The following is a 72,089-nucleotide window of genomic DNA, read 5'->3' as shown; positions in this document are numbered from 1 at the left end:
CCGTCCCGGCGGAGTGCCAGAACGGAGACTTCTGGCTCCCGCGACGGAGTTTCGCGATGTGGCGGCGTTCTGGAGGGTTTCTGGCGACTTCGACTTCTCCCCGTGCGTTTTTAGGTCGAGGCCGATAAATAGTCCGAAGGAGGGCGTCGGAGGCCGGCCGAGGGGGCCACACCACAGGGCCGCGCGGGCCCCCCCTAGGCCGCGCCGCCCTATGGTGTGGGGCCCTCGGGCCTCCACCTTAATTGTCCTTCTGGCTCCGTCATTATTCTGGGAAAATAGGGCCTTCTGCATAAATTCCGAGGATTTTCCCGAAAGTTGGATTTCTGCACAAAAACGAGACACCAGAGCAGTTCTGCTGAAAACATCGTTAGTCCGTGTTAGTTGCATCCAAAATACACAAATTAGAGGCAAAACAATAGCAAAAGTGTTCGGGAAAGTAGATACGTTTTGGACGTATCAACTCCCCCCAAGCTTAGCTTATTGCTTGTCCTCAAGCAATTCAGTTAACAACTGAGCGATAAAAGAACTTTCACGAACACATTTGCTCATATGATGTATATATTCTCATGCAATGGCTAATACTTAAGCAGTTCATAATGAGATACATGCAAATAAGATCATCTAACAGCTATGTCAATCATGGAGAGGTACCAACAATTAATAATAAGCATCATGAATCATGTATATAAGCAGGATTGCAATGTTCATAAGAGAGTATGATAAAGTGGTATCTCGCTTGCCTGTATTTGATTGGCAAAACATAAATGCCCGGGCACCTCTGGAGTTCATAGAAAGACTAGAAGTAGTGATTGTCAAAAGATGAATGCATCAAAGTTATACCACAATCAATCATATTTTGAGACAAGCATATTATACTAAGAATGATAGTTGTGCTCTCAAGATAGTGCTCAAAGAAATAATGGAGACACAACATAAAAGTAAAAGATTGACCCTTCGCAGAGGGAAGCAGGGATTAACATGCGCTAGAGCTTTTCATTTTTATAAAGACAGGAGTAAAATTATTTTGAGAGGTGTTTGTTGTTGTCAACGAATGGTAATGGGTACACCAACTACCTCGCCAACCGGACTTTCAAGAGCGGCTCCCATGAATTATTGCATATTTATTTGGCACTCCTTCCAACCTTTCTTGCACAAACCATGGCTAACCGAATCCTCGGGTGCCTGCCAACAATCTCATACCATGAAGGAGTGCCTTTTTATTTTAGTTTTATTATGATGATGACACTCCCCCAACCTTTGCTTACACAAGCCATGGCTAACCGAATCCTTCGGGTGCCGTCCAACAATCACAAACCATGGAGGAGTGTCTATTTAAGTTAATTAATTCGGGACTGGGAATCCCATTGCCAGCTCTTTTTGCAAAATTATTGGATAAGCGGATGTGCCACTAGTCCATATGAGAGTCCGTCAAAAGTAAATGACAAGGTTGAAAGCTAAACACCACATACTTCCTCATGAGCTATGAAACATAAACACAAATTGAGAAGCACTTTGAAGGTTTTAAAGGTAGCGCATGAGAATTTACTTGGAATGGTTTGAAATGCCATGCATAGGTATTTATGGTGGACACTTTGGAATAACTTGGTTTTCATGTGTTTGGAAGCACGAGCAGCGTTCCCGCTCAGTACAAGTGAAGGCTAGCAATAGACTAGGGAGCGACAAATCAAGAGAGCAGTAACTGTCATAATCATGCTTGCCGCAAAATAAATTAACGGAGGCATAAAAGTGATACAAGAACTCTGAAGCAATATAGATCATCGAGGCTTAATTGACTTTTTGTTCAGTCATATGCATGCGTGAGCATGTGCCAAGTCGATATAAATGAATTATTCAGAGGAGGATACCACAATGCCATACTTGCTTATGAATAAAACAATGCAAGCAAACATCCATGACATGCTACTCATATTAATAGATTGGAGCTAAACATGAGAGATCATAAACTACTAGACTTTCTAAAATAACATATACCTCACATGAACCAACTAAGCATGCTCACATGGATGAGTATATGTACAAAAATGAAAACAAATAGAGTTCATACCAGCCTCTCACCACAATCAGATTGTCGTAGATCGTCATTATTGCCTTTTCACTTGTGCAGCTTGGATAATATGAAATGAAAACCACGCTCCAGCCACCAAAGACCATTGAATTCATAAAGAACTTTACAAAACAAAGAAGAACAGCAAATATTTTTGGTGTTTTCAAATTAGAAACAAGAACAAGAGGAAACAAGCAAACAAAGCAAAATCTTTTTGGGTTTTCTTATAGCAAACTAGCAATAGCAAATAAAGTGAAACAAATGCAAGAAACCAAAGCAAACAAATGGTGAAGAGAAACAATAGAAATATTTTTGGTCTTTTTGTGTTTTGGGAAAGAAACAAAGCGAAAACAAGAAATAGCAAACTAAAAGAAACACATAACAGCAGGATGGCAGAAATCTGCCAAAACCTGACAGCAGTACAGAAATCGATTTTTACAAAAATCTTACGTTGCTCAGATCGAAAAGTGTTCAACTAATGAAAGTTAGATAACAACCTGGGGAACCTGCACAAAAATTGGCAGCTCAAAATGACGCTCTGGCTATTTTGGAGAATTTTTACGGTAACGTTCCAGAATCTGTTTTCAGGCAGCACTTCCCCAAATATCATCTTTCTCTCATTAGAAAACCACTCAAACGAACAAAACAAGTGTGTGCAAGTATTCAGCAACCATAATATGCAAAGAATGAGTGATGCCGGTATACCTCCCCCCAAGCTTAGGCTTTTGGCCTAAGTGGAGTTCAATCCCATCGATCCCATGAAGTAGTGTCTCCGTAGTATGACGAAGATGGATCGTATTCCGGGTATGTGCTAGAAGAAGCACCCGGATATGTGACGGTGTGGTCGTAGGAGGCCCCGGCGTCCTCGGAGTCATGTTGCTGGTGGAAGTCTTTTATCTTCAAATGCTCATCCACTTCCTCCTTAGTGCACGATCATGATTGCCTGTCAATACTTAACAAACCTAGTTGGGGAAGAGGAATTTCTTTCTCATCCCCATCAGAAAACAACATTCTATACACCATATTATCTAAAGTAGAATCAGTGGTAACAAAATGATGACTCTTCATAGCAACAATATCAAGTTTCCTAGGGGCCAATGGTACATCATTAGGATCAATAGGAAGATTTAGATATGTTAAAACACGCAGTGCGATAGTTCCCCCAAAAATAGGCCCCCTGGTAGTCAGGCGGCGAGCAATAAGAGCACCAAGGTGATAGGATGTCTGACCAGTAAGTGCAATATTCAAGAAATCAAGATGGTAACTAGAAATGTTGCTAGTGTTCTCCCTACCAAGAATGCTAGTAGCAATATAGTATGCAAAATACTTAATAGCGGGGAGTTGAATGTTCCTTATCTTGCCCCGCTGAATGGTGCAACAATCATCATCGGTGATCCCTCGGTAGAGCTCCAACAAGTCCCGGGGGTTGTCATCGATCCTACTTGCTGTACCTACAGGGACAATATCCAATGCACGACAAAAATCCTTCAATTGCATAGTAACAGGATTACCATAGATCCTGAATGCAACCGTCGGCTCATATTGTTTGTTGTTGAACTGGAAACTCTCGACGAAGATTTTGGTGAGCATATAGTATTGCTCCCTTTCGTCTCCCATATAGGTGGTTAACCCTGCCCTGTTGACAAGGGTTAAGAAATCCTCCAATATCCCTGCATTCCTTAGAAAATCATAGCATGGAAAAGTAGAAGCATTAGGAGGCCCGTTGTCCTCTTCGGGCGCGAAGCTAGGCGCGATGATGTCTTCATTGTATGATCGCCTAATCCGGGTGGCGGCCCTAGAAGGCCTCCCGGTGCTGGTTGTCCCTTTCTTGAACAACTCTCCAAAGTTGAACTTCTTCATAGCTTCTCTGAAATTTTCAACAAATGATATAAAAATTTGATTTGGTCACATATAATTGAGGGAAACTACCATAGGAACTTGCTAGAGTACTAATCATGCATCAAAACTAGTTTCTACCACTTAGAACAAGCATGCAAGCTCACTAAACATGTTACCTACAGCAGCAAAATATTCAAGATATACTCAACCAAACAAAATTCTACTTGGATGGGTGGAGGAGTCACATACCAAGGAGCAAATGTGTCAAATTTCAGCAGGAAATCTGGGCTGAGCAAAGAGATCGAGAAATCTGGAGCTCTGGAGCAAAAACGCGAGAGAGAGGAACTTGGTACGAGTTTTTTCGGGAGAGAGAAGGTTCTGGGAGGAAGAGATGACAAAGTGGGGCAAAGGGGGGCCCACACCACATGGTGGCGCGGCCACCTCCTTGGCCACGCCGGCCTGTGGTTTGGCGCCCTCTGGTGCCCCACAGGTCATCCTCTGGTGCTCCCAGGTGCCTCGTCGAAAAATAGGACCAACGGTATAATTTTTGTGAATTTTTGAAAACTTTGAAAAATGCACATTTCTGGGTATTTAGTTTATTATTACTGGCCAGGAAATTTTTTGAAATCTTCAAATAACTAAGGAACTTTGCAAATTAAAAGTGCTACAGCAACTAGAGCAAGTGGAGGAAGAAAGAGATGTTGTTTACCCCCCCTCTATGCATATAAAAGGTATTCGTTAACAAGGTTGATCAAGTCTTGTCACCAAATAAATTTTACATAGCATAAGAAGAAATAAACCTCAAATCAATCATGTTACCTTGAATTGTATTGATATGGATCCAATCACGAGAGTTTGATATTCTTCTTTAGGCTCATATATAGGACAATCAATAGTTCCCACTTTGATAGTTCTCACATTAGAAATAGTATTAACTCCACACGCTTTCTCGATCCTCTTGGGAAAATAAACGGTATGCTCCCTATCATCAACATTGAAAGTAACCTTTCCTTTATTGCAATCAATAACCGCCCCTGCGGTGTTAAGAAAAGGTCTCCCAAGAATAATAGATATATTATCATCTTCAGGCATTTCCAACACAACAAAATCAGTTAATATCAAGCAGTTAGTAGTAACTTGAACAGGAACATTCTCACATATACCAACAGGAAAAGCAGTAGATTTATCAGCCATTTGCAAGGATATATCAGTAGGTATCAACTTATCTAAGTAAAGTCTCTTATAAAGAGAAAAAGGCATAACACTAACACCGGCTCCCAAGTCACATAGAGCAGTTTTAACATAATTATTCTTGATAGAACAAGGAATAGTAGGTATACCTGGGTCACCCAACTTCTTTGGTATTTTGCCATTGAAAGAGTAATTAGCAAGCATAGTGGAAATTTCCTCATTGGGGATTTTCCTTTTGTTAGTAACAATATCTTTCATATACTTTGAATAAGGAGGCAATTTAATAGCATCAGTCAAAGGGATTTGCAAGAATAGAGGTTTCATCCAATCGCAAAATTTATTATAATGTTCTTCTTCCTTTGATTTTAGTTTCTTAGCAGGAAAAGGCATTTGCTTTTGCACCCAAGGTTCTCTTTCATTACCATGTTTCTCAGCAATAAAGTCTTCTTTAGTGTACTTTTTATTTTTAGCATGCTTTTCAGGTTCTTCTTCAACCTCTTCTTTATCAGGAGTATCATTCTTATCATTATCTTTATCATTGTTATGTTCATTACCACTTTCAGTTTCAGCATCAGAAATAGAAATACTATTAGGATCATTAACAGGTTCAGAGGATTCTACAACATTTTTATGCTTCTTCTTCTTTTTCTTCCTAGAATGAGTACTAGGTTCAATGTGTTGAGAATCTTGTTCAATTCTTTTGGGATGCCCTTCAGGATATAGAGGATCCTGGGTAGAGACACCACCTCTAGTTGTTACTTCATAAGCATGTTTCTCTTTAGAATTATTCCCTAACAGGTCATTTTGCACTTTAGTGAGTTGATCAATTTGAGTTTGAATCATATGAAAATGTTTAACAAGCATCTTAACATCATTGGAGGTTCTCTCCACAATATCATGCAATTCACTAATAGCTCGAGAATTTTCCATTAAATGATTCTCTACTCTCATATTAAAATTTTCTTGCTTAACAATATAATTATCAAACTCATCTAAGCATTGTGCAGGAGGTTTCGAATACGGAATATCTTCCCTAGTAAAGCGTTGAAGGGAGTTTACCTCAATCATGGATGAAGGGGGAATTATCTCACATATATCTTCTATAGGAGGTAGATTCTTCACATCTTCAGATTTAATACCTTTCTCCTTGAGAGACTTCTTGGCTTCCCTCATATCTTCATCATTCAATTTAATTAAACCCCTCTTCTTCAATATTGGCGTTGGAGTCGGTTCAGGCGTAGTCCAATCATCATGATTCCGGCTTATTTTAGCCAATAATTCTTCAGCGTCGTCTGGAGTTCTTTTCCTGAAAACACAACCAGCACAACTATCCAGGTATGCCCTAGACTCAATGGTTAGTCCACTATAAAATATATCAAGTAAATCATGCTTTTCCAGATCATGCTCAGGCCGAGCTCTAATAAGAGAGCAAAATCTCGCCCAAGCCTCAGGTAATTTCTCTTCATCTTCCTGGTCAAAATTATAAATTCTCTGCAAAGCAATATGTTGAGCACTAGCAGGAAAGTATTTGCGGAAGAAAACATCAAGCAATTCTTTTGGACTTTTAATAGAACTAGGTGGCAAATTATTATACCAAGTTTTAGCGTCATCCTTTAATGAGAATGGAAATATTTTAGCAACAAAGTAAGTACGCATCTTGACATCATCAGAAAACAAGCTACTTAGAGTAGATAACTCAGTCATGTGTTCAACAGCACTTTCTTTTTCAGTACCACAAAAGGGTGTTTTCTCAACAATAGCTATATGAGATAGATCAAGAGAAAAATCATAATCTTTATCCCTAATGTTTATAGGAGATGTGGCAAATTTAGGATCAGAGACAGCTTTATATCTAACAGCATGTTCTGCAAGCAACTTTTTAATTTTTCTTGCATCAGTAGTAGCATTGCATTTTTCAATAAAATCATCATTAAGCTCCACATAATCTTCCTCAGGATCATCACTAAAATAATCAAGTTCAGGTGAACTAACAGGTGTAGTAGCATTAGGAGTTTCAGTATTTTCAATTTGTCTAGACCTAGCAATTGTAGCATCTAGAAAGGATCCCAATGAACCACTATCATCAAGCACAGCAGAAACATTATCAATATTATGAGAGTTTTCAGATTCAGCAGAAATACCCGCATTTGAAGCATGCGGCGGTGAAACAAGTTTATCAATCACAGATGGTGAATCAAGAGCAGCAGAGGTATTCAGAATTGTACCTTTTCTTGTAGTGGATGGTAATATGGTGATCTTAGTATTGCGAGGTTTACCCATGATGGAGAATTTGCAGCGAATAATATTAATCCAAGTGAACTTCCAAATAAAGCTATGTTCCCCGGCAACGGCGCCAGAAAATAGTCTTGATGACCCACAAGTATAGGGGATCGCAACAGTCTTCGAGGGAAGTAAAACCCAATTTATTGATTCGACACAAGGGAGACAAAGAACACTTGGAAGCCTTAACAGCGGAGTTGTCAATTCAGCTGCACACTGAAACAGACTTGCTCGCAAGGGTTTATCGATAATGATTTTATAGCGATAGTGATAGTGAAATAACAGTAGCAGAGTAACAGAGACAGCAGTAGTGATTTTAGTAAACAGCAGGATTAAAATACTGTAGGCACGGGGACGGATGACGGGCGTTGCATGGATGAGAGAAACTCATGTAACAATCATAGCAGGGCATTTGCAGATAATAATAAAACGGTGTCCAAGTACAAAGCAATCAATAGGCATGTGTTCCATATATAGTCATGCGTGCTCGCAATGAGAAACTTGCACAACATCTTTTGTCCTACCAGCCGGTGGCAGCCGGGCCTCAAGGGAAACTACTGGATATTAAGGTACTCCTTTTAATAAAGTACCGGAGCAAAGCATTAACACTCCGTGAACACATGTGATCCTCACATCGCTACCATTCCCTCCGGTTGTCCCGATTTCTGTCACTTCGGGGCCATCGGTTCCGGACAGCGACATGTGTATACAACTTATAGGTAAGACCATAAACAATGATTATCTTGATGAAACAATAACATGTTCAGATCTGAGATCATGGCACTCGGGCCCTAGTGACAAGCATTAAGCATAACAAGTTGCAACAATATCATCAAAGTACCAATTACGGACACTAGGCACTATGCCCTAACAATCTTATGCTATTACATGACCAATCTCATCCAATCCCTACCATCCCCTTCGGCCTACAGCGGGGGAATTACTCACACATGGATGGGGGAAACATGGCTGGTTGATGTAGAGGCGTTGGCGGTGATGATGGCGATGATCTCCTCCAATTCCCCGTCCCGGCGGAGTGCCAGAACGGAGACTTCTGGCTCCCGCGACGGAGTTTCGCGATGTGGCGGCGTTCTGGAGGGTTTCTGGCGACTTCGACTTCTCCCCGTGCGTTTTTAGGTCGAGGCCGATAAATAGTCCGAAGGAGGGCGTCGGAGGCCGGCCGAGGGGGCCACACCACAGGGCCGCGCGGGCCCCCCCTGGGCCGCGCCGCCCTATGGTGTGGGGCCCTCGGGCCTCCACCTTAATTGTCCTTCTGGCTCCGTCATTATTCTGGGAAAATAGGGCCTTCTGCATAAATTCCGAGGATTTTCCCGAAAGTTGGATTTCTGCACAAAAACGAGACACCAGAGCAGTTCTGCTGAAAACAGCGTTAGTCCGTGTTAGTTGCATCCAAAATACACAAATTAGAGGCAAAACAATAGCAAAAGTGTTCGGGAAAGTAGATACGTTTTGGACGTATCAAGGCCCAACACTGTCTACAGGAAAAAGAGGGGGAAGTAGACATCAGGCACCCGAGGATTCGGTTAGCCATGGTTTGTGAAAGAAAAGGTTGGAAGGAGTGCCACACAAAATAAAAATAATATGGGAGCCGCTCTTTGAAGGTTGTTTGGCAAGGGGGTTAGAGTACCCGCTACCAGTCGTTGACAACAACAAACACCTCTCAAAATGTTACTTTTATTCTCTTTATATGATTGCAAAACTGAAAAAGCTCTAGCACATGATTTAATCCCTGCTTCCCTCTGCGAAGGGCCTGTCCTTTACTTTATGTTGAGTCAGTAAACCTATTTCCCTCCATCTCAAGCAAGCATTTGAGTAGTTGTGATCAAACCATTATATTGTGATTTGCTTCATCATGTCTTTTATTCTTCCTTGTTTAGTACAAGTTTTATCTGAATGAATATAGCTTTGCAAGTTATCAATGATCATGAAAAGACCATTATGATTGAGTATGCAAGTTGTGCCTTATAAACTTTAACATGAGAGCGCTGCTCAATGAGATAAATATAATCTGTTAATTGTTCTCTGACCAAGAACGAAGTTTGCCATCACCAATTATGATTTCTGATGCACCTTTACTTGTGATTACCTTATACTTGTTTCAAGTTGAGTTGTATGAGGAAGTTGTTTACTATAATGTCTTGTGTGAATGAATATGATGCTTCTTGTCCGTATTTTATTTATCGACTCTTCACTCCATAAACATGTGGTCCTGTTTATCGAGCTCAGTTTCGCTTGGGGACAAGCGAAGTCTAAGCTTGGGGGGAGTTGATACGTCCAATTTGCATCACTATTTTATATCATAATTTGCTGTTATTCATTGATATATTTCATATTGGGACACAATACTTATGTTATTTCATCTATTTTGCATGTTTCATCATTATTGGAGGATCAAGCACCGGAGCCAGGATTCTGCTGGAAAAAGCACCGTCAGAACGCAATATTTCGGAAGATCAACTATGGAAGGAAATTATACCAAAAATCCTATTTTTCAAGATGACGAAGGAAGCCAGAAGGAGGAGCCAGGAGGACCCAGGGTGGGCCCACACCCTAGGGCGGCGCGGCCCATGGCCTGGCCGCACCGCCATGTGGTGTGGGGGGCCCACAGCCCCTTTCGCCTCCTTTTCTTCGCGAAATCCTTCGTCCCGAAAACCTAAGCCACGGGGGGTACCTCGCGAAGAGTTACAGCCGCCTCTGCGGGGCGGAGAACACCAGAGAGAAAAGAGCTCTCCGGCGGGCAGGAATCCACCGGGGAAATTCCCTCCGGGAGGGGGAAATCGACGCCATCGTCACCGTCATCGAGCTGGACATCATCTCCATCACCATCATCATCATCTCCACTATCATCACCGCCGTCTCCACCGCTGGACACCGTCACCGCCGTAGCAATTTGGGTTTGATCTTGATTGTTTGATAGGGGAAACTCTCCCGGTATCGATCTCCACTTGTTGTTGATGCTATTGAGTGAAACCATTGAACCAAGTTTATGTTCAGATTGTTATTCATCATCATATCACCTCTGATCATGTTCCATATGATGTCTTGTGAGTAGTTCGTTTAGTTCTTGAGGACATGGGTGAAGTCTAAATGCTAGTAGTGAATTATGGTTGAGTAATATTCAATGGTATGATATTTAAGTTGTGGTGTTATTCTTCTAGTGGTGTCATGTGAACGTCGACTACATGACACTTCACCATTTATGGGCCTAGGGGAATACATCTTGTATTCGTTTGCCAATTGCGGGGTTGCCGGAGTGACAGAAACCTAAACCCCCGTTGGTATATCGATGCAGGAGGGATCGCAGGATCTCAGAGTTTAAGGCTGTGGTTAGATTTATTCTTAATTACTTTCTTGTAGTTGCGGATGCTTGCAAGGGGTATAATCACAAGTATGTATTAGTCCTAGGAAGGCGGTACATTAGCATAGGTTCACCCACACAACACTTATCATAACAATGAAGATTATTTAGCCGTATGTAGCGAAAGCACTAGACTAAAATCCCGTGTGTCCTCGAGAACGTTTGGTCATTATAAGTAAACAAACCGGCTTGTCCTTTGTGCTAAAAAGGATTGGGCCACTCGCTGCAATTGTTACTCTCGCACTTTACTTACTCGTACTTTATTCAACTGTTACATCAAAACCCCCTGAATACTTGTCTGTGAGCATTTACAGTGAATCCTTCATCGAAACTGCTTGTCAACACCTTCTGCTCCTCGTTGGGATCGACATTCTTACTTATCGAAAATACTACGATACACCCCCTATACTTGTGGGTCATCAGGTACTCCTCGGCAATGCCCTCCGATTGGGGCTTAGGGTTGATGGAATCCTGTAAGCTGACACGAGACATCGGTTCACAGACAAGCGGGGAGAGCGATTTACCTAGGTTCGGGGCCCTCGATGAGGTAAAACCCTTACGTCCTGCCTGTCTGATCTTGATTATGAAAATATTGGGTTACAATGGGGTGCCGAAGGGTTCGGCTGAGATCTCATCGAGAGGCTAAGTGCTGCGGCGACCTAGCTCTAGACTTTTGGTGGCTAAGGTAGCTAAGATTGATCGTGTCCCTCGGCAGCCCCTCTCCTGGCCTTTATATAGGGGGCCAGGTCTCAAGAGGTCTAACCGAGTACGACTAGGTTTACAGCAGTTTTAAATCGAAACTTTCCTTGTTCGGCTGCTTCCTTGTCTTGCCCGCCAAGGAATCTTCTGGTGCGCCATCCAAGTGGCCCGCCTTGCCTTCAAGTGCCTCCATGGGCCTCCAACTATATAATACAGGATAGGGCAATGTCGGTTACCCGAATGCCCACGTCAGTAGCCCCCGAGTGTCTATCCGAACATAGTTCGGGTAGAGACTGAAGCATGCCTCCTCTTAATGTTCTTCTCCCTGATTGTTCTTGTTCATCTTGAATTAGCATCATCTTCATCTGTCGGGTGCGCGTCAGCGCTCCCGATGGGAGTAGCCCCCGAGTCTAGGTACGGATGCTTGCAATCTGTGCGTAGACTCAAGTTGTACCACTCGAACGTTTTGCTCTGCCGAAGTTTTTCTGCAAGTCTTCATAGTTCATCCGATATATTTTCCGCATGCAAGGGATACTGAGTAACGTGCCCAACTTTCGCTGGTTATCTACCGATGGCAAAACAACGTTACCCTACACAGAATCAAGTCCCGGGCATGATCCTGGAGTGCAAAAAATTTCTATCGGGTGCGCATCCAGCGCTCCTGATGGGAGTAGCCCCCGAGTCTAGGCACGCGTGCTTGCAACCGGGTGCAAACTCGAGCTGAGCAATCATCTTTTTCTTCAATCTTTTTTCTTCGAGTCCTTATTCTGTCGGGTGCGCGTCCAGCGCTCCCGATGGGAGTAGCCCCCGAGTCTGGGCACAAGACCATCCGATGTTTCTTCATTTTTCTTCGACTGCTCACAACAATCTTTATGACGTCACTGTTGACGTACTGCTGCTGTGGTTTGATTGACAAGACTTGACCTGACGGGCCCACCCTAGTTCCGCACGGGTAGTTTTTAGGAATTGACCAGTGCACGCGCGGAGATCGAGGTGTCTCCTCGATTTTCGCACAACGTGGGAATAATGGGCCGCCGGTTCCGTTCTTTCTTTAGACGCCACGTGTACAGCCAGATCTGATCCACCTCCCACGACGTCTGTGGAGTTAAGGCCACGATCTTGCATAAATTCTTATGGCATAAATAGAGGGCCTCCTCTTTTTTACTTTTCACGCCTCTTACTGCTCATCTTCGCCTTCAAGCTTTCCTGCTTCCTCTGTTCCTCCTTCAGAAGCTCCGCACGCCATGGGCAAGAAGAAGAGCGCCAGCACCTCGGACGCGGCCAAAGTCAGCCGCGACTGACTGGAGCGCCTCCGCCATTTCCAATCGCGATGTGAACAACACTAATAGGGAAATGCTTATAGGTGGAGCTTAGTTCTGTGGCGCACCAGCAGAAATGCGCCACAGAAAGATTTTCTGTGGCGCACGAGATAGAGTGCGCCACAAAAATAAGCTATTTTTGTGGCGCACTACTGAACCGTGCACCACAGAAAGTATGTGGGGCCCACATCCTGCCACCACCAACTATTAGTGTAGGTATTTCTGTGGCGCACGTGGCCTTCTGCGCCACAGAAATAAGTGTTTCTGTGGCGCACTGTCTCTGGTGCGCCACAGAAGTACTTGATTATGTGGCGCACTCGTGCTGGTGCGCCACAGAAATAGCGCCTTCTATATCCAACCGTACCCCCTCCCCCGCCCGTACTTCTTCCTCCTCCACCCTTCTTCCTCTCCCTCGCGCGCCGCCGCCCGTACTTCTTCCTCCTCCACCCCTCTTCCTCTCCCTCGCGCGCTGCCGCCCGTACTTCTTCCTCCTCCACCCCTCTTCCTCTCTCTCGCGCGCCGCCGCCCGTACTTCTTCCTCCTCCACCCTTCTTCCTCTCCCTCGCGCGCCGCTGCCTTCCATGGTGAGCGTGGCCGTCGTCGTCGCCGCCGCCGCCTCCTTCCTCCGCGAGGGCCGCAGGCCGCCACGCTCCACCCATCCCCGCCACCAGCAGCACAAGCCGCTGCGGCGTGGAGGAGGAGGGGCCGCCGCATGGAGGAGGAGGGGCCGCCGCGTCAAGGAGGAGGATCCGCCGCGTCTTCCTCCTCCTCCACCCCTCCCATCATCGTCAACCTCCTCCTCCACCCCTACCCGGCCCCTCCCTCTTCCTCTACCCGGCCCCTCCTCCAACAGCATCGTCGGTGAGCTCCACCTCTAGCGCCTCCCCTCCCCTCCCTCTTCCTCTCCCGTGCGTGCTTAGTTACAGATGTTTAGTTACTGTCAACACATGTGTTTGCATGTGTGTGTGAGCTGCTTGCAGATGTTTATCCACTGTTGGCCTTTATTCTTGGTAGCTCAAAGTGTCATGCACTTACTGGATCATCAAATGTTTCCCTTTGTCCCTGGTTAATTGCCTCCTTAATTGATGCCTTATGATCCAAATTACTATATTATTGGATTGAGTGATATGGCTACTGCTTGTTTGCTCTCATAATTACCAAGTGATGAATATATAATCCCTTTGGAGCATCTGCCCCATGCTATATATGTATATTTGACCATGCTTATGATGGATTTCTTTTAAGGACTCTAGCTAGATTAGAGGGGAAAAAGTTGCTGCTTTGTTGCCTATGATAATGGATCATCAAATGTTTCCCTTTGTCCCTGGTTGCCTCCTTAATTGATGCCTTATGATCCAAATGACCCAAGTCCCTTGCATGATCCCATTTGTCCCTAATGTTTCTTAAGATGAATAAATTCCCTCTAATCACCATTTGGAGATCAAGACTAGTTCTTGATTTCCATTAGCTAGACTCCAATATTAAAAATGTTTCCCAAATATGGAGATAAACATTTTAACATTACCCCAATATTATTTCTCTCAAATGGACAGTTTCTGATGGTATGCTTGCTCCTCACTAGACTTTATCAATTCCCTACTGATCCTAAGTACCCATGAATATCTGGTGGTGTTCTTCTGCTGTTTAGTTACTGTCAACACATGTGTTTGCATGTGTGTGTGAGCTGCTTGCAGATGTTTATCCGCTGTTGGCCTTTATTCTTGGTAGCTCAAAGTGTCATGCACTTACTGGATCATCAAATGTTTCCCTTTGTCCCTGGTTAATTGCCTCCTTAATTGATGCCTTATGATCCAAATTACTATATTATTGGATTGAGTGATATGGCTACTGCTTGTTTGCTCTCCAAATTACCAAGTGATGAATATATAATCCTTTTGGAGCATCTGCCCCATGCTATATATTTGTATTTGACCATGCTTATGATGGATTTCTTTTAAGGACTCTAGCTAGATTAGAGGGGAAAAAGTTGCTGCTTTGTTGCCTATGATAATGGATCATCAAATGTTTCCCTTTGTCCCTGGTTGCCTCCTTAATTGATGCCTTATGATCCAAATGACCCAAGTCCCTTGCATGATCCCATTTTTCCCTAATGTTGCTTAAGATGAATAAATTCCCTCTAATCACCATTTGGAGATCAAGACTAGTTCTTGATTTCCATTAGCTAGACTCCAATATTAAAAATGTTTCCCAAATATGGAGACAAACATTTTAACATTACCCCAATATTATTTCTCTCAAATGGACAGTTTCTGATGGTATGCTTGCTCCTCACTAGACTTTATCAATTCCCTACTGATCCTAAGTACCCATGAATATCTGGTGGTGTTCTTCTGCTGTTTAGTTACTGTCAACACATGTGTTTGCATGTGTGTGTGAGCTGCTTGCAGATGTTTATCCACTGTTGGCCTTTATTCTTGGTAGCTCAAAGTGTCATGCACTTACTGGATCATCAAATGTTTCTCTTTGTCCCTGGTTAATTGCCTCCTTAATTGATGCCTTATGATCCAAATTACTATATTATTGGATTGAGTGATATGGCTACTGCTTGTTTGCTCTCCAAATTACCAAGTGATGAATATATAATCCCTTTGGAGCATCTGCCCCATGCTATATATGTGTATTTGACCATGCTTATGATGGATTTCTTTTAAGGACTCTAGCCAGCATCACTTGGTTAATTACTACCAAGCGATGAGTAATCCCTTATGGTAATCCCTTATTTCTTGTTGGCTTTGATGAAAATAGAGATATCCACAGTAGGGGATCATGTAAATGAATGCCACTGTGGTATCCTTTGAAGAAAATGGACTATTTCTGATGGTTTTAAAAGGCTAGGTGGTGCTAGGTGATTAAGTTGGCTACCAAGACTTGTCTCATCTGGTTAGCTGGGATATGCTATGTGTTGTTGTTTGTTTTGGAATATCTATCACTTACTGGATTTACTGGTTCTTGATTGGCCTCTCTTTTGCCAGCATCACTTGGTCTATATACCAAGTGACGAATAATCCCTTTGGAGCATCTGCTCCATGAATGCTGTGTGTTTGAGCATCTTGACTTATGTCACCATGGTTGCTGGTTTGTTGGTGTTTTTGTACTTGCCGATGATTAGATGGTTGGTCGATCACTCGTACACTCGGGGGTGGAGCAAGTGAGGCTTGGTGTGATGGCACAAATATCAATATCTTGTGCATCCTACCTGGCCTCACTTACTCCATCCCTGGATGTTAATATTTGTTTCGACCAACAAAGTATGAGGCATTCCATTTAGTTCATACTAGCTACTTCTTAATTGCATTGGCTCTTTCTTCCATTTTAGTGCCGATGATTAGAATGTTTGGTCACCTATACGCCGCAATATACTTTGTAGACGGGCCCCCTTTCTCCGGCCACCGTTCCGTGAACGGGTCCTTGATGACACAACAGCGCCGATCTGCCTCTCCGGCGCAGAACCACGGCAGTCCCAGCCGCCTCCCTTGTGGCCACAAGGGAGGCGGCTGGGACTGCCGTGGTTCTGCGCCGGAGAGGCAGATCGGCGCTGTTGTGTCGTCAAGGACCCGTTCACGGAACAGCGGCCGGGCAAAGGGGGACCTTCTGCAAAGTATACTGCGGTGTATACTCTGCAACTATGGTTTCTGACCATAGTATTTGTGTTGACCAACAATGTATGAGGCACTTATTCCATTTTGTCATTCCATTTGCTTTGGTATTTTCAAAATGCCGATGATTAAAATGTTTGGTCACCGTACACTTGGGGGTGGAGTAAGTGAGCCTGGTAAGATAGCACAAATATCAATCTCTTGTGCATCGGACTTGGTCTCACTTACACCATCCCTGAATGTTAATATTTGTGTTGACCAACAATGTATGAGGCATTTATTCCATTTCTCTTGTGCATCGGACTTGTTGGTCTCAATTTCTTCCATTTTAATCATAGTAGGAACTGGATGAAGACCCCGATGCAAGCGAGCCTGGTGGGTAGAGAGGAGGGAGCAAAGGAGGAACCGGATGAAGACTACTTTGTATCTCGAAATTGTGAAATTTGTATGAATTAAGAGTTGTATGCATACATTTGACACTTGCCACTATATATGTAACTCGATCAGGCTATAAGTACTATGATGATGATGTATAATGTTGCTATGTTATATGTGTCAATATTATATCTGTCTATCTGTCTATATTATACATGTATACTGTGTACAAAACCTGTATAATACACCAGGGAGCACAAAATTGAGTATACCTGTACATTGTTCTGTGGCGCACCAAAATAGAATTTAGTGGCGCACCTTTTTCTGTGGCGATGCACGTCCATATGCGCCACAGATCAACTTAATTCTGTGGCGCATGGTCAGGTGCGCCACAGAAACCCTATTTTTGTGGCGAAGTTTCTGTGGCGCACCGCCCGTGCGCCACAGAATCAAAGTTTCGTGCGCCACTGATGAGGCTTTTCCTACTAGTGCAAGCTGCGAGCCCTCGGCTTCATCTCCGCATCTGACGATGACATTCGTCTACCAGGTGCTGTTTCTCGCCCAAGGCCTCCGAAAGGCTTCACCGTTATGTTCGTTGCCTTCTTGTTCCGTGGTTTCTCTCTTCCTGCCCACGAGTTCCTTCGCTCCCTTCTTTTCTTCTACGGGATTCAGCTCTGGCAGCTGACCCCAAACTCCATTCTCCACCTCTCCATCTTTATCACCGTTTGTGAGGCCTTCCTTGGCATTGACCCCCACTGGGGTCTTTGGAGGAAGATCTTCTATGTGAAGCGTCACAACGACAACAATGGCCCCCCCGTCGTCGGTGGCGTGGGCTTTGTTGTTAGGAAGGAGGTCGACTACTTCGACTACCTGATGAAGGAATCCGTCCAGGGCTGGCGCGACAAATGGTTTTACCTGCGCGATCCCTTGGTGCCTGGGCGGCGCTCGAATCTCCCTCCTTTTGAAGATGTCCTAGTAGCTCACCAGAAGAAGTCCTGGCGAAACGCCCTTTCTCCCGAAGAGAGGGTGATAGCCGACAAACTGTTTGACCAGGTCGTCGTCCTGAAGAATACGGGAGGCTTGACGATGTGCGGCACTGAGGTGGTCTCAGTGTTCTTGCAACGTCGAGTGCAGCCGCTAATGTCTCGACCGCACCAATTATGGCTTTATACTGGAGGACGACAAGTCGAGAGTCAGCTCTGCCGACCTATCGGCTGATGAACTCAGACATGAAGTTCGTCGCTTGACGTGCCTCAGTATGAAGGATAATATTGTCTTGACATCGGCTCGCCCACCTTACGATCTAAAGCATCTCCCGACTGAGGTAATTCTTGCTGCTTCTTTCTTGTTTCTTGCTTGTTGTTATTGCTTCTTTTCCTCGCTGTGCTTTGCTGGCGCAGAGTTGACGTGGGAGTTAGAGATCTCTTTGGTGTAGCTTTTCTTCAGGTCCCCGGCAACGGCGCCAGAAATTTGCTTGATGCGTGTGGTTGACACGTCCGTTGGGAACCCCAAGAGGAAGGTGTGATGCGCACAGCGGCAAGTTTCTCTCAGTAAGAAACCAAGGTTTAATCGAACCAGTAGGAGTCAAGAAGCACGTTGAAGGTTGATGGCGGCGGGATGTAGTGCGGCGCAACACCAGAGATTCCGGCGCCAACGTGGAACCTGCACAACACAACCAAAGTACTTTGCCCCAACGAAACAGCGAGGTTGTCAATCTCACCGGCTTGCTGTAACAAAGGATTAACCGTATTGTGTGGAAGATGATTGTTTGCAGAAAACAGTAGAACAAGTATTGCAGTAGATTGTATTTCAGTATAGAGAATTGGACCGGGGTCCACGGTTCACTAGAGGTGTCTCTCCCATAAGATAAACAGCATGTTGGGTGAACAAATTACAGTTGGGCAATTGACAAATAAAGAGGGCATGACCATGCACATACATATTATGATGAGTATAGTGAGATTTAGTTGGGCATTACGACAAAGTACATAGACCGCTATCCAGCATGCATCTATGCCTAAAAAGTCCACCTTCAGGTTATCATCCGAACCCCCTCCAGTATTAAGTTGCTAACAACAGACAATTGCATTAAGTATTGCGCGTAATGTAATCAGTGACTACATCCTTGAACATAGCACCAATGTTTTATCCCTAGTGGCAACAGCACATCCATAATCTTAGAGGTTTCTGTCACTCCCCCAGATTCACGGAGACATGAACCCACTATCGAGCATAAATACTCCCTCTTGGAGTTACAAGCATCTACTTGGCCAGAGCATCTACTAGTAACGGAGAGCATGGAAGATCATAAACAACACATAGACATAACTTTGATAATCAACATAACAAGTATTCTCTATTCATCGGATCCCAACAAACGCAACATATAGAATTACAGATAGATGATCTTGATCATGTTAGGCAGCTCACAAGATCCGACAATTAAGCACAATGGGGAGAAGACAACCATCTAGCTACTGCTATGGACCCATAGTACAGGGGTAGACTACTCACACATCACTCCGGAGGCGACCATGGCGGCGTAGAGTCCTCCGGGAGATGATTCCCCTCTCCGGCAGGGTGCCGGAGGCGATCTCCTGAATCCCCCGAGATGGGATTGGCGGCGGCGGCGTCTCTGGAAGGTTTTCCGTATCGTGGCTCTCGGTACTGGGGGTTTCGCGACGGAGGCTTTAAGTAGGCGGAAGGGTAGGTCAGCGGGCCACACGAGGGCCCCACACCACAGGGCCGCGCGGCCAAGGGGCAGGCCGCGCCGCCCTAGGGTTTGGGCGCCTCGTGGCCCCACTTCGTCTCCTCTTCGGTCTTCTGGAAGCTTCGTGGCAAAATAGGACCCGGGGCGTTGATTTCGTCCAATTCCGAGAATATTTCGTTACTAGGATTTCTGAAACCAAAAACAGCAGAAACAGAATCGGCACTTCGGCATCTTGTTAATAGGTTAGTTCCAGAAAATGCACGAATATGACATAAAGTGTGCATAAAACATGTAGATAACATCAATAATGTGGCATGGAACATAAGAAATTATCGATACGTCGGAGACGTATCAGCATCCCCAAGCTTAGTTCTGCTCGTCCCGAGCAGGTAAAACTATAACAGAGATAATTTCTGGAGTGACATGCCATCATAACCTTGATCATACTATTTGTAAAGCATATGTAGTGAATGCAGCGATCAAAACAATGTATATGACATGAGTAAACAAGTGAATCATAAAGCAAAGACTTTTCATGAATAGTACTTCAAGACAAGCATCAATAAGTCTTGCATAAGAGTTAACTCATAAAGCAATAATTCAAAGTAAAGGCATTGAAGCAACACAAAGGAAGATTAAGTTTCAGCGGTTGCTTTCAACTTGTAACATGTATATCTCATGGATATTGTCAACATAGAGTAATATAATAAGTGCAATATGCAAGTATGTAGGAATCAATGCACAGTTCACACAAGTGTTTGCTTCTTGAGGTGGAGAGAAATAGGTGAACTGACTCAACAATGAAAGTAAAAGAATGGTCCTCCATAGAGGAAAAGCATCGATTGCTATATTTGTGCTAGAGCTTTGATTTTGAAAACATGAAACAATTTTGTCAACGGTAGTAATAAAGCATATGTATCATGTAAATTATATCTTACAAGTTGCAAGCCTCATGCATAGTATACTAATAGTGCCCGCACCTTGTCCTAATTAGCTTGGACTACCGGATCATCGCAATGCACATGTTTTAACCAAGTGTCACAAAGGGGTACCTCTATGCCGCCTGTACAAAGGTCTAAGGAGAAAGCTCGCATTGGATTTCTCGCTATTGATTATTCTCAACTTAGACATCCATACCGGGACAACATAGACAACAGATAATGGACTCCTCTTTTATGCATAAGCATGTAACAACAATTAATAATTTTCTCATATGAGATTGAGGATATTGTCCAAAACTGAAACTTCCACCATGGATCATGGCTTTAGTTAGCGGCCCAATGTTCTTCTCTAACAATATGCATGCTTAACCATAAGGTGGTAGATCTCTCTTACTTCAGACAAGACGAACATGCATAGCAACTCACATGAAATTCAACAAAGAGTAGTTGATGGCGTCCCCAGTGAACATGGTTATCGCACAACAAGCAACTTAATAAGAGATAAAGTGCATAAGTACATATTCAATACCACAATAGTTTTTAAGCTATTTGTCCCATGAGCTATATATTGTAAAGGTGAATGATGGAATTTTAAAGGTAGCACTCAAGCAATTTACTTTGGAATGGCGGAGAAATACCATGTAGTAGGTAGGTATGGTGGACACAAATGGCATAGTGGTTGGCTCAAGGATTTTGGATGCATGAGAAGTAATCCCTCTCGATACAAGGTTTAGGCTAGCAAGGCTATTTGAAACAAACACAAGGATGAACCGGTGCAGCAAAACTCACATAAAAGACATATTGTAAACATTATAAGACTCTAGACCGTCTTCCTTGTTGTTCAAACTCAATACTAGAAATTATCTAGACCTTAGAGAGACCAAATATGCAAACCAAATTTTAGCATGCTCTATGTATTTCTTCATTAATGGGTGCAAAGTATATGATGCAAGAGCTTAAACATGAGCACAACAATTGCCAAGTATCACATTATCCAAGACATTTATAGCAATTACTACATGTATCATTTTCCAATTCCAACCATATAACAATTTAACGAAGAAGAAACTTCGCCATGAATACTATGAGTAGAGCCTAAGGACATACTAGTCCATATGCTACAGCGGAGCGTGTCTCTCTCCCATAAAGTGAATGCTAGGATCCATTTTATTCAAACAAAACAAAAAACAAAAACAAACCGACGCTCCAAGAAAAGCACATAAGATGTGATGGAATAAAAATATAGTTTCAGGGGAGGAACCTGATAATGTTGTCGATGAAGAAGGGGATGCCTTGGGCATCCCCAAGCTTAGACGCTTGAGTCTTCTTAGAATATGCAGGGGTGAACCACCGGGGCATCCCCAAGCTTAGAGCTTTCACTCTCCTTGATCATGTTGCATCATACTCCTCTCTTGATCCTTGAAAACTTCCTCCACACCAAACTTAGAACAACTCATTAGAGGGTTAGTGGACAATAAAAATTAACATGTTCAGAGGTGACATAATCATTCTTAACACTTCTGGACATTGCATATAGCTACTGGACATTCATGGATCAAAGAAATTCATCCAACATAGCAAAAGAGGCAATGCGAAATAAAAGGCAGAATCTGTCAAAACAGAATAGTTCATATTGACGAATTTTATCGAGGCACCAGACTTGCTCAAATGAAAATTCTCAAATTGAATGAAAGTTGCGTACATATCTGAGGATCACTCACGTAAATTGGCATAATTTTCTGAGTTACCTACAGAGAAAACAGCCCAGATTCGTGACAGCAAAGAAATCTGTTTCTGCGCAGTAATCCAATTCTAGTATGAACTTTACTATCAACGACTTTACTTGGCACAACAAAACACTAAACTAAGATAAGGAGAGGTTGTTACAGTAGTAAACAACTTCCAAGACACAAAATAAAAACAAAGTACTGTAGTAAAAACCATGGGTTGTCTCCCATAAGCGCTTTTCTTTAACGCCTTTCAGCTAGGCGCAGAAAGTGTGTATCAAGTATTATCAAGAGATGAAGTGTCAACATCATAATTTGTTCTAATAATAGAATCAAAAGGTAACTTCATTCTCTTTCTAGGGAAGTGTTCCATACCTTTCTTGAGAGGAAATTGATATTTAATATTACCTTCCTTCATATCAATGATAGCACCAACGGTTCGAAGAAAAGGTCTTCCCAATATAATGGGACAAGATGCATTGCATTCAATATCCAAGACAACAAAATCAACGGGGACAAGGTTATTGTTAACGGTAATGCGAACATTATCAACTTTCCCCAAAGGTTTCTTTGTAGAATGATCAGCAAGATTAACATCCAAATAACAATTTTTCAGCGGTGGCAAGTCAAGCATATTATAAATTTTCTTAGGCATAACGGAAATACTTGCACCAAGATCACATAAAGCATTACAATCAAAATCTTTAACCTTCATCTTAATGATGGGCTCCCAACCATCCTCTAGCTTTCTAGGAATAGAGTCTTCACGCTCTAGTTTCTCTTCTCTAGCTTTTATGAGAGCATTTGTAATATGTTTTGTGAAAGCCAAATTTATAGCACTAGCATTAGGACTTTTAGCAAGTTTTTGCAAGAACTTTATAACTTCAGAGATGTGGAAATCATCAAAATTCAAACCATTATAATCTAAAGCAATGGGATCATCATCCCCAATGTTGGAAAAAATTTCAGCAGTTTTATCACAGGCAGTTTCAGCAGTTTTAGCAGTTTCGGGCAGTTTCTCGCGCTTTGCATTAGAAGTGGAAACATTGCTAACACCAATTCTTTTATTATTAATAGTAGGAGGTGCAGCAACATGTGTAGCATTAGCATTGCTTGTGGTGGTAATAGTCCAAACTTTAGCTACATTTTTCTCTTTAGCTAGTTTTTCATTTTCTTCTCTATCCCACCTAGCACGCAGTTCGGCCATTAGTCTTATATTCTCATTAATTCTAACTTGGATGGCATTTGCTGTAGTAACAATTTTATTTTCAATATCCCTATTAGGCATAACTTTCGATTTCAAAAGATCAACATCAGAGGCAAGACTATCAACTTTAGAAGCAAGTATATCAATTTTCCCAAGCTTTTCTTCAACCGATTTGTTAAAGGCAGTTTGTGTACTAATAAATTCTTTAAGCATGGCTTCAAGTCCAGGGGGTGTGTTCCTATTATTGTTGTAAGAATTCCCATAAGAATTACCATAGCCGTTTCCATTATTATAAGGATATGGCCTATAGTTGTTACTAGAATTGTTCCGGTAAGCATTGTTGTTGAAATTATTATTTTTAATGAAGTTTACATCAACATGTTCTTCTTGAGCAACCAATGAAGCTAACGGAACATTATTAGGATCAACATTAGTCCTATCATTCACAAGCATAGACATAATAGCATCAATCTTATCACTCAAGGAAGAGGTTTCTTCGACAGAATTTACCTTCTTACCTTGTGGAGCTCTTTCCGTGTGCCATTCAGAGTAATTGATCATCATATTATCAAGAAGCTTTGTTGCTTCACCAAGAGTGATGGACATAAAGGTACCTCCAGCAGCTGAATCCAATAAATTCTGCGAAGAAAAATTTAGTCCTGCATAGAAGGTTTGGATGATCATCCAAGTAGTCAGTCCATGGGTTGGGCAATTTTTAACCAGAGATTTCATTCTTTCCCATGCTTGTGCAACATGCTCAGTATCTAATTGTTTAAAATTCATTATGCTACTCCTCAAAGATATAATTTTAGCAGGGGGATAATATCTACCAATAAAAGCATCCTTGTATTTAGTCCATGAATCAATACTATTCTTAGGCAGAGATAGCAACCAATCTTTAGCTCTTCCTCTTAATGAGAAAGGGAACAATTTTAATTTTATAATGTCACCATCTACATCTTTATATTTTTGCATTTCACATAGTTCAACAAAATTATTAAGATGGGCAGCAGCATCATCAGAACTAACACCAGAAAATTGCTCTCGCATAACAACATTCAGTAAAGCAGGTTTAATTTCAAAGAATTCTGCTGTAGTAGCAGGTGGAGCAATAGGTGTGCATAAGAAATCATTATTATTTGTGGTTGTGAAGTCACACAACTTAGTATTTTCAGGGGTGGTCATTTTAGCAGTAGTAAATAAAGCAAACTAGATAAAGTAAATGCAAGTAACTAATTTTTTTGTGTTTTTGATATAGCAAACAAGATAGCAAATAAAGTAAAACTAGCAACTAATTTTTTTGTATTTTGATTTAGTGCAGCAAACAAAATAGTAAATAAAACTAAGCAAGACAAAAACAAAGTAAAGAGATTGGGAAGTGGAGACTCCCCTTGCAGCGTGTCTTGATCTCCTCGGCAACGGCGCCAGAAATTTGTTGCTGGCGCAGAGTTGACGTGGGAGTTAGAGATCTCTTTGGTGTAGCTTTTCTTCAGGTCCCCGGCAACGGCGCCAGAAATTTGCTTGATGCGTGTGGTTGACACGTCCGTTGGGAACCCCAAGAGGAAGGTGTGATGCGCACAGCGGCAAGTTTCCCTCAGTAAGAAACCAAGGTTTAATCGAACCAGTAGGAGTCAAGAAGCACGTTGAAGGTTGATGGCGGCGGGATGTAGTGCGGCGCAACACCAGAGATTCCGGCGCCAACGTGGAACCTGCACAACACAACCAAAGTACTTTGCCCCAACGAAACAGCGAGGTTGTCAATCTAACCGGCTTGCTGTAACAAAGGATTAACCGTATTGTGTGGAAGATGATTGTTTGCAGAAAACAGTAGAACAAGTATTGCAGTAGATTGTATTTCAGTATAGAGAATTGGACCGGGGTCCACAGTTCACTAGAGGTGTCTCTCCCATAAGATAAACAGCATGTTGGGTGAACAAATTACAGTTGAGCAATTGACAAATAAAGAGGGCATGACCATGCACATACATATTATGATGAGTATAGTGAGATTTAGTTGGGCATTACGACAAAGTACATAGACCGCTATCCAGCATGCATCTATGCCTAAAAAGTCCACCTTCAGGTTATCATCCGAACCCCCTCCAGTATTAAGTTGCTAACAACAGACAATTGCATTAAGTATTGCGCGTAATGTAATCAGTGACTACATCCTTGAACATAGCACGAATGTTTTATCCCTAGTGGCAACAGCACATCCATAATCTTAGAGGTTTCTGTCACTCCCCCAGATTCACGGAGACATGAACCCACTATCGAGCATAAATACTCCCTCTTGGAGTTACAAGCATCTACTTGGCCAGAGCATCTACTAGTAACGGAGAGCATGCAAGATCATAAACAACACATAGACATAACTTTGATAATCAACATAACAAGTATTCTCTATTCATCGGATCCCAACAAACGCAACATATAGAATTACAGATAGATGATCTTGATCATGTTAGGCAGCTCACAAGATCCGACAATTAAGCACAATGGGGAGAAGACAACCATCTAGCAACTGATATGGACCCATAGTCCAGGGGTAGACTACTCACACATCACTCCGAAGGCGACCATGGCGGCGTAGAGTCCTCCGGGAGATGATTCCCCTCTCCGGCAGGGTGCCGGAGGCGATCTCCTGAATCCCCCGAGATGGGATTGGTGGCGGCGGCGTCTCTGGAAGGTTTTCCGTATCGTGGCTCTCGGTACTGGGGGTTTCGCGACGGAGGCTTTAAGTAGGCGGAAGGGCAGGTCAGGGGGCCACACGAGGGCCCCACACCACAGGGCCGCGCGGCCAAGGGGCAGGCCGCGCCGCCCTAGGGTTTGGGCGCCTCGTGGCCCCACTTCGTCTCCTCTTCGGTCTTCTGGAAGCTTCGTGGCAAAATAGGACCCGGGGCGTTGATTTCGTCCAATTCTGAGAATATTTCGTTACTAGGATTTCTGAAACCAAAAACAGCAGAAAACAGCAACTGGCACTTCGGCATCTTGTTAATAGGTTAGTTCCAGAAAATGCACGAATATGACATAAAGTGTGCATAAAACATGTAGATAACATCAATAATGTGGCATGGAACATAAGAAATTATCGATACGTCGGAGACGTATCATGCTTTACAAACTTTTTCCTCTTGATAGGCCTCCACCGTTGCTCAATGTTATCCTCCTATGCCGGAAAGCGGTGTATAACCAGAGGATGACGATGACGATTCTGAAGAGACCGAGGACGTCCAGCAGGTCTTTGAGGACAGCGATGTCCAAGAGGACGACACTGCCGAGGATGCTGCTTTCACCAGGAGCAAGCGTCCTAAGAAGATAGACAAAGGTTTTATTACAATGGCTGAATCAAGTCCTAGCGAACAAGATAATGATGCCGTTGAAACTTCTCCGCCTTCTCCTGCCGAAAAGGGCCGTCAGGCTTCTTTGCTGCTGAAGATGACCTGGACCTGTGAGCATCTTTACTCCTTTGTAACTTGTCCTTTGTTATTTTGTATGCTAATCATTCATTTTTCTTAAGCAGCTCTGATGATGATAATGTTCCTCTCGCAAAGAGGGCCAAATTATCTTTTGAGAAAACGTCATCAGCCAAGGAGCCGAATCCTTCTCCTGCCAAGTCGACGCCTCCCACAAGGACGGCTGTTGAAAACATTCCAGTGTCGAAGGTTATTCCTCCTGGCGATGCTCCCACTTCATCGGCTGCTCGTGACCACGTAAGTGTTTAGTCTGCCTTAACTTCTCTCTTTGCTTTGCCGGGTTTTTTACATATCTAACTGAGTCTTCTTGATTTCCCTTACTACAGCCGATCTATGCCACAGTCGATGCTGTGGTAGATTTCGCTGAGCAGTTCACCCGACTAGAGGTTGAAAACACCCAGCTTCGGAAGACTGTCAAGACTTCGGCTGATCAGGTGCTGGAGGCCACCAGGCTTGCCACCGACGCCAAGAATGAAAATGCCTTGCTGAAGGAGGAGTTGAAGAAGCTGAAGCGGCAGATGAAGGATGAACAGGACGCCAGGCGTGAAGCTGCGGCTGCAATCGATAGGAAGGAAGGCGTCCTCCGTGAATCCATCAAGGATTTATTGGGTAAAATTCATGGCACATGGTTTCTTTCTTGGTATTTCCTTTCTGGTTGCTGATCTTTCCTTTTTTCAGAGGTTGCCAATATAACCATCACTCGAGCTCATCAGCTTCGGGCAGACTCTACATCTGATGCCCTTTCGCTCGCCACTGAGTCCAATGTCCAAGTTCTTGGACTTCTGCAGAAGACTAAAGGAGCATTGTCGAGGCTATACTCGATGATCTTCCCAAAGATGAAGCAGGACAAGACCCTTGGCCAGATGGCAGATGCTTTCCTTGTCGATCCCTCCGAGCCTGTAGAGGTATTAAAACGCCGCTCCCGCTTGTTTGGGGCGGTTCTTACTTTCCAGCTGCTGATGGGCCATGGGATGGGGTCTGACTTGGAGAAGTTGTCTAAGGCATTGCCTGTGGATGACGACAATCATTTAGTCAACCTTGAACCCTTCAAAAGATCGGAAGTAACATGTGCCAATCAGCTCCTGAAGTTGGTAGATGAAGCACAGGCCAAGCCTATTCCTGAAGATGCCCCTGACTCATCATCGGCGCCTCCTTGAAATTTTGCTTCATTAATTGTAAATAAGTCTAATCGCAATTTGACTTAGCCCAACTTTTATTTTTGCTCTGTTGCCAGTTTGAACAAGCTTTTGAATGTAATATACATGCTGAGCGCTCCCGATGGGAGTTTTATGTTAATGTCGTTCTAAACCGATGATTGTACTGCAGATTCCTTCATCTTCTTCCCGTGCCGAGCTTTTTCCAAGTCCTTCGACTAACGATGAATCTAACCTTGTTCGTCGCTTACGTGACCAAGTGTCTCGTTTGAATAAAGACATCACCTCTCTTCGCGCAATGGCAGCGTTAGTGAAGAAAAAGGGTGAAATAGCAACTGCTATTGAGCAATATGCTCTCGATGGTCTTCATATCGCTACCGAAAGATTGGGCTGTAAGTGTTAACCCATCTTCTGATTCCTGACGTAGCTTGGATGTTCTTTTAACTGATATTCGTTCCTTTACAGTCGTATCTTCAGATAAATCTGAGGAGAACAAGAAGATCCATGAAAAGGTCGAGGCGATGACTGGTGTTGCTCACCCGAAACACGATTTATGGCTGCATCGTCCGAAGGCTGTTATCATGGCGAAGTTTGAGCATCGGGTAGAGAAGCTGCATTACTATTTTGATAAGTTCCACGCCCATCTCACGATGGTTTGGAAGACTTTGTTCCCTCCGGATCAGGCACCCGAGACTTTGTCTGCTCTGTTTACCCGATTTAAATCTCCCGAGAGGATTCGACAGCTGGTGCGGAAAGAGCTTCTGGCTGGTGCTGAACTTGCCTTTGCTTTAGTATTGGCATGTCATCCATCTTTAGACTTGAAGGCCGTAGCAAACACCGAGATGAGTTTAGGTTAATATTATGATATCGCTAGAGGCCCTGCATATACCATTATCTCTCGGATGGAGACGGGCCTCGAGAGAGATCTGAGGGCCCAAGGAGACCAGGGAACCCAGTCATGAATGTAATAACCTTGTCCCTGCATAAAATTGTTTTGTATAAATTTATCGTGTGCGTTGCACACTATGTTAGTTCGATTGGTAATTTATTGTCGAGGGCGGCTGAGTGATCAGTTCAACCTGATCTCCCGACGACTTCGTTGAAATTTGCAATTTTATTGCGAAGTCGATATGTAAGTTTTGTAAGGGCGACACCCATCGACTTAATCGAGGGAATTAGACGCTTGGCTTTGTCACGCGGTGCACCGGTTTGAGCCTTATTTTGTAATGATGTAACCATCGACTGCAGCACTCGCGTATTTTCTCGAGGCTTGGATTGGTTCTTTTTGTGTGTCATTAATCTTAGCTCCCGTTGAGAGTATTTAATTAACGACACTGTGCAAGCGTATTTTTTAGGCCAGCGCTCCCGATGGGAGTAAGAGCCAATGGCAGGGGGCCCCGAACGATCTGTTCGGATGATGAGTCCTGGATCAAGAAAAAAGGTAGAAAACCTGATTAGAATTTTATTCATAGCGTAAAAGCAACCTTAAGGGCTGTCGAATAATAAAAAAACAATTGTATCCTATGTATAGAACCGTCGCAACTGTGCGATGTTCCATGGATTCTCAACGTCTTTTCCTGAAGCTGGGTTTTTGAGCCGATATGCTCCTCCTGGTATCACTTCAGTGATGATGTATGGTCCTTCCCATGGGGATTCAAGTTTCAAGGGTCTTTCTTGCTTCAGCCGAAGTACCATATCCCCAACATTAAAGCTTCGACTGCGTATTCGTCGACTATGATAATTTCTCAACGCCTGTTGGTATACCGTCGTTCTTGCAAAAGCAATATCTCGCGCTTCATCAAGGAGGTCCACAGCATCCTGCAGCGCGATGTTGGAAGAGGATTATGTGTATGCTGTCACCCGAGGAGCTTCAAACCGAACGTCGGCTGGTAGAACTACTTCGGCTCCATGTACCAAGAAGAACGGGGTGTATTGAGTCGACCTGTTAGGCGTGGTACGCAAACTCCAGAGTACGGATGGTAACTCCTCGACCCAGGCTCCGGCCGCACCTGTAAGACGTTTCTTGAGGCCATCCCCTATCAAACCGTTGATCCTTTCCACCTGGCCATTGGTCTGTGGGTGGGCTACTGATGCAAATTTCAATTTGATTCCTCCGTCATCGCAAAATTTCCGAAACACTTTGGAATCAAAGTTCGATCCGTTGTCTGTGACGATACTGTGAGGCATTCCAAATCGGCAGGTTATTCCCCTGAAGAATTGAACTGCGGTTTCTGCTTTCTGGTTTCGAACGGGTACTGCCTCGATCCACTTGGTGAACTTGTCGACTGCAACCAGTAAGTACGTGTGTCCTCCAGGCGACGACCTCGGCAGTGGTCCAACTTGGTCGAGTCCCCATTGAGCAAAGGGCCATGCCAGGGGTATTGTCATCAGATCTGTCGCAGGGGCGTGCAGTTTTGGTGAGAAGCGCTGGCAGGGGTCACATTTCATGACCAAATCTCGAGCATCCGCCGCCGCCGTTGGCCAGTAGAATCCTGCCCTGAAGGCTTTCGCCACAAGAGCCCTGCTTCCTGCATGGTGTCCGCAAGTTCCTTCGTGTATCTCGCGCAATAGCGCTTTTCCATCGTCAATGGCAATACACCTTTGGAAGATACCCGAGATGCTACGTTTGTAAAGTTCTCCATTTACCACAGTGAAGGCTTTTGATCGTCTGACGATTCGCCTTGCTTCCACCGAATCCTCCGGCAGCTCCTGCTTCGTCAGGTACGCTAGAAACGGTTTGGTCCATAATGGCTCGAGGAGGAGGACTTGTTCCGTTGATGGGGTGGAGATTCTTCGACAGTTTGTTGCTGGCTCGCTTCCGATCCATCAGCCGATGATTTTAAAGGTGTCGATGCTTTCTCTTTTATCGACCGTTGGGTGATGACTTCGTAGAACACTCCGTCTGGAATGGGGGAGCACATGGACCCGATATTCGCCAGAGTGTCGGCTTCCTCGTTGCTGGCTCTGCCGATATGTTTGAGCTCACACCCTTCAAATTTGGCTTCCATATTTTGATACAACTGACGATAGGCGATTATGTTATCACTGACTGCGTCACATAGGTTCATCGACTGTTGCACCACCAGGTTTGAGTCTCCGTAAATTTCCAAGCGGGTTGCCCCACATGCCTTTGCCATCTTCATTCCGTGCAGCAGTGCTTCGTATTCTGCTTCGTTGTTTGTTGGTAGGGAGAAATTCATACGTAGTATGTACTTCATCTTATCTCCCTGTGGCGATATCAATATCACCCCTGCTCCTGCGCCCGTGCTTCGTTTTGACCCATCAAAATACATTGTCCATGACCCCGACATGTCGGGTGCTGCTGCCGTCTGTAACTGGATCCAATCTGCGACGAAGTCTGGAAGGATTTGGGATTTTATCGCCGTTCGATTAACGTAAGTTATGTCATGTGGCGCTATTTCGATGGCCCATTGGGACACTCGACCCGTGGCTTCTGGGTTAGTCATTATGTTCTTCAATGGCGCTTCGCTTACGACGATAATCGGGTGCTCCGTGAAATAATGTCGTAGCTTGCGAGCCGATCACAATACTGCATACGCCAGCTTCTGATGATGAGGGTATCTCTGCTTTGCGGGTGTGAGTACTTCGCTGAGGTAGTAAACAGGCCTCTGAACACCGTGGACTTTCCCTGCTTCTTCTCGCTCAACGACCAGGACGCTGCTGAAGACTTGTGCTGTTGCGGCTATATACATAAGCAGCGTTTCTTTCTCGCGTGGGGTTACGAGGACTAGGGACGTCGACAAGATTTTCTTCAGATTGTCGAAGGACTCCTGCACCTCCTTCGTCCATTCGAACTTTTCTGACTTTTTCATCAAGTTATAGAAATGCAAAGCTTTTTCTCCTAGCTTGGTGATGAATCTGCTAAGCGCTGCTAATCGTCCTGCCAATTGCTGTACTTGGTGCAGATTAGTTGGCGGCTCCATGTCGAGAGTAGCTTTGATCTTCAAAGGGTTGGCCTCGATTCCTCTGGCTGAGATGAAATACCCGAGTACTTGCCCCCTGGCACTCCGAAGAAGCATTTCTTTGGATTCAACTTGATTTTGTACTTGTCTAGGTTGTCGAAGGTTTCCCGCAAATCGTCGATGAGAGTGGTGACATGCTTCGTCTTCACCACGATATCGTCGATGTAAACTTCGATGTTCCTCCCAATCTGCTCTCCGAGGCAAGCTTGCATGCACCGTTGGTAAGTTGCCCCTGCGTTTTTCAACCCGAAAGTCATGACATTGTAACAAAAAATGCCGTGTGGTGTGATGAACGCAGTTAGCTCCTGGTCTTCTTTCTTCAGCCTGATCTGATTGTACTCAGAATATGCATCGAGGAAGGAGAGGCGATCGCATCCAGCTGTGGAGTCGACTATCTGGTCGATACGAGGTAGCGGAAAGTGGTCTTTCAGACAGTGCTTATTAAGACTGGTGTAATCGATACACATTCGCAGTGCGGTTGTGTCCTTTTTAGGCACCATGACGGGGTTAGCCACCCACTCAGCTTCCTTGAGCTCTCGAATGAATCCTGCCTTGCGGAGTCGACTGATTTACTGGTTTGGCTGTTGGGTCAACATTAAGGGCGTGCTCAGCGAGTTCCCTGGGGATACCTGGCATGTCGGATGGTTCCCATGCAAATATCTCCCAGCGCTCACGGAGGAACTTGATGAGCGCGCCTTCCTATGCGTCAGTAAGGTCTGCTGACGTATTGACCGTTTTCTTTGGGTCAGTGGGGTGCACTTGCAGCTTCTTGGCTTCCTTCGCAGCGTCAAACTCGTCGGATCTTACGTTTCGATTGTCGGCTGGAGGATGCGTATGGTCTGTAACGGCGTCGACTGCATTGAGTTCTTCCCTAGCTCCGAACTTTGAGGCAATCTTCTGGAAGTCCCTGTCACAGTTGTCTGATCGGGTAAAGCTTCCATGAACGGTTATTGGCGTCCCGTTGTTGCCTGGCATCTTCAGTTTCAGGTATGCGTAATGGGGTACGGCCATAAATTTGGCAAACGCGGGTCTGCCGAGGATGGCATGATACTGAGATTCCCAGTCAACTACTTCAAACTCGATCTTCTCTTTCCTGAAATTGTTAGGCGTGCCGAATACCACATCCAATGATGTTTTACCAAGAGAATAAGCGGGTCGAGTCGGTATAATGCTGTGGAATCCTGTGTCGGACTCTCTTAGCATGTTGACTGTTAAACCCATTGCTCTCATTGTGCTAGCGAACAACAAGTTCAAGCCGCTTCCTCCATCCATGAATACTTTGCTCATACTGTACCCTCCAATCTGTGCTTTAAGAACAAGGGCTGCATGACCACGCCTCGGAACAGCTTTCGGGTGGTCCGCCCTACTGAAGGAGATACACTGATCAGACCAGTCGATGAATTCGGGTGTATCGACCATGGTGACTTACGCATACTTTACTTCTCGGGAGAATTTTTTGATTTCTCCCTTTGAAAAACTGGTTTTATGGATCATGTTGACTTGCCCGCATGGTTCCGGAAACACTTCGGTTGGCACATGCCCGCCTCCTCCTGCCGGTACGTACGGCTCCGATATGTACGGTTTTGATGGATAACTGTAGGGTCCTGCCCTTCTCTCCATTGCGCGAACTCTCGACACGGCCTCGCCTCTGAGGTCGTCGAAGAACTGCCGGATTTCCAGAAAATGTCGACAGTTCCTTAATAGGTGACTGGATTTTTCTCGACCATCCTTCGGATCGATGTAAGAGTGGAGTCAACATGGTGCCTCGAGCTGCTCTATAGCCGATAGGTATGGTGAACGAGTGCGACCCTTGATTGATAACGTGTTGTGGCATCCTTGTTCAAACTGATGAAGGTGAGCTGCTGTTCGTTCTTCCTCCTCGCGGTGCGAGTCCCTTCGTCTTTTCCTCCGTCCTGCCACGGCGTCGAAACTTCCTCGGTTGCTCCCTTGTATGTTCCTGGGTGGAACTTTTAGGGTTGTCATTGGAGCGTCACCTTCCCCCACTGAGGTCTTCGGGTCGGATGCGCTGGTTCTAGGGAGGCGAAGGAAGCCTCCGGAGTCGATGATGAAGTGGACACCACCGAAAGTAGCATCCATGCATGTCGCCAGACGATCCCGCAGGGATCAGGTGAGGTGCTTCGGGGTGCGGCACGAACTCGAAGGACCCGCAGCGAATTGGATCTGCTGGCGTTGGTGATTCGAGTAAGAACGCCGTAGATGTGACTGGTACTGCCGATGACTTGCCTGGTGCCGACAGGCTTCCCACAGATGGCGCCAATTGTCGAGGGTACTCCGCGGCAATGCCCTCCGATTGGGGCTTAGGGTTGATGGAATCCTGTAAGCTAACACGAGACATCGGTTCACAAACAAGCGGGGAGAGCGATTTACCCATGTTCTGGGCCCTCGATGAGGTAAAACCCTTACGTCCTGCCTGTCTGATCTTGATTATGAAAATATTGGGTTACAATGGGGTGCCGAAGGGTTCGGCTGAGATCTCGTCGAGAGGCTAAGTGCTGCGGCGACCTAGCTCTTGACTTTTGGTGGCTAAGGTTGCTAAGATTGATCGTGTCCCTCGGCAGCCCCTCTCCTGGCCTTTATGTAGGGGGCCAGGTCTCAAGAGGTCTAACCGAGTACGACTAGGTTTACAGCAGTTTTAAATCTAAACTTTCCTTGTTCGGCTGCTTCCTTGTCTTACCCGCCAAGGAATCTTCTGGTGCGCCATCCAAGTGGCCCGCCTTGCCTTCAAGTGCCTTCATGGGCCTCCAACTAGATAATACAAGATAGGGCAATGTCGGTTACCCGAAGGGTAATGCCCACGTCAACACCTGCAGGGGTAGCAGCGGAAGCATCCCACTCGATGGGCCGCGGCCACCGCCAACGTTGATGCATCACCGACGGCTGCTGCTCATGGCCACTCCCATCCCCGACAAATGGGGCAATAGCACAACCTCAAAGCGAATACTAAGATAGGGCACCGACCGGCTCAGGGTGGGAATCAAGTGGAGATGCATCCATCCATGCTAGCGCCAACTATCTCTCCAACCTCCATCGAGTTATCCCTCTCCAAGACTTACTGGAGGAAGGGCGTGCGGGGGGCGTCAATTTCTGGAGTGTGGACTCGTTGGGAGCGGTCCATTGGTGGTGGTCGGCATGGTTCCGATGAGGTGGGATTTGATAAGGATGAGGGAGAAAGTCAAGAACGTCGACGTGGCATGTTTTGTTGACCAGTCAGCTCTATGAAATGGACTGACATGTCAGCAACTATGTTAAAATGCACTTAGGTGTAAATTAGTGCGATTTGTAATGCTTTGCCCTAAAAGTGGTATATTTCTTTTAAAAATTATCAAAAGAGATACTGACATGTTACTCTAGCCTGAAATGTGGTAGTTTTATGTAATTTACTCTCTAGGCATCCAGGTATGCTTTCCCAAGTCGCATTCTGGTTTGCGTACCTGACAGGAATTATTAATCTGGGGGCCCTGGCGATGACCGAAAGCTCATCTTCCTCCATGGGCCTGGCCTCGTAGAGACTGGGAAGAGGTGTTGTGAGGCATCTAGGGATGCTCCCTGGCTCACTAAAGCCTCGGGGTCATCCCATGGTCGGTACAAAACCGGGGCCATCTGCGATGTCCCTAGGGACATCTTCTTCCCTATCCCGGCGGAATGACCTAGCCAAATGGACACTTATTTTTCATAAAATTCATGAAAGTGGCATCCATATCATTTGTTTTCAACATACACAAAATGGAAGATGTTGACTAATTTTCTCAAACAATTTTTCCCTAGAAACTTCGATTCCTTTGCTTTTGTTCCTTCTGTTGGCCGGTCTGGTGGCTTTATCACCGTCTGGATAGCTCAGTCTTTACTGGTCACTAATGTTTTTAGAACAAATTAGTTTTTTCACTTGAGTTCCATCACTTCCATGCCATTAAGTGTGACACTTATTGGACATTGAAAAACATTTATGCCCCATGTCAAGATAATGAAAAATAGAGCTTCTCCAATGTCTTGACAATGTACAAATCCCTTTATGACGTGACCTACCTCCAATTGGGAGATTTTAATCTACTTAGATCACCTCAGGATAGGAATAAACATGGAGAGAATATCAATGAAATGTTGCTTTTCAATGAGGCTATTAGTCATCTTGGCTTAGTTGACATCCCTCTTAAAAGCAGGAGATTCACATGGAGCAACATGTAGAGTGCGCCCCTGCTCCAAAGGCTAGTCTGGCTCTTTTCTTCATTGTCTTGGACATCCAATTTTAAAAATACAATAGCTCTTCATCTTGTTATGACCACTTCTGACCATGTTCATTGTGTTATCTCCATTGAAACCTCCATTCCATAGTTAGTACTTTTTAGTTTTGAAAATAATTTAATGGATATGGAATGTTTCTTACCACTAGTGGAATTGACTTGGACCCACTCCATCCACTATGCATATGCAGCAAAAAGAATCCCAACTAGATTCAAATTGTTGAGAAAAACTTGGTCCATGAAATTATCTTCATTCGAAGAAACCATAGTAGATCTAAACTATCTTATCTCCTTACTAGAAGCCATTGAAAATTTCAGGATTTTTTCAGTTATGGAAAGCACCTTTAGATCTGCTATGAAGAAGCACTTGGTTGATCTTCTAAAACAAAAATTAACATATTCGAAGCAGAGATGCAAGATAAAGTGGGTCACTTTGGGAGATGAAAATTCAATTTTTTCAGCCCATGGACTCCAGTTAGAAAAGGAGAAATCACATTGCTTCTCTTAAAAATTCTAGTGGGTATTCTGTTAGTGAGTACTCAAAGAAACCCACATTATTGATTCATGCATACAAAGAAAGGCTAGGGAAGATTGATATTTCTAACCCAATCCCCAACATGGATTAGTTGCAACAAGGTAGTACTTACATGTCCTTCCTAGAAGCTCCTTTCACTCATGAGGAAATTGATGCAATACTCAAAAATTTCTCAAATAATAAATCCCCAGGGCCTGATGGTTTCAGTGCATAATTTTGGAAGAAATGTTGGAACATAGTTAAGAAAGATTTCTATGATCTGTCAAATCAAATTTACCAAGGAACTTTATGTTTGCAAAGTATTAATGTTTGCTTCATTACCCTAGTGCCTAAAAAGGATGATGCCTCATTTCTCAATGATTTTAGGCCTATATCTATGTTGAACTGTACTCTAAAATTTTAGCAAAGCCCGCTGGCAAATAGATTTGAAACTGATATTAAGAGTATAATTCATGAAAATCAGTATGGCTTTATCAAATCCAGAACTATCCAAGATTGTTTGGCCTCGGCCTATGAATATTTACATCACTGGCATAAGTCGAAGAAGGAGGTGGCTGCCCTCAAACTTTACTTTGAAAAGGCCTTTGACAAAGTGGAACATTCTTTCATTATGTTAGTACTCCAAGCTAAAGGTTTTGGCCCCAGTGGTGTCTATGGATTCAGCAAGTAGGCTTGTTCTGGGGTCCTTCTCAATGGGATCCCTGATTCAGTCTTCAAATGCAAAATAGGGGTCGGTCAGGGAGATCCTCTTTCCCCTCTCCTTTTTTTCTCTGGCTACTGATATGCTACAATATTTGGTCAATTCATCTATGCACAATGAGTTAATGAGAAGGCCCTTGGCTTTACATGGCTTAGACCTCTTTCCTATTATAGGGTATGTAGATGACACATTCTCAAAGAACTGTTGCCTCTGGTTTAAAGGTTAATTATTCCAAGTCCAACCTTGTCTCCATAAATATTGGGGTCCTTGCCTTTCCCTTATTTGGGCTTACCCTTAAGTACATTCGAACCAAAAAGAAATTCTTCATGCCATTGATTCAATGTGTTCAGAGGAGGTTGCCTGCAATAAATTAAGGATGATCAACTATGTTTTATGCTCTTTACCTATGTTCTACCTATGTTCACTCAAATTCTATCAGTGGGTTCTTGCCGAGGTTGATAAATATAGGAGACACTGTCTATGTAGTGATAAGGATTTGCAAAAAGAAAACCCCTCCTCTAGCTTGGACACCTTGGACCAGAGAGGCATTGGAGTCCTTAATCTCTCTGTTCAAAATGATTGTCTGCTGATGAAACATCTACATAAATTCTACAATCATGTTGATTTACCATGGCTTGGGAGTTATATTGTCCTACTGCTTTTCCACCTGCTAGGCCTAGGGAGATTTTTTTTTTGGTGGAAGGACTGCTTGAAATTCATCCCACCTGTAAGAATTTGGAAGCTTGTGACTTCATTCAAGGAAATTCCATCTTATTATGGAAAGATAAATACGCAGCTCATACATTGCAAGAGACTTGGCCTCATCTCTCCTCATTTGCTAAAAATTAGTCCATTTCCATAAAGGAAGCTCTATCTACGCCTGGTATCATTTATCTTTTTCATTTTCTCATTTTCGAGGAAGTCATGGTTCCTAGGCTCTTTTACAAGGGTTTGTGTGTGGCACTAGATTTGATTCTTGGACAATTTAATTTTGGAAGTACTTCAGCTAATAAAGTCTCTCTGGTTTATCATACCCATATGGATAATGTGTTGCTCCTGCTCTGAAATAGATGTGGGATGGATATTGTCAGCAGAAACATAAGGTTTTTGTTTTGGCTCCTAATGCAAAATCATCTAAATACCAGAGATATGCTTCAAAAGTTGTGGATGATTATTCATGTTTCATTTGTGGGCAAAGTCGGCGTGAGACAAGGAATCATTTGTTCCTCCAATGTGCATTTCCCTTATTATGTGGGCAATATTTGTGTCCTATTTGGTCTCCTCCCGCAAATGATCAAATTGATATCCATGATATCATCACCAGTCTCAAGTTTGCAATTTCACAACCTTTTTCATGGAGCTGATCATGCTAATTTTCTGGTCAATCTGGACCACACAAAATGCTTTTATCTTTCAGGCTGTTCGAGTCTTTATAGGTGCATGAAAGAAGTTTAAGGATTAAATTTCCCTTCTAGTTCACAAAGCCAAGAAAAAAATCATGCTATGGCATATCTGTTTGTGTAGAGAATTTTAGGTAGGTTTTTTTTCCTTTGGGCTTATGACCTTTAGCTAGTTGCTTCTCTCAAACAACTTTGATTTATGTACAAACTATTATTTGATATTAAAAAATAAAAAATACACAGTGAGGAAACCCACGGTTCAGCTTAAAAAGTTATTGGTCAAATCTATGTTTTATTTTTGAAACGGAGCCAATGCTATTTTTTGAAGAGTACATAGTCAACACTCAAACATCATGTTGTTGAGAAGCTGGGTGGAGTAATGCACAACAGAGAGGACAGACATGAGTGCACTAGAACGCATGAATTGTAAGGACATGCATGGGCGCGTGTTGTCGAATCTGAACTAGTATATTTTTAAAAGAAAGCAAGTACGAAATAGAAGGGACAATGTTTGCATCCTTGGGCCTGGTTGGGTCAAGCATCCTTCTCTCCATTGGGAACAGTACAAGGGAAGGACTCGACTCAAGAAGGCACGCAATTGGCACCAACTGTGTAGCTGGTTGCACCTACTGGATATGGATGTCTCCGGTATCCATATGTCGCGACCATGCAAATGTTGTTCAAAATACTATATTAGAGTACTGTAACAGACTGGATGATTTTCGTTCTACTGTATATTTGAAAGAAAGAAAGTTGTCGAGGATCGGGAGCGGACGTTCACCACCTAGCGATCCTGGAACTTTAGACGAAGCTAAGCTAAGCTGCTTTGTAGTTCTAGGTTGGTGACGATGACTAACAATATTATTTTGCCCATCAACCGTCGGATCGGCCTCTTCGCAATGACCTCAATTTTAGCCAGATCTCTCCCTACCTGCTTTTCCTTTTCGAGCAAGCACATCGCGCTCTTGCTTTCCGAAATGATCTCATCTTCAAGTATATTTTTTGACAGGCCAATTAGACGATCTCATGTTGATGCGACGGCCGGGGAGTTCACCCCTCCAAAAGAAATTGCTGAGGCGCGTGTGTGATACGATGAAATGATGTTCGATTAAGCTGGGCAACCTAACTTTGAATGTATGCGCGTACTCATGGTATCTAGAATACTTTTATTTAAAATAGACGTCGACATTGTTTGATGTAACGGTGTGCATGGTTACGCAATTGATAAATTAATCAGGTAAATCGTTTGGTACATCCTGGTACTACTTTGGGGTGGGTCTCACATGCTCAACTACATGGGTACGAACTACGAAGGTGATTTTGCTGAGCATCCTCTTAAGAGCAGCTCCAGCAGTTCACGCTCCCCACGGCCAAATCTAACGATAAATAGCGTTCATTCTGCAGCTGTTGATGCATTATGGAGTCTCGAATCTCCTGACGCATAGCAATGCACGAAGCTCACGATGCCGGCACCTGGTGATTATGCTGTGCAAGAGAACCCTCTCTGTCATATGGTGCAGCTTGTTCGCTCAGAGGAACTGCATACTTACGCTCATTCTCAATAATCATGTTGTGTAAGCACACAAAACAATTCATCACCTCCCACATCTGATCTTTGGACCAAGTCAAAGCGGGGAACCGGACGACAGCAAATCTCTGCTGGAGGACACCAAATGCACGTTCGACGTCTTTTCTTGTTCCTTGACAAACTCCACCTCCTTCGGAAGGACGGGGCTTGAGATAGTCTTCACAAATGTTGCCCACTTGGGATACATACCGTCTGCAAGATAGTATCCCTTGTTGTAGTGCCGGCCATTGATCACAAAGTCAATCGGGGGAGTATGACTCAACAACTTTGGAGAAGATCGGCGAGCACTGCAAGACGTTGGTGTCGTTGTTGGATCCTGGCATACCAAAGAAGGAGTGCCAAATCCAGAGATCATGGGTAGCCACTGCCTCAAGTATCACAGTGCAACCTTTTTTGTGACCCTTGTACATTCCCTTCCATGCAAACGGATAGTTCTTCCATTTCCAATGCATGCAGTCAATACTTCCAAGCATCCCCGAAAATCCTCGAGCTTCATTGAAAGCGAGGATCCGGGCAGTGTCTTCAACATTAGGTCGGAACACTGCTATCACCGCCCTGCAGAACCGGTAGAAACAATCAAGGGTGGTGGACTCCGTCATCCGAAGATAGTCATCGGCAGAATCACCAGGAGCTTCATATGCCAGCATCCGCATAGCCACCATGCACTTTTGGAGGGCGAAAAACCCTGCCATGCCGGTGCAATCCAACTTGCATCTGAAATAGGATTCGTAGTCTCGAAGGGCATACACAATTTTTAGGAAGAGCTTTCGGCTCATCCTGAAACGACGCCTAAAAAAAGCCTCACCGTGCAATGGACTGTCGGCGAAGTAGTCGGCGTAGAGCATGCAGTAGCCCTCCATTCACTGCCTCGGCTTGCACTTCCGGCGACCTGGTGTTGACCCACCACGGCGACCAATGGCCTTCTCCACGTACAAGCCAGACAAGCAAGCCAGGATCAACATGTGCTCCTCGTCTTGGGCGGCGGCTGCCATCTCTTCTTCAAAAAACTCGGCGGACATCTGCTCCTCCTCCTCGTCCGAGTCCATGTCCGCCCAGGCAAATGGACAAACACCTGCCAGGTGTGGTCGACGCGAGGCGCGACGCGAGGAGTTTCCCGTCGGCGGAATATAGGCAGACGACACGAGGGATGGAGGAATATAGGCTAGTGGGAGGAGGGATGGCGGAGTGCACGCAACCAGCCGACAGATTGGCGAGGGGTGGTGCCGGCGGCGAGAGAGTTACTAGAGGGGAGGGGGATTTGCTACGAGAAAGTGGTGGGGTACGCGTGTTCTCTTGCCGACAGAGCGGGCCCGTCCCCGCTTTTCTCTCATCTGGAGTCCCCGAGCGCACCCCGGGGGGCCGGGGATGGCCTGGGCTCTCCGGATGGATTAAGAGCCTATTCTGGGGGGGGAACGAGAAACCTGGGGCACGACTGGGCCGAATAACGCCGTCCGGATGAAAAAATGCATGTCGGGGACCTAGTCGGGGAGACGGCTGGACGTGCTCTAACCTAGAGGATCCAGCTTACATTCAGCAGGCCACCACAGCCATCGCGTTGGCGCTATGCGGCGAAGCAATTGATCGTCTTTTCGGATGGCAGGAACCTCTATCCTGATCCGACTACTCTCACGAAGGTGATCTTAGTGTTGGAATTTGGCCTTTGACCTAAGTACAAATGCTGAAATTCTTTTCAGCCATTCATATATGATAAGGAGTGGAATCAAATTTTAGTCTCACACTACTAGTTAAGAGAAATGTGTAGTGGTTTATAGTGAGGTTATTCTAATTCTTATAAGTGAGTGAGAAGAGAGATCTCCAGCACACTCATCCGCCATCGTCCGCCATGTCACGCCGCGGGAATCTCGCCAAGCCGAGCTTATTTTTACGGTTATGTGAATTAATCATATTATTAATTACCAGTCATTGAAGGACGTGTTAACGCAACCGTTTCGGTTTTTCTGGATTGTGGTTGTGCCAACTTGGACATGGGATACACCCCACAACCTTCCCGAACCGCATTATATAAACTCAAACGGAAACACTAACCCTGCGACACATATGCACTGCCTACTTCCAGAACCTTGCGCCGCCTCTATCGTCTTCCTCATCCCGTCCTTTGGCGTGCACCGAATCCTTTGGCGTGCACCGACAAACAGGATAGTAAGCCTTCGGAAGCCCGCCTCTCATAGAACAGTACGGGTGAGGGGTCATCAGGTTTTTGGGGAGCGCTTACGCGCGACTACTGCCAACACAACATCGTCTGACGACGAGTTCCCTAACAATGAATTCTTCTCATATGTCAACTACCTCTTTGACAACCTCAACATGTACGGCAACACTGACACTACTTCCATCACCGTTGCCGCAACCAACACTAGTGTTGCACCGTATGTGTTTCTATCTTTTCTGTTTTAGTCTTTACTAGAATTTCTAGTGTTGATATTTGTGGTAGATGAGATCGGTTTATCTTGTTGAGATGTGATTTATTCATCTACTATGCTAGTCTGCATGATTAGTTTCCTTGTTGTTTTTGTATTCATGATTTATCTATTGTTTACCCAAATTAAATCATATAGTAATTTCCTTATATATATTCAACAATCGAAAACTTGATTATAGGCAAATTAATTCAAGTGGAATTACCGTTGCTACAAGGCCATCGCACTTTGATGGTTCACATTATAAGAGATAGCGTACGAGAGTAGCTCTGTGGTTTCGTAACCCAAAGATCTATAGTGCCGCTCTTGGCAAACCCGAGGATGAACTTTCTCATGCAGAAGAGGAAGCTTACGAGAAATTTGATGCCATGTTTAAGACGGTTCTCTTCAGTGTTCCTAGGGACATCATTTTTGACCCATATATGACATTTGATAATTGGAAGGACGTGTGGGATGCGCTCGAGGCTAAATTTTGGGTCTCAGACGCTGGAACCGATTTGTATATCATGGAGCGATACTATGACTACAAGATGACTGGTGAGCGATTAGTTGTTGAGCAATCTAATGAGATACAATCACTTGCCAAAGAGCTTGAGCTGTTCAAGTGACCTTACCGGACAAGTTTGTGGCCGGTGGTATCATTGCCAAGCTTCCTCCCTCGTGGAGGAACTTTGCTACTGCTATAAAAAATACGAGAAAGTGTTTTCCATTTGAGATCTCATTGGATCTCTTCACGTGAAAGAAAAGGCAAGATAAAAGGACACACGTGCTCGAGGATTTGTTGGAGATTCTAGTACCAATGTGGTATAGAAGAAAAAAATTCAAATCCCACAAGTTCAAGAACAAAAAAAAATCTGAAGATAAAGGAAAGTTTGAAGGCAAATCAAGACCTCACACTCAACCAACTTCAAGAGAAAGAACGATAAGAAGAAATGGGCTTGCCACGTCTATGGTGATCCTGATCATTGGGCTCCTAACTGCTCGAATATCTATGAAAAGTGTGGGAACAACGACAAGACCACAATGTTATTATTGGTGGTGTGGGGCCCCGGACTAGCTGTCTGAAACACTCGTTATGCATACTCGTTCACAATCCCATGATCAGTGTGTCGTGAAAGCATAACCGAACTGGTATCAAATACCTCATCCATTACATTACCGAATAAAAAGATTACAACACGTCTCGAGACCAATACTTACATAAGAGCCGCAATGGCAGGAGATCAAAAATCACACAAAAGAAATACTTTAGACGAAAGTGTTCGCATGGCCCAGGTCATGCCATAACCCTACATGCAATTGACTGGGAGAATGTTCCTGACTCTCATAGACGTCGTCAACTCCTTCTTCATCTGTCGAACTCCACCAAGTCTGGCCAAGTAAATAGCCAGGGACAAAACCATGAGTACATTAGAATTGTACTCGCAACCACTTTAGAGAGAAGTAAAGGATATGCATATTTCGCAGTAGCAAAACAAGCACTATTCTAAGGTTACAAGGAGTGAGAGATAGTTTCTCTCGAGAGTATGACATCTCTATATCTTTGTTGAAAACCTTTTTAAAACAAGTTTCTTTGAAGACTAATAGGTAAGGATGACCAATTTTCCTTTCCGGCCATCACAGTATGACCAAAAAAACTTTTCCAACGTTCCACCGTACCTCCCAGGTACATTTCCTCCAGTCCCACTGGTTTTCTTTTACAAACCCTCTAGAAAACACTTTCATAAATCAAAACTATTCAGCGTAAGTATCATGCCTTCCCAACCTTCCATAACCGCGGATATGGCTATTCAAATAGTTTTCACTCTGCAGAGGTTGTACACTTTCCCCACAAGATCCGATAAATCCATCGGGATCATCCCTGGTTCACCAAGCGTTAAAACGCGGGGCTCAGATAATCGATCGTGGTTTTTTGCTTGCTCGACATAGCCCAAGACGTGCTGAATGAGTTGTACCTCCCAACACCATAGTCCGAGGGATTTCCAGGAGTTGCAAAGTCCCTAGATGGCTTGATCCTCCGGAATGCCTCAACCAACTGTGGGTATCTTTCAATGTGAGCTCAAAGATTGTAACCCGCGTACCTGAACAAGCAAATGGGTTGCGTCCCTTTTAGCAGGAAGAACTCAGGTCAAAGCGTCCATGGTCGAACTGCCACTACACTTGCAGGATCCAAACTAAGGCGAGACAAGCTACTATGCTACGCCCCGTGCCCATGTTGGGGTAATCTGGTTGCACTGTCAAATTGGTCAGGTTAAGCACCCAAGGCACCGAAGTTTTTTGAAAACACTTTTATCTCCACTTGCCTCCAAGAAGCAAACACTTTTTATTTTCAAAAACTCACACTTGGGCAAGGTCACCCCGTCTAAGGTTTTCAAAGAACTTCCTTCCTTGAAACCTTTTTTCATAAAACATATTTTTCAAAGGGCTTCTAACCTATAGTCCATCTTTGCTTGAAAAGCGGCAACAAGAGATGATAAGGTGTTAAGCACCACCTCACTAAAGAGATAGTCGAGTAGGTATCATTGAGGGCATCACCCGTAAGCGTGGGACACTAAAATTCCGAGTGGCATAACCACCCACATATATAAATAATAAGACATGCCATTTATAAAACTTGTAGTAATGCAAGAGTAAGACAGTAGGGCTAAGGTGTGCATCAAGAGGTGGCTTGCCTTGGTTGGCTATTTGTCCCTGGACTTCTTCTTCATGAACATCTGGTCTTCCTTCCTCTTAGAAATCCTCACCAAGATCATCTCATTCTTCTCCGATAGTACTCGCATTCTAATGTCGTAAACTAAAAGAGAAGGAAAATCAATCCTAGCCATCAATCCACACAAACCACACACAACAACAAACCACTAAATCAGAGTCACTGAACATTTCAACAAATACCCCCTAGGGCAAAAAGGGTGATCCTATTTATAAAATAACTAATTTATGGTTGCTAGAAAAGGCCTTAATAGAACATCTATTTGCTAAAAAGGCTCTTCCTAAAACATAATCTAACATAATCTACACAAGCTCAGGTGGCTAATGAATTTTGGAAACCACTAGAACAACTCAATTTCCCTAGAGGCAATTATGCCTAGAATTCCTAATTAAATAGCCAAGAGCTCTGAGTAACCAAACATGGGTTAAACTTTATACCCTTAGGTAGGTATAATCTGAGAGTGTTCAACCCAATTGGTTTTGGCGCAAAAACATGTACATAATTTCTTTAACATTTTTATAAAACCAGAAATCAGTTAAATATTTTTAAAATCTATAGACCACCAATACATTACAACAAACAAGTCCTATGCCCCTGGATAGGTATTCAAACAAGGGTTCACACAAAATTGGATTCACTAAATTTAAAGCTATACAATAATTTCTAGAATTTTTATACTGAAAAGGGCTATGTTTTGGTTTCAAAAATCGTAGAAATAAACTAGAGTTCACAAAAATATTCCTTTGAGCACACTTAAAGCCTAATGTGATACTAACCACTGGGAGTTGGTTTTGATTCAAAAACAGTTTTATTCTTCAAACTCGAAATCACCCAAGTCCCTACCGGCCAGATCTAAGTTTCCAAGTTACACGGAAACCGGGAAGCTCTTGTATGTGAAACCTATGCCAAAATAAAGCTACAAAGACCTACTTTTTTAAAAAAATTGTCTCGCTGCAAAAAGATAAACCTAACTCCCAAAATTAATTTAATACTAAAACAGAAACATTTCAGAAACATGGATACCATTAAATATATAGGGTAGGGATTAACATTCATGCAACTCCAGTTGGTTAGGAATTTGTTTAGGCGAATGCAGAATTTTGAATCATCAATTTTGGACATGGGTGGAATTTTTATTGGATTAAAACCTCAGACACGCCTATCAGGACAATATTAGGAGAAAAAGAGAAAGTAATTGAATCCAGCGCAGACCGGCCCATTACCGTAGGAGGCACGCGGGAGGAGTCGTTTTGACTATCGGGGCATATCCCTGCCCCGTCAACGCGAGCCCCGCAAAATCCACATGCACCCATTGGATCTAATCCAACGGTGCCACGTCTTCTTCCTCCCCGCGACATGCATACAACGGCCGGAAACCCTAATAGAAAAAAAGGTCGTGTGCTCACCACAACTCGTGGAATCCGACGAGACCCGGTGCGTTGGACACAACAAAGACGAAGCTTTCGAATGGATGTCGCTACAGCGAAAATAGCAACGGTCGAAACAGCGGTTGTCGATGGTGCTCTCCCATGCTGTTAATGAACACGTCTCATCGGGCCAACCTGGGGAGCAAGATGGGGCACGTTAGCGAGAGGGGAGATAGGGGCTTCAAAATAAACAGAGAGGGATAGAAACAGTGGAGTAAATCGACAACAACCCTCTACATCTACGGAGATTCTCAACGGCGAGCACAAGCTATAGAGAGAGACGGGATCTCTCTGCTCGGTTGACGATAGCGGAGTGAGAGAGGATCCTAGTGGCGAGACTGTATCACTGGGGGAGTCCTGGGAGCTTTAAAAGGAGCCACCGGCGTCCATGGTACTTCGGGTGCATGTGTAGAGAGAGGAGGGGCGATGTCTCGTGAATGGCTGGGATGGGCGGTGTCGTGGGGTCTGTAGTGCGCAGAGACCATTTTGGAACGGAGTTGCTGTCGGTGGTGCTTGGGAACGACTGGGGACGGAGGAGTTGTGTGGGTGATAGGGTGACAGCTAGGTGTTTGAATAAATGCCGGCGGCGGGGCGAGGTCGCATGCATGCAGCATGATGCAGGGCAGCGCCTGCCCGAGCATGGGTGAGAGGGTGACAGTCCACTCAACCATCGAACGATAGCTAAGGTCACCGAAACAGGTATGTCGGGTGTCCGGTGTGAGCGTGGCCGGTGTGAGCAGGTCCCCCATTGGCGGTCTGTGGCGCGGGAGGGCTCCAGACAATGTCTAAGAGAGAGAGGAGAGTACCTGGTCGTGTCAACGGCCACTGGCATGTCGTGCATGTCCTGCATACGAGAGAGAGGGAGATGTCTCCTTCGCGGGTTCCCAAGAGAGAGAGGGGACAAGAGGGGCTAGGAGGAGACAGAGAGAGGTGGAGGCATGCAAGAGGAGTGTGTAGTGTCAGGGCAAGCCTTTTACTTGGCTGGTGGTGAGTGGAGGTGGATAAATCACGACATCAAGTGCCCGCGCACGGCATTTCCAGCCTCCTCCTTTTCTTTCTTAAATCTCTTTCTTTTTCCAACATTCCAAGCACATAGGAGCCAGAGGGATCGACTAGGGAGAGTGAGAGGCGCTGAAGAGGTCAGTGGGGAGGTTTGGTGTTGGCTCAAAAAAGAAGGAGAAAAAAAGAGAGATGGGAAGGAGTGGGCATGGATTTCTTTCATGGCACGGCCGACACACCTTGCCAAGTCCAAAGAGACTATGCGAGGCTCCACAAAACAATGTGTGCCATCCCAGATCCAAAGCACGAGATGATTGGTCAATAAAATGGCCTTAAGATGATAAAGGATATAGAGACTAAAACACATGAAATGATCAAATGATCATCTATTTGGACCAAGGCTTGGTAATTGAGGTCATGATGGTATATAGATCAGATAGGTGTGCTTGTGGAACAAGTGTTGCCATTTAAGTTGATTTTTAACTAATTTAGTTTTGAACACTTTATGAGTTGGTCCAAAATTGAAAGAAAATGATTTGAAACAAATTATGAAATTTTGTAAAGTAGAAAAGTAGGTTTTGGGTTCAAGGGGTCCTACTAGCATATGATAGTTTAATGAAATGTTCCCAAAATCATTAAGAGGGTAAAAGTGCAAGAAATGACATATACACTAGTATCATGCATTAAAATAAGTTTTAAATAAATTATATTTCAAAAGGAAAAGGCATAAGTTCTAATACCATGTGTTTTTTTGTTTAAAAACCAAAGGAAGAAGGAAAATATTTTAGAGAAACTCTTTTTAGAGTGGAAAGAGATGGTGCAAAATACCACTCACCTTCCCTATTTTATTTGAGAAAATAAGTTGAAATACTTTTGATAAAACTAGAAATATTTTTGTGTTTAAAATAGAGGGGAAGTAAATGAGGGTTTTGTGAATTTTGGAAAAGAAATAGAAATAACTTGATTTGAGAAATAATAATTTTAGGAAAAAATTATCTCAAGGGTAGATGATTACTACACAATGTATCCATCATTTTCCACTCTTGGTTTTGTGAAGGTTTAAACTTGAATTTAATAAAAACAAGAGATTAGAGTGTGAGAAGGGATCTAGAGCTAAAATATTAGATAGGGTATAAGATCAAGTTAAATATATGGGTTGCAAGGATATAATGGGACACGCAAGACGTGGGAGTTGTAGAGGGAGTTTCATAGATGACATCCATGCCTTGAGTTCACCTATAATAGGTTTGAGGGCTTAGAAAATAACTGCCAAAGTTTGAATCTTTTAACACTGTCAAAAATAGATTATTGTCGTGGCCTCAAAACCATCAAGGATAATGGGGTAGATGACTAATCTGGTCCAAATTAAGCATTGGTAGGGTTGGGAAGTCCACACGACAAGGTAGGTCAAGGGCTAAGTGCATTGTCTCATATGGCAAAGGATATATATAGCTAGAGTCTCCAAAATTGAATCTCATAACAGTTTTTGACTTAGCCAAATTTGGAGTTGTTCCAAGGTTGGTGTCTAGGGTTCAAGATATAAAAGGATTAGAGAGTACATGATTTTCAAAACTTTAATAAAGTATAGGGTGAGCTAAAGTGCATCACAAGGAGGATCTCAAGGTACGTGCATTCATGATTCCACAAATGGAAGGGTTTTAATTGGTGAGTTGCTAGTTGGCTTTACCCCTAGAAGGGTTATGCTTTGAGGTAGCTCAAGAAAATTTACCTAGACCAACAGATCAAGGCAATTCATCTACAAGCAGATCAAAACAAATTCATCTAAACAAACACTTAGAAAAAGTTTATGTTCCCCCTGATTTTTGCACACTGGACACATAAACAAGGTTGCAAAAGTTGGGGTGTTACAGGTGGTGATACTGAGATGAAGGACGGTAGGTATGGTATTGTGCCTACTGTCCTTTCAATATGCAATTCTCCTGATTGTTGGATAGATACGGGTGACAATACACATGTATGTTCTAATATTTTCAGGTTTTCTTCTTATTAGGTCGCAAGGACTTCCTCCGTGCTGATGGGGAATAGCCCACGTGATTCTATTCATGGTGTTGCTACGGTAAATTTGAAGTTTACTTCGGGGAAGACCGTTCAGCTGAATAATCAGCAACATGTTCTCTCCATCAATAAGAATATTTTAAGCGGATCGTTTTTATGTAGAGATGGTTTTAAGTTGGTTTTTGAGTCCAATAAATTTGTAATTTCTAAATATGGACAATTTGTTGCAAAGGGTTATGATGCGGAGGCTTGTTCCGCTTATCTTTGTCAAACTTATGTACTCAAATTAATTATTAATCATGCTTGCAATTATAGTGAGTTAAATATTTTTCATTCACAACTTTGTCATATTAATTTTGGATGCATGACTGGCTAGTCAATATGAATTTAATTCTGAAATTTACTACGGTCAAGAGTTCCAAGTGTTACAGGTGTGTGCAATCTAAGCAACCTCGCAAGTCTCACAAGACTGTCGAGATAAGGGACTTGGCACCGCTGGAACCCATACATCCAGATATTTATGAAATGAATGACGAGTTAACAAAATGTGCAAAGAGATACTTCATGAATTTAATTGATGAATCCACTCGATATTTTTTATGTGTACCTTCTAAAATCTAAAGATGAAGCTTTTCATCACTTTAATGTCTATAAAGCTGAAGCAGAAAACCAACTTGATTGAAAGATTAAATGATTTAGGTCTAAACATGGTGGAGAGTATATTTCCAACCAGTTTGATTCTTTTTGTGCAAATTATGGTATTATCCATGAGAAGATGCTTCCTTACTCACCTAGTCAAATGGTGTGGCATAAGAAAGAACCGTACTACTCTAACTATTTGGTTAACGCGATGTTAGATACATCGGGTCTATCCAAGGTATGGTGGGGCGAGGCGATAATGATTGCGTGTCATGTCCTAAACCGTGTTCCCACAAAGAACAAAACAATTACTCTATTTTAGGAATGAGAAAGGAAAAGATTGAAACTCTCCTACTTACGAACTTGGAATTGTTTGGCGAATGTAAATGTACCGATACCAAAGAAGCGCAATCTTAGACCAAAACCGATGATTGTACTTTTCGGGATATTCATTTGATAGCACTGGATATAGATTTTTTACAGTGAAATCTGACGTATACGACATGCATGTTAGTACAATTATGGATTCAAATGATGCGACTTTCTTTGAGGATTTATTTCCCATAAAGACATGTCTAGCTCATCAAATCAGGAGATGATAGTTCATCTAGTGAGGAGTTAATTATAATTCCTGAACCTACCATTGCGACAGAACACTATGATAATCCTATGGAGGACGAGAATGAAGCTCCCAAAAGGAGCAAGATACAGAGGACTGCAAAGTACTTTGGTGATGATTTCATTGTGTACCTCGTGGATGATACTCTCACTTCTATTTATGCAGTTTATGCATCTCAGGATGCTGAATACTAGAAGGAAGCTATCCGGAGAGAGATGGATTCCATCTTAGCTAATGGTACTTCGGAGAGGTTACTGATCGTTCTTATGAGTGCAAACCTGTAGGATGTAAATGAATGTTCAAGAAAAAGCTTAAGCCTTATGGTACTATTTAAAAGTACAAGGCATGGCTTGTGGCCAAGGGTTATATCTAAAAAGAAGGCAAATACTTGTTTGATACATACTCAAATATAGCTCGATTGACCACTATTTTAGTACTACTTTCCTTGGCTTCCTCATATGGTCTTCTCGTTCAGCTAATGGACGTTAAGACAACTTTCCTAAATGGAGAACTCAATGAGAAAATCTATATGTAGTAGATGGTCAAGAAGAAAGTTGTGTAATTTATTGAAGTATTTGTATGGTCATAAGCAAGGACCTAAGAAGTGGCACGGGAAGTTCGAAATAACTCTAAGTGCTGAAGGATTTGTTGTAAACGAAGCTGACAAAGTGCGTTTACTATCGCCATGGTGGGGGCGATGTAGTTATCTGTTGTCTATATGTTGATGAAATATTGATATTTGGGATCCACCTTACTGTTATTAAGGACCTCAAAGAGTTCCTATCTCGTTGCTTTGAGATGAAAGACTTAGGAGTAGCTAATGTAATCTTAAACATCAAGTTGCTGAAGGATGGCAATGGTGGGATTACATTGCTCCAGTCATACTATCTAGAAAATATATTGATTAGTTTCGGGTATAGCGACTGCAAATCTTCTCCAACGCCGTGTGCTAATTCAAAAGAACCAAATAATTGCTATAGAACAATTGCGATACTCGCAAATCATTAGATCGGTTATGTATTTATCCAGCGCTGAGGCCTCACATCTCTTTGTTGTAAGAAAACTCGGCCAAATTGTATCAATTTTGGAGATTTTCATTTGCATGTTCTTGAGAAATTTTTGTGCTATTTGAAAGGCACTACGAGCTATGGTATTCACTATACTGGATATCCAAGGGTACTTGAGGGCTATAGTGACTCAAACTGGATATCTGATGCTGATGAGACTAACGCCATGAGTGGTTGTTTATTTACACTTGGTCGGGTGGCGCTTTTTTCTACAATACTTGCAAGCGTACCATCTTAATAAGGTCAATAACAGAAGTAGAACTCACATCATTAGACACAACCACAGTTGAAACAGCGTGGCTTCGTGAGCTCTTGATGGACTTACATTTGGTTGAGAAACCAATACCATCTATTCTGGTGAACTGTGATAATCAAACTATGAACATCAAGTAAAGAATTCTAAGGATAATATGAAGTCATTAAGACATGTGAAGATGAGAATGAAAATCTATTAGAAAAATGAGAAACTCCAGAGTTATTGCGTTGGGTAATATCGAAGCATCTAGAAATCTGGAAGATCCACTCACAAATGGTCTATCATGCATTGTGCCAGCGAATACATTAAGAGAGATGGATTTGCGACCCACACTATGAGTTGTCCACATCGGCAACCTACTCTATGTGATCGAAGATGCCGTGAATTAGAGTTGGGAGATAAGTTGTAGGTCATCTGGGAGGAGCATATCCCTTTATTCAATTTACCTCTCCATGAAGATCCAATACTCTCATAATCTGCATGGCATGTTTATATTTATCTTAATGTGTTATGAGTAGCTTAATTAAACAAATATATTGTCTTGCATAACATCTTCTGAAGAAGACACCTATATGAGTTTGGCTATCAAATGTCGCAGTCCATGAGTTTGGTGCTCTCTAATAAATTCAGGAAATGTATAAGCTCCACGGCAAGCGGAAGCCTTGAGCAGCCTAGTATCGGTCTAGGCTTTGTGTAAAGCTAGTGTAAAACTCGTAGTTCAAGGCATAGTGCACTAATGAAGTTGCAAACTAGTGTAATATAAAATTATTAGTGCGAGTTTAACTTACAGTCTCCACCATGCACCAGTATATAAATAATAAATAATGTTCTGAAATAATCGTATTTAACATGTCAATGAGACTTTGTGGGGATTGTTGGAATTTGGACTTGGGCCTTAGCCCATAGCCCAATACAAATTACAAAATTCTCTTTGGCGCATTCTTGTATGGCAAGGGGTGAGATAAAATTTAGTCTCACACTGCTAGTTGAGAGAGAGAGATGCGGAGTGGTTTATAAAGGGAGTTTTTCTAGTCCGTGTAAGTGAGTGAGAAGAGAGACAGACCTCGAACACACCTCCTCCACTACCCGCCTCGCCACGACGCGAGCTGCGGGAATCTCACCGAGCCGAGCTTATCTTTTTGTTCATAAAATTAATCGTGTCATTAATTATGAGTCACTAACGGACACGTTAACGCACCCGTTTCGTTTTGGTTTTTCTGGATCGTGGTTGTGCTGACTCAGACGTGGGTTGCGCCCACCGACATTCCCGAACCACACTATATAATCTTGGATGCAAACCCTAGCCCTACAACACATATGTGGCTGCCTCCTTTTAGAACCTTACGATGTCGCTATCGTCTTCCTCAATCTGTTGTTCAGCGTGCATATATCAATAGGACAGTAGGCCTCCGGAACCCGCCTTCTGTAGAACTATATGGGTGAGGGGTGATCAAGTGTTTGGGGAGCGCTTACACATGACTACTACAAACATGATATGTTCCAAAGACAAGTTTCCCAACAGCGACTTCTTCCCAGACGTCAAAGACCTCTTTGACAACCTCAACATGGGTTTGCCATCGCCACTGCCATTGGCGCGACAATGTCAACGCTGCACCGCATGTGTTTTTTTCTTTCCGGTTTCAATGTTTACTAGAATTTCTAGTTTTCATATTTGTGGTAGATGCGATCGGTTTATCTTGTATGGATGAAATCTGAACCAAGACCGAGATTTTGTTTCCAATCTAAGCATAGATGCCGGTACATGGCGCTTTGATCCGCTTAGTCTGTGGTCTGTATTCTGCCGCATGCTAGCCGTCAGCCGCCGCCTCTCTCACGCCAAGCCGATGGTGCTACCATATTAGAGCATCTCCACCGGCGGCTCCGATAGCGTTTTGGGGGTCGGCGTCGTTTTTTGGCTCGCACCGGCACGCCCCAAACAGTGCCGGCTAGTTTTCGAGCCCAATAGAATCGTCGGCATCCCCGTGCCGACCCCTTCGTGTAGGGCGCGAATCGGGCGCGCTGGCGCCTCGCGGCACGACGGTTTTCGCGGGTGGGGGCGCCTTGTCAGCAAGAGGACGCGGCGGTTCGCATCGGCCGCTATGCGGGAAGGTTGGTCGTCGGCGTTTAATGGTCTCCCACGCGGAAAACGAGGGGGCCATGAGGGTAGACTGGCCACGCGGAGTCCAGTCGCCTACGCCGATGTAAATGCGGGTAGTTGGCACCGCTATTTAGTACGTATGTCGTCCACCACCGCGGTGCTATCCTCTCATCTCCACCACCGCTGCCGCGCCATTCTCTCCTCTCCACCTCAAAAATTCTGCGCCGTCTTAAGACGACGTACTCCATACTTGGCTTCAATGGCCGCGCGCTGCCTACGGCGCCTCCACCAACACTGTAGCCGGAGCCGGAGTCGCAGCCCGACGCAGACTACAGCTCCGATGACACCGCGGACCCATGGTTCGCAGCGTGGCACGAGGCCTACGTCGCAGACGCGGAAGCTCAGGCGGCGAAGTAGGCAGCGCAGTGGGTCGAACAACCACAGGCCCCGCTGACCCGGAGCAGGCATCGATCCTGGTGTCGTTGAACGCGCATCACTTCCGAAGGTTGAAGGAGGAGCATCGGGAGTTTGTCAACGACGCGAACCTCGAGCACGCCCTCGAGATCTCGTGCCAGCGAGCAGCCACGGAAGAGGCGGGTCGCCTCCGCATGGAGGCGGAGCGACAGAAGCACATCGAGCTGAACGCTCATCGCCACTATGAGGCGTTCGCCCGCGAGCAAGCGTGGCGCGCCCAGAATGAGGCTTCTCGCAAAGGCTGGCAGCGTGGGGACAGCGCCGCCGACAAGCTCCTGCGACGCCGGCTGCCAGGCTCCACCGCTAGATGCGCAAAACAAGGAATGAGAGGCGGGCACGAACGCAGGCGGCATAGGCGAAGAATGACGACGAGGCAGGCCCGTCGCGCGCCCCAACTGACAGCCAGTAGATTAGGGTTAAGTTTAAGTTTTATTTTGGTTAAAATTTGAGTTACTTTTGCATAATTTTGTATGAATTTCGTAGGAACTTTGGTTTTAAATGTCATTCCAAATTTCAAAATCTATGGGGCTGGCGTATAAAGGACGCAGGTGTGGGAGCAGCATTCCCAAATAGAGCATGCTCTACCAGCGACCTCCATACGACAATACCAACGTCCCTGCCGGCACCTATTTGGGGACCGCCGGTGGAAAGTTTGAAGATCGTGGGATCAGAGAGTGGGCGTAAATCCATTATTTGGTGAAAGGTCAATTTTACCCTTGCTCAATTTAACGGTAGATATCGAAGAGGTGCAGCATTCTTAAGGGAGGAAGTACTGGTACCTCTCACGGTACTACCCAAGCACGATAGAATCTTTAAATTGACATAGCCAGTTGATTTCGGCAATTGATCCATCACTCTCCCAGAATTAATGGCATTTTTCAACGTAAAACGTCTCTCAGAATCCATTTTTGCTCATCATCATGGATATATGTATATAGTATGGAGTAAAACTTAATCAACTGGTCATGATGCTATATTCAATAATTGACACAGCCAGTTGATTTCGGCAATTGCTCCATCACTCTCTCTCAGAAGTAGTGTCATTTTTAAACATAAAACGTCTCCCATAATCCATTGAGCCGGCCGGGGAACATAAAAATAGGCAAAGTACAGGATTTTGATTAGGGGCCAATCAATAATGTTGGATTCGACATTTTGACAGGCGAGTCCGCGAAGATCTTTCCTCATCTTCCTTTCGAAATGTGCAGTGCAAGGCTTTCTCGCCTGGTTGATGTCTGATTTGGATTTCTCATCCGTTTCTTTCCCCTTTTGCAGCTAATTTACCACGAATATGGCTTTTAGCTAGGGTCGCCTGCACTTTTACCTTTCACTTCTGGGCAGCTCACCAGAAGCGGTACGCGACCACGCAGGCAAATCAAACAAGAGCCGATAGGAATGCATGCTAGCTAGCTATACAAAACATGGTCAAACGAGATGGTTGTGGATGGCTGGCTTTAGCCGCACTCCAAAGCTTGCCAGTCCAGCTTGCTGGATCGATGGAGCTAGCTCCGGCCGGCCTTGATAGCTCATCCACCGAATCACCAAACAAGAATTGCCATCTAAGCTGCGTATCCTACCAATGACAATGCATGGACTAAGGGTCTATACAGTACTCAAAGGGAATGACGATTTCTCGCGGTGGTAGTTGGTGCACACGCGGGCTTAATATTTGGCGTACCCTATATATACAAACAACTCAAGCGCTTCTTCCAGCATCCATTCCGTTCCATCCTCTAGCACCCGTTCCTCTGCTCTCCTCGAGAGCTCGGAAGGGCAATCTCCACATATAGAGCTAGCTAGACCTAGCTAGATACCATACCATGGCCATGGCTATCTCCTCCCTTCTTCGTCCTTGGCCTCTTGCCATGGCGACCCTGATGGTGCTCATCATCCAAGCTCAAGGCATCACCAGACACTACGATTTCAACGTATGTTTCCACGCCCGATAGCTAGCTAGTTATAGCTACTAGCTATCCATGCATATGCATCTTGTTGATTTAGGGACTCTTGTGTCCATTATCTTGATTTGCCACACACGTACGGTACGGTGTCTGAATATTAACCTTGATTGTTGTAATCTGCAGGTGCAAATGGCGAACGTGACGAGGCTGTGCGGCACCAAGAGCATCGTGACGGTGAACGGGCAGTTCCCAGGGCCGGAGCTCATCGCGAGGGAGGGCGACCGCGTCCACGTCCGCGTCACCAACCACGTCGCGCACAACATGTCCATTCACTGGTACGTACTTCATCTACCTTTTCGCTTTTAGCTTTAGTAAGCTCCGCCGTCGCCGAGCTCGCAACCATTTCTGCACGAAGCTGTCCGCTCTTCCTTTTCGGCCAAGTTGCCCCACTCTTTTGACACACCGTCGCTGTCGCCCGCAGGCACGGCATCCGGCAGCTGCAGACGGGCTGGGCGGACGGGCCAGCGTACGTCACGCAGTGCCCTATCCAGACGGGCCAGACCTACGTCTACAAGTTCACCGTCACCGGGCAGCGCGGCACGCTGTGGTGGCACGCGCACATCTCCTGGTTCCGCGCCACCGTCTACGGCGCCATCGTCATCCTCCCCAAGCTCGGCGTGCCCTACCCGTTCCCCGCGCCGCACGAGGAGGTGCCCGTCATCTTCGGCGAGTGGTGGGCGGCGGACACGGAGGACATCATGAGCAAGGCGCTCAAGGTCGGCGGAGCGCCCAATATCTCCGACGCTTACACCATTAACGGGCTTCCCGGCCCGCTCTACAACTGCTCAGCCAAAGGTACGTTCGCTTGCTTGCAGTCTGTGGTGTGCTTCCATGCATCTTTAGTTTTAGTCGCAAACTCGCAATCACCAGAGCCAAAAGTGTGCTTGCTGATCGAGAGCTTTTCAATCATCAACCAAATCACCGAAAGTGAATTCGAAGAATATTCCGATCCTTCCTTCAAACGGAACGGAATGGTGCGTTGGTTGTTAAGGATTATTGTAGAGTTTAGTGTGTCATTGGAACAACACAGTGATACCTGACCTAACATTTGGTGCACCTTAGCCGTTGATGTTTGTTGGTTCCGGCCGGTGCTACGTTAACAAGAACTTAGCTACGTTACACCTATATACCTAGGACTTCCTGGCCAATTAGGTTTGCTAGCTTTCTACTCATGCAAATTACTGAATTACCGTGCATATATGGAACGCATACAGATACGTTCAAACTGAAGGTCACGCCAGGGAAGACGTACCTGCTGCGCCTCATCAACGCCGCGCTCAACGACGAGCTCTTCTTCTCCGTCGCCAACCACACCCTCACCGTCGTCGAGGTCGACGCCGTCTACGTCAAGCCGTTCACTGTCAAGACCCTGGTCATCTCCCCGGGCATGACCACCAACGTCCTCCTCACCACCAAGCCGGTGTACCCCAACGCCAACTTCTACATGGCCGCCGCGCCCTACTCCGTCATCCGCCCGGGCACCTACGACAACACCACCGTCGCCGGCATCCTCGAGTACCACAAACCAGGCTCACCTTCTACGCCAAGCTTGGACAAAACCTTGCCGCTCTTCAAGCCGACCCTGCCGTTCTTCAACGACACCAAATTCGTCACCAGCTTCACGACCAAGCTCCTCAGCCTCGCCAGCAAGCAGTACCCGGCGGCGGTGCAGCAGTCGGTGGACAGGCGGTTCTTCTTCACGATCGGGCTGGGCACGCTCCCGTGCCCCAAGAACATGACCTGCCAGGGGCCCAACGGCACGCAGTTCGCGGCCGCCGTGAACAACGTCTCCCTCGTGCTCCCGTCCATGGCGCTCCTGCAGTCGCACTTCACCGGCCTGTCCAGGGGCGTCTACGCGTCCAACTTTCCGGCCATGCCGCTGTCGCCGTTCAACTACACCGGGACGCCGCCGAACAACACGCACGTGGCCACGGGGACCAGGCTGCTCTCGCTGCCCTATAACACCTCGGTGGAGTTGGTGATGCAGGATACCAGCGTTCTCGGGATCGAGAGCCACCCCCTGCACCTTCACGGCTACAACTTCTTCGTGGTCGGGCAAGGGTTCGGCAACTATGACCCCACGAACGACCCGGCCAAGTTCAACCTCGTCGACCCGGTCGAGCGGAACACCGTCGGCGTGCCGGCCGGCGGGTGGGTGGCCATTCGCTTCCTTGCAGACAACCCAGGTAACCAGATCGATCGATCTATATATAATCCATACGTGAAACACACGGTTCCCTAAGATCGAACCAGCTTTGTCAGATAATTGGGCATGACAATGTTTGTGAATGTGTGTGCAGGTGTGTGGTTCATGCATTGCCATTTGGAGGTGCACACAACGTGGGGGCTGAGAATGGCATGGGCCGTGCAGGACGGGACCAAGCCGAACGAGAAGCTGCTTCCCCCGCCGTCCGATATGCCCAAGTGCTAGATGTACCTGATCGCAGCTGATGATGATGGATTCTCCCCCCTCGTTTTGATTTGTTCGCCAATTTGCGATTGATTTCTCCTGCAGGAGAATTTAACGTGTTTAGAAATCTTGTTCATAGCTGACCTTCTTACATTTTTCTTATTTCGTTTCTTTAAACTTTTGATGAACCATGTTTTGGTACTTGTTGAATAATAAACAATGAAGTGAATTGCACGAGACATCCCAAGCCTGTCTTTGTTGCCTCGTGGGCCTTCTGGTTAATACAGCCCAACTGACGGCCGTCCCCAACAAGCCTAAGGCTATGGGGGTGTGCCTCGGTGCCCCCCCCCCCCCCCCCCTCCTCCTTTTGCTCCACGATTCTGAGAAGTTGGAGTTGCTCCAGTTTTTGGTATAATTATGTGAAGTCGAATTCGTGAAATATAAAAATGCCTCAGAGCACACTTGGATGCACCGCGTGATCGCTTAAATCTTTGGCCGGAGCAATCACGAAGGCTACGGTGGATGCTGCACGGTCCAGTTAAGTCACGTGCAGACCATGTAGGAGAGAGTTCTGCAAGAAAAGACATGAAAGTTTTTTCTGAGAAAACGGCAGTTGTTCTACCAAATTAATTAAGCCGGAGGAAAAAAATAGTCTGGGTTACAAGCTTAGAGAGGGACTAGCTGATACATAAAAGACAGAGGACTAAAACAGTAAGAAAAAACTAGGCTGCTAATGTAACTACTCGCCAACATCAGCGCATGTCTCAAGCGAACGATCTCCCCTGTGTCTTCTTATGTAAGTAGGTTCCAAACAACCATAGATCACTTTTTTTTTGAACATAAGTGGGGTCAGAAGATCCCGGTGGAGCTCTTATATTGAACCAAGTGGCAGGTACATTTTACAGAAAAGCCCTTTTACATCTCTTGCACAGACAAACCTAAACTTTGAAGAAAGGGCCTTCCACTTTACAAAAACCACCCTGACCAAAATAGAGAAAAAGCAATCGGGTCCAAGGTAGTCTCCGCCACGCACCGCCGGCGAACTCCAGGCGTCTCTGCCGAGTTTCGAGCGCATGATGCTGGAACGCTCATTGCCGATGCCAAGGTCAAGCCCCTGGCGACCACCAGAGAGACGGGGACGAACCACTTGTCTCCCTCGTGGCGTCGAGCTCCAACAGCCGACCGAGAGGGCCTCCGCCATGGAGGTTGAAGAAATCGGGCCACCATATTGGCCAAGGATCACAGTGACATGCTTGGTCACCGCGTGTTCCGCTCGACGAAGATCAGCTCTAGAGAAGGAGCCAGCAGATCTGCCAAAAGCAGGGTCGTCGGAGATCCCATCCCAATCCCCACCGCCGCGGTGGCCAGAGAGAGAGGGATCGAAGACGAGCTCGCCTAGATCTGGTGACTCGATGAAGGCTTTTATTGGAGAGGGTGACGCCGTCCTGCCGCCACTCGCCTTTGTCACCGACCACAGGCGCACCACGAGCAGCTGCAGCACCGCCGCCAGCAGCAGGGAGAAGCCCCGACTCCACCGCCACCACCTCAACACGGGCATCACGCCAATATCCACAAGGGTAAACAGCAAAACTAGAGAAAGAGAAGACCTAGACTAACCTAGACTATGTCGGCGCGTCACCTTCACCGCCTCCGACCGGCTATTCCGGCGGAGTGGCTCCGGATCTGCCCGGCGGAGAGAGAGGTGGAGGCCAAGTACTGTAGGGGGTAACTCCAGCAAGTTGAACCGCCCTTAGATCACATTTAATAAACTCGAGGACCTAGCATTCAGCAACATGTGTCTGTTGAAAGACATGCATGCATAGCTCCTTCTAGATGTGTCACGCCCCGGCAACCATCAGTTCATCTTAGTTCTTTTTTTTTAGCGGAATCAGTTCATCTTAGTGAGCACATCATTCATAAACCGCTACCAATCCGCGGGAGATGAGAATTGATGGCACTGAATCTCCATTGCAACCTCCAACCAACTGAGCAATTAGATGCCAACTAGGCCGAGAGTATGGCTATGAGAGGTTGTCTCCATTTCATCACAGGCTGGTACGCAATGTTCCCAGTGTTCCAACCCCCTCGCTTGTAGAATGCCATTAGTAAGGATGTGTTTTCTTAGCCACATGCCAGTAGTATCCATTTAGGTTGGACTTTAGATTTCCAGAGCTTGGAGAAGTCAATGGCAGAGAAAGACCCTAGGAAATGTGCTTTATAACTGAAAGTTGAGTTCTATTGTGAAGAGGCATTGAGATGTCAAATAATTTGGTCCTCTCCATTGGATTGGTTGTTGCTTCGAAATTTAATCCATTTTTTCGAAATGAGGAAATGCCCCGCCATCTGCATCAAAGAGATGCAATTTAATACATAGAATTGTGAATCCCGTAAGTAGCTCTGAATTTAATGTAGTGAAGCCCTGTCATCCACTTGTCCACCGTCATGGCCTGAGCAACAGTTAATTTTTCAACCTTATTAACTTATACAGACTTGTAGCTATCTCATTCGGAGGCCCGAAACAGCTTCACCTAGCCATCTTGATGTCTAGAAACTGGAAACATTAACATCCTAATGGTAAATTGGTAATGTGAGTACACGCATGAAGAGGGATGCATCTGGTTGATCACAGTGAACTTTAGTTCCAATCCATGGGAGCTGTCGGTCTTTCCACTCATATCATTTCCATTGTAATCGCTACTCGTAGTGTGACCGTGTAGATTAAGTCTAATGGTGTGCCTATGTCTCAGTTGACTGATATTTTTTTAAGTCTCAGTCAACTTAGCAAAACCGTAAGTCTAATCAGGTGCATTAGTCGCTAGAACCGATTACTTGGTCTGACAAGCGATTAAACTGTAAATGCCGATTAATTGGTCTACCCCAACGGCCAAAAGATTGACCCATCCGCCCGCCCAACCGCCTCCCAGCACACTCTGCCCTCAATAAATGTTGCGCAACACAACTGCCCCCATTGCTCGCCTCCTGCGGACGCATCTAGCGCAACTCGTCACCACCCCCAAGGCACGAGTCCAGGCAGCCATTGGCTCTGCTCGCCGACCTCGCGTTGTCTAGGATCGCCAGGCCGGACACGCCCAGCTGCTCTCCATCGACCATTGCTTCTAATTCGGTTTACCCAGCAGGATTTCTCTAATTGCTCGGTTGTTACCTCTCCCTTCCCTTGAATCCAATTCACGGAAAATACTAATGTGTCACATCTTATTCATCTCATCTGGTCATTTATTTTGGTTCAAACTGAAAGAGTATGTAACTACGGTATGACCTCTGGATTGATAATTCTTGAACTAATTAAGTAATTATGCAAGATCAGATTTTGTACACCTTTTTTTTCCTGTATTGTTCTCTTTTCTTGATTATTCATACCGTAGTTCCACAGATGCTTAGCTTAATTTACCAATGTCCATCCGGGGAATGGTGTTTTGGCACATGGGAGCATATGCTCCCTTTATTTAAAAATACATGTTACACATATTTTGAAATTTCAGAAAAAATGAAACAAAAAATTCGCACGTACATTTTCACATGCAACACGCTCACAAAGTCGTTTCGTAAAAAATTGACTTGTCGTGTGGCGTGTGTAAAAAAGACAAAATTTAACGTTAAAAATAAGACTTTTCAGACGACAGATTTTCTCTTTTTTACATAGACCACAAAAAATATTGGTTCCTCGCGAAACTTGACAAATGCACATATATTGTGGAGATGTACATGTAGAATTTTTTGTCAAAATTTTTCGACATTTCAAAAAATAATTTTTGGTATAGAGAGCATATGCACCCGGGAGCCGAATTGAATTTCCGTGTCCATCCGTGCATTCTTTTTAGGTTGGAGATATGTCACGATGGGCAGTATTTTAACGGACAGTGTGACATTGCTTAATTATTTATGCAGGAGGCATTATCTACAATATTTAGCGAAGTATGATATTCAGTCTGGCCAGGTCAGGTCCGCGCCACGTTAGCAGACCTAGCCTGTGAGATGTTGTACATGTATTACTTGAGCCAAAATCGGAACAAGTTCATGAAAAGTTTGTATTCGTTGTAATCTTGTGCAAAATATTGATTTTGTGCTATTTTGCAAGTATTATTTCTTCAATATAGCATATCTCAAAATATGCAATTTTGAAAAATCCCTCCGATTAATAATCGACCGACTAAATCAGTTAATAGGCCGATTTCCGATTAATTCTTAAACTCAAGCCGACCGAGCAGTTAACGATTACCGATTTCTTGAACATTGATCATTTCCGTCGCATATGGAGAGCCAACCAAATAAAAGCTTTGATTTACCGTTTCTGCTATGATGTCATTAATTTTAGAGGTGTGCAACCTGTCTACTTGTTTGGGACTTGAAAATTCCCCCTCGAGTTCAGATTTTTCTTTGGTTGCTGTCACAAAATAAAATTATGACTACGGATAATATTAGAAAGATGGGTGTCCAAAAACCTACTGAATGTGAGCGTTGTAGAGAGTTTGAATCTGTTAAACATATTTTCTTTGACTCCCTAGTATCTAAATTGCTTTGGTAGTGCAAGAAATTTTTGGTGTAGAAGTTAATGACTATCTTTCTCTTGCTTCTAAATGGATTTGCAATAAAAGATTTGAGTAGTTCAATGTAGTTTTATCTGTTGTAATTTGGAGCATTTGGAACACTAGAAACCATTTGGTGTTTAACAGAAAACTTGAATTTATATGACACATGTGTGGGGAATGATCCTTTCAAATCTAAGGACCTGGCAGATGCCTTTCAAAAACCTGGAGTGGGATCAAGTGGAAAGATATAAAGCTGGTGAGAAAACTAAAGAGCTTGTCGTCGTTGATGTCGGACTGAGATGTAGTTCTTTCGACTGGATCTCAACCTGAAAAGTCTCCTCATCGTCTCCATACGTTGGTCGTGCCTCTGAAGCCTTCTGAAGCACCATGAAGAATCAGACAACATCCATGTAGTGACCTGAAGGCGGAGGCTTCAAGCAAAAAAAGGGAAAAAGGAAAAGAGTTTCTGGGGAAACATGATGTGTTATGGCCTAAAAACTTGTCTAGCTGGTGTCTAGTGTCAGTCCTTACTGTTTTAGTGATGTCGGTAAAAAAAATTAATGTGTTTCAACTAAGGCCTCCAGGTAGTAGTTTAGACTGGAGTGGTATGTTAGATGAACATTTTCTCGCTTATGGTTGGTGGCTGTAAGTTTCTAGTTTGCTGGAAAACCTGCTACGATGTTATGTTTCATTTTCAATGAAAATGGAGCTAGTGAGCGCTCTCTGTTTCATCTAAAAAAAAATTAGTTTCTGCAACAGTCGAAAAACAAATGATCGACAAAATCTGCAACTCCACAAAATTCCACATAGATGGTGTCTTTTCCATCTTTCCTTGACTAGATTATCTTTAGTCAGCACCCTATTCTTAATCACCAACCAAAAAAAGCTTTGATTTTCAGGGGAGCTCTCATCCTCCAAATCAGTTTGTAAGGAAAAAAATGTCCTACGAATAAATAAGAATATAACGAATTAACAGAAAAGTTTTCTCATTTAGTTAGCAGCCAACTTATTTTGTGAAGTTCCTCCGATGAGATACCTGACTACATAAATCTGGAAGTCTATTTCACATATGTAGAGATTCCCTATAAAGGGATCTTCTGAATCTTATGCAATTAAAATCTAGAGCCAAAACCTTAGCTACAGTAACATCCTTTACAAATGTGAAAGATGTATCTCCTACCCATGCATCCTCCCATGACCTAGTCGTTTTTCCATCACCAATAATTATTTTCCAACAACTATAAAAAATATGTTTCACTTTTATCAAGCCAGACCAAAAATAAGAGCATCCAGTAAACTTTCTATCTTGGATTAAAACCCGAGATTTGAAATATTTAGACCTAAGCAACTTTTGCTAATGACCTTCTTCATTTTCAAGTCACCACAACCACTTACATAAAAATATTCTTGTAATTTAAATTGTAGCACCCAAGCCACCTTGATCTCCGGGTAAACAAACATCCGCCCAATGAACTAAGTGGTACTTTTCTACTCCTTCTTTTTCTCGCCAAAGCACGATACGCCCTAATGGAATCTATACGTTTAATCACACCTTTAGGCATTCTAAAGAAAGCCATCATCATACTAGTGACATTACTTAGACAAGTTTTAGTAAGAATAAGACGACCCCCCATATAAAGCAAGCTGCCTTCTTCTCCACTTTCTATTCCTCAGGTTTCCAATCTACTCTACACAATCTTCTACAATGCAAAGGAACGCCTAAGTACCTAAAAGGAAGGTGGCATACTTTGCAAGTAAAAATATGTTCATAATCTCCGGTGTCTTTCTATACCTTTTCGAAAGCAACAGATTTCATTCACTTTTACAAAATGTTCGTTTGAGATCTGACATCTCCCTGCTTCGCATGACCACTGCCCAGCGCTAGCTAGACAAGATCCTGTTTCAATATACAACGCCCAACTTGACATCTACTGATCTACACAGTGACACTCGATACTTTAGAGTTGGTGTATAAACAAGTGCCAACCGCCCGTCTCGCCGCGGGATCGAATAAAATCCGCCGCACTTTCCCCTTTGTATATCCCGTTCTGATCCTCCTAAATCTATCAGGAGCAGTATGATATTCAGCCCATGTTATGCAGGTATCTTCTGCCTGATTCGCCTGCGCGTGCCTCGAGGCTACGAACTGCTCCACTCCCAGATCAGGTTCAGCGCACCTTGCCTCTGGTGATGACATAGTGTGAACGGCATCTGTTGCTGTCGGAATCTAACAAATTCCATCTCCAGGATGAGAACTACGTACACTGGTCAGCGTCTTCCAGTGTACGCCTATACGTTGGCGCCAAAGAACAAGACATGCCTTTGTCTGATGCGGTTATCGCCAAGCCGCCATAGCTCTCGCGGTAACTTTCAGCAATCTTGGATCGTATCGATAATTCTACATTCTTCTCCAGCACCTCGGCGTGGCCTCCGTTGGGGCGTAGATTCCCCGTGGCTTCTACTATCGCTGTTGCAACTTCCTTTGAAGTGTTTCTTCCTTGTAACCCAGGCCTATGTCTGGATTCTTTTGGGCCAATCTTCTCCCCCGAGTGCTCGAGTAATTGACAATACATACGGTAATGCTCTCTTTCTTTGGCGGATGCGCTGTTCTTTTCAGGAGAAAGCGATGTCCATGGCGGGCGATCGGTTTCAGCAGTAGCAAGTGTACCTGGCAAGTTGCAGTAAGGATCAATCGTGCCATCTGTCATCTCCAACAGTTTCACACGTTGCCGACCACACCATTCCTTCTAGATACCCAAGACGACCATCACAGAGTACACAAGCTGTAGCCTACTATAGCTCTTGTGGTCTACCATCATGTATTCATGTGGCCATAGTTGCGCGGCTGTTGGCTGACCTGTCAATCGCCCAGACTTAAAGGTAGCAAACGGATGAGAATTGAGGATTGGATAGCAAACAAACATACAGACAAGCAAATTGGAATGCCAGTTCTTCCTTTTGTTGCAATTCAACACACGGTTTATTTCCAAACGATGAGACGAGGATTGGGTAGCAAACAAACAGCCAGACAGACAAGCAAACTGGAATGTCAGTTCTCCTCTTGCTGCAATTGAAGACTATGTTTATTTGCCGAATGTCAACAGGCAACTTAAAAGGCACAATCACCACGAACACAAGAGCCATGTTTGCTTGTCTATAACAAATACCAACTTACAATTCCAAAAAAAAGATAAACCAACTATCAAATTGAAAAGATAAAGTAATGCTGATTGTTTCACAAAACAACCAACTCAGCATGTTCAGACCATAATAAGAGAAGTGAAAGTGCAGAACACCAGCAATGAGCCATGTTACTAGACAAACCAAGATTTTGTATTTCATTGTTTCAAACAAATATTACTGGTAAGGTAGATCCCTATAACTGTATTGAGTAAACAGTTACACTTTATCACAATCCGGCAAATGAAACTAACTCTTGGTGATCAGTAGCACTGCAGCAGCATGCAATGTAAAACAAAACAAACAAGGAAGCTAAGCACGATAGACCAAATAGTGGAGGGCAATATATGTCCTCCAACAGAACTTAAGGATGCATTCTTCACATACTAGGGTTCATGACACTAGGTCTATTTACAAATTAGATTACAAGCAAGCACAACAGTCACATACCATGTAAATCGGATACTGAAACATTACTAAATAAAACTGGAAGAAGAAATATAATACAAGATCGATCCATGCATGAAGCACCTATGTCTAGCATAATTAACATACCTAGCCTGTTCTACCAAAAAATATGCACCAACTGTTCCTGCCAAAACTACCCGTCTATGGGCACATAACAAGCATATGCTACATAACTAAGCAGGTTCATCATCTGCATCAGCAAAGAAATGAACCATATCCCTAGTGAACAAATGGGTTTTACCAGACAGGTTGCTGACCAGGAACAATCAGCCCGAGAGTCCAAAAATGTGAACAGGTCTCCATTTACAGTATTCTGCAGTCATAGAAACCGCAGAAGCTAGGAAGATCGGTGATTCGGCTTCCATGTTGACAGCGCGAACAGGATGCGCCCCTTCCATCCTTGTAGTAACCACCTGTTGTCCTCATCGATGATGAAATTCTTGTTGTAGCACTTCACCTTCTCCCTCGCGCGCTTCATGATACTCTGATCCAGCGGGAGCTGCTTCAATCCTGCTCTCTGATTCCGCGACTGCCATTGCTTGTACGTCTCTGGCCTCTCCATCCTCTCCAGTCCCTCGCAAGAGATTACATTGATCGCCTCCCGATTAAACAGAGCCGACTCGATGAGCAGCCTCTGCTCATTATCCCTTGGAATGTTGGCCTCCAGCATGTCAAACATAGCAGAATAATTGAACAATGCCTCCCGGAAACGTGAGACGAAGAACGGTGCATTGTAAGATCCATTGGTGATCCCATGAATGAACACTTGCGGATTCATCTTCCTAATTGTGTTCAACACCATGTTCCTTGGACTGTCGGCCACCACGCTCTCATCCATCAAAGTCTTGAACTTGAACATGCAGTTGACAATCAGAACCTCATCCTTCTCGATGTTGAGATCCTCTATCTGAACAGCCTCAAACTGAGATGCGATGCCATGGTACTTGAAAGGAATCTTGAAGGTCCGAGCGTAATCAGTAAGATACTTCCCGGTCTCGTCTATACGCCCTGCAGGTCGAAACCCAGGCTGAGGCGTGTCAATTCCAGTGATCCGAAGCTCCGGTGGCCCTCCAGGCCTGTTAGCTAGCCTCTGAATGAGACACGGCCACTGGAAGCCGTAGTACACGCCGTAGTCGACAATGTGAACTTTCTTGGCCTTCTCCACAGCATTCAGAATGGTCTGATTGGCAAAGTAATGGGAGATCTTCTTGAACGGGCAAGCCGCCAGGTACAGCTGGTAGGCCTTGAGCACATCGGTGCACGCGAAGCGCGATATGGTATATAGCTTGTAAATCTGACTTCCGGTGCCAGCAAGCCTCGCCTCGAGGCCATTGGCAAAGCAGTGCGCCACACGCTGGTCACCATCACCGTCGGCACACGAATGCTGCCTGATCTGCCTCAGCAGCTCGGTCGCGCTCCGCCGGTCGTCAGAGGCCACGGACTGAGCGCAGTGCACAAGGAGTGTCTCCAGGTCAACCACCTCCTTCTTGGGCTGCTTCTTGCCGCGGCCCTTGCCATGACCACCGGACCCTTTGCCATTGGCACCGCCTGAATGGTTCGCCACGTCGTGCTGCAGGGCCTCGCGCAGCTCCTTGACACCCTTGGAGCACGTCTCGCCGTTGCACAGCAGGACCTTGTCCATCATCTCGCGGATGAGGTGATCCGCGTCCATGACGGGCGACGAATGCTTGCTGCACCTCCCTTCCTCTGCATCCAAGTCGTCGACATGGAAATGCTTCTTCCCTCGGTGAGCATCGGGCTTCTCTGTCTTGACCTCCAGGAACTTCTTCTCCTTCTTAACCCCGGCATGCTGCAGGCTTGCGGCAGAGGGTAAGCTGTCGACGTCAAGCACGAGCTTGCTCTCCTGGGGCAGAAACCTGCTTCCCTCCTCGAACCCGCGGCTGAACTGGGAAGCCTGTTGGCTCTGCAGAACGAAATCGGTCAAGGCAGCATCAGGACCCGTGCTTAGAAAGGAGTCGAAGCCGTCTGAAAGTGCAAGGCTGCTGCTGCCGTTGGAAGAGGCGAAGGAGGACGACTGCGAGAGCAACGTGCCAGGCTCAGACACAGGGTTGGTCTGCAGCTGGTAGAACTCCGTCGGGTCGTACGGCCAGGCGCCGGCAGCGTCGACCACGCAGCTGTCGGGGCTCAGACTCAGATCCGGGTACAACGGCTGCGCCGGCTGCAGGAACTCGGCCGTGGAGAACTCGAGGGCCGGCGGTGTCAGCGCCGCGGGCGGCGCTGCGCATGTGCAGGAGCTGAGGCTGGTGCAGGAGTTGGTGCCCGAGTCGGGGCTGTCGAGGGTGCTGCCGCCCGAGCTGGGCGGATTGTCGGCGAGGATCTCGAGGAAGGGCCGCTCGGCTTCGCGCAGCGCGGCGTGCGCCGGGTAGTGCTCGAACTTCTCGTCGATGTCCTCGGCCATGAGCATGCGGTCGATGTAGCCGAGGACGATGTCGATGTCGGAGACGGCCTCCGCGTCGTCCGGGTGGGCGGCGTGTCCCGCCGCCGGCGGCGCTGAAGATGAAACCGAGGCGGCATCCCTCGGAGGCGAGGCGCTGTGGGCGGACGTGGAGTGGGTCAGGGGCGCGGGGGAGGCATTCATCAGGTAGCCGCTAGCGTCGGAGGGAAGGAATAGCAGCGAGTCGAGCTCCTCCTCGGTGAACCCGCCGCCGGTGGCGGCGGCTGGGGGGATTTGGGGGTAGATTGGCAGGTTCTTGGATCCGCCGGGCAGCGGTAGCGGCGCGCGCCAGTCGTGCAGATGCAGCGCGGCGTCCATGACCATCGGCACGAACGCTAGCGCCGCCGCCACAGAGCATGCAAGATACTCCAATCTGCCACCTGGAACAAGAAAAGAAGAATCAAGATTTCAGATATGAGCGCCAGAATCCGTAAACTAGAGACGCGACGGCTGATTCGCCACCCAGCAATGAGGAGTGGAGGAGCTGCGCAGCGCTCCTGGTCAAGGGGGGCGTAGCGTACCTGACCGTGGCGGGGGGAGGGAGACCAGCCAAGCCGAATTGGGGCGAGCGCGAGAAGAGACGCGAGGGGGGATAATGGCGGAAAAAAAGGAGGCGGAGTGGTGGTTTTGAGAGGCGCAGGCTTGGCCTGGCCCAGCTCGGGCTCAGCCAATAGCCTGGCTCGGCGCGAATGTCGACACTCCTCACGGCCGCGTGCGTGCGTGCGCCCTGTCCACGTGAACTCGCGCGTTGCTGGCCTCCGATAGGCGGCGAGGATGCGGCTGGGTGTACGCGGCGGGTGCACGGACGGGTCTGCGGCAGCACGGACGAAGCTTCCAGGAAGGAAGAAACCCTGGGCCCAAGCGGTCCGTGGACTGTCCGTGTTCGTGGATAGCCGCAAGCGCTTGATGCTTGACACCATGACTATTGCTTGACTGCCGCGGCAGCTCAGCTCAGCGACTCTCTAATCGGGAAACGTGGGACTTCTTTCCATGCCAGAATTTATACAGCAAAAACAGCAATGCGCTATGTCCAGTTTCTGCAAACGTAGTACAGTACTTTTTTTTTCAAAGAATGTGGCACTTTATTGATAAAAAAACATAATTACAAAGTTCATCCCGAACGAGTGCCGGGACAACACCAACTGAAATACTACAAATACTAGTTAAATGCCCGTGCGTTGCCACGGTCTTCTCATATTTCGCGGACATAAAAACATAATACACGAGACTTCATATAATCATTCAATTGTACTTTGTTGTTTTACTATTTCAAAAAAATAATTAAATACTTTGATAAATAATAATAATAATTTGGAATCTTATGCATACAAAGCAGGAACCCAACCGCCATTATCTTTTCCTTCAACCACGGCGTGCCGTCCCCCAACCTCTTTCCTTTCCAGATTGTATCTCCATCAGCCTTCCGTCGGTGGTTCCCGACTCTTCCCGTCTGGCGTGTAGTTAGGGTTAGGTTTTGGTGGCGTGTGACATCGTTAAATGGCGGTGGCAGGGCTACATCGAATAATGATACCCCGACTTGAACCTCATCTTAGTTCTGCAGTTGACGACTTAACCGTACGTTAGGGTGTTTTTCTTGCGTGAGATGTGTGTCCATGCTCTGCGTGTGTCTATGTTTCGGGGTAAAAAAAAACAGGAGTCAAAGATGAACCCCATACGTTAGACATTTTACAAGGTAAGTGTTAGTTTTAGATAATACTATCAACCAGGACCCAAGGAATTGTTCAATGTAAACTGAACCAATCATACAGTCAGGTGCAAGGGATAGACATATATAGGTGTCGCATTCACAATCGGCAAATCAATTCATGAATACATGCCTTCACGTGGTCACTTGGCTTCTCGGGGTTTTGTCCCTTCATC

The 72,089-nt window shown here is 45.0% G+C and overlaps 3 protein-coding genes across 3 annotated transcripts; 1 reads left to right on the top strand and 2 right to left on the bottom strand.

The window, feature by feature from the left end:
• Window positions 1-40,683: 40,683 nt before the first annotated feature.
• LOC139838175 (uncharacterized) lies at window positions 40,684-41,490 on the bottom strand. The gene is made up of 3 exons (XM_071827548.1): window positions 41,378-41,490; window positions 40,845-41,158; window positions 40,684-40,760 (listed from the first exon to the last, which is right to left on the bottom strand). Exons 1-3 carry the CDS (start codon window positions 41,488-41,490, stop codon window positions 40,684-40,686), a joined length of 504 nt encoding a protein of 167 aa, XP_071683649.1.
• A 15,398-nt stretch (window positions 41,491-56,888) lies between these two features.
• On the top strand, window positions 56,889-59,797 carry LOC127344497 (laccase-4). Its single transcript, XM_051370790.1, has 5 exons — window positions 56,889-57,115; window positions 57,272-57,423; window positions 57,570-57,943; window positions 58,363-59,334; window positions 59,449-59,797. Exons 1-5 carry the CDS (start codon window positions 57,008-57,010, stop codon window positions 59,577-59,579), a joined length of 1,737 nt encoding a protein of 578 aa, XP_051226750.1. The 5' UTR covers window positions 56,889-57,007; the 3' UTR covers window positions 59,580-59,797.
• Window positions 59,798-67,633: 7,836 nt separating this feature from the next.
• Window positions 67,634-70,878, bottom strand: LOC127344498 (scarecrow-like protein 9). Its single transcript, XM_051370791.2, has 2 exons — window positions 70,730-70,878; window positions 67,634-70,588 (listed from the first exon to the last, which is right to left on the bottom strand). The coding sequence occupies exon 2, from the start codon at window positions 70,530-70,532 to the stop codon at window positions 68,091-68,093; it is 2,442 nt and encodes an 813-aa protein (XP_051226751.1). The 5' UTR covers window positions 70,533-70,588; window positions 70,730-70,878; the 3' UTR covers window positions 67,634-68,090.
• Between the last annotated feature and the right edge of the window lie 1,211 nt (window positions 70,879-72,089).

This window comes from Lolium perenne, chromosome 3 (assembly GCF_019359855.2).
Source record: "Lolium perenne isolate Kyuss_39 chromosome 3, Kyuss_2.0, whole genome shotgun sequence".
In the NCBI taxonomy this organism is placed as follows: domain Eukaryota; kingdom Viridiplantae; phylum Streptophyta; class Magnoliopsida; order Poales; family Poaceae; genus Lolium; species Lolium perenne.
The sequence above is the reverse complement of the archived record's forward strand: the minus strand, read 5'-3'. Positions and strand labels throughout refer to the sequence as shown.

Coding starts and splice junctions, on each gene's coding strand:
- LOC127344498 (XM_051370791.2), bottom strand. CDS start 70,532: ATGGTCATGGACGCCGCGCTGCATCTGCACGACTGGCGCGCGCCGCTA.
- LOC127344497 (XM_051370790.1), top strand. CDS start 57,008: ATGGCCATGGCTATCTCCTCCCTTCTTCGTCCTTGGCCTCTTGCCATG. Junction 57,116..57,271: donor CCAGACACTACGATTTCAAC/GTATGTTTCCAC, acceptor TGTAATCTGCAG/GTGCAAATGGCGAACGTGAC. Junction 59,335..59,448: donor CTTCCTTGCAGACAACCCAG/GTAACCAGATCG, acceptor ATGTGTGTGCAG/GTGTGTGGTTCATGCATTGC.
- LOC139838175 (XM_071827548.1), bottom strand. CDS start 41,490: ATGGACTCGGACGAGGAGGAGGAGCAGATGTCCGCCGAGTTTTTTGAA. Junction 41,159..41,377: donor CTGGCTTGCTTGTCTGGCTT/GTACGTGGAGAA, acceptor ATCCTATTTCAG/ATGCAAGTTGGATTGCACCG. Junction 40,761..40,844: donor ATGGAAGGGAATGTACAAGG/GTCACAAAAAAG, acceptor TTGGTATGCCAG/GATCCAACAACGACACCAAC.